At 45.3% G+C, this 72089-nt stretch overlaps 2 protein-coding genes across 2 annotated transcripts in view; both read left to right on the forward strand.

Annotated features, from left to right (window-relative positions):
* Positions 1-3926: 3926 nt before the first annotated feature.
* On the forward strand, positions 3927-54136 carry nubp1 (nucleotide binding protein 1 (MinD homolog, E. coli)). Its single transcript, XM_045715958.1, has 11 exons — positions 3927-4037; positions 4866-4970; positions 5432-5565; positions 7486-7554; positions 10717-10749; positions 11276-11366; positions 11553-11707; positions 18076-18186; positions 18639-18741; positions 37357-37440; positions 53817-54136. Exons 1-11 carry the CDS (start codon positions 4007-4009, stop codon positions 53867-53869), a joined length of 969 nt encoding a protein of 322 aa, XP_045571914.1. The 5' UTR covers positions 3927-4006; the 3' UTR covers positions 53870-54136.
* Positions 54137-67463: 13327 nt separating this feature from the next.
* Positions 67464-72089, forward strand: part of LOC106592012 (class II, major histocompatibility complex, transactivator) — a 61924-nt gene continuing 57298 nt past the window's right edge. Inside the window, exon 1 of the mRNA XM_045716087.1 lies at positions 67464-67880. Coding sequence (XP_045572043.1) covers positions 67853-67880 — 28 coding nt within the window. The 5' untranslated portion in view covers positions 67464-67852. The remainder of the gene's footprint in view (positions 67881-72089) is intronic.

Raw genomic sequence — 72089 nt, forward strand, 5'->3', positions numbered from 1 at the left:
GTCTACAGCATCTCCTACTGGAGAGTTGATCTGTCTACATTACAGCACCTCCTACTGGAGAGTTGATCTATCTACAGCACCTCCTACTGGAGAGTTGATCTGTCTACATTACAGCACCTCCTACTGGAGGGTTGATCTGTCTACATTACAGCACCTCCTACTGGAAAGTTGATCTGTCCAGCTACAGCACCTCCTACTGGAGAGTTGATCTGTCTACAGCACCTCCTACTGGAGAGTTGATCTGTCTACATTACAGCACCTCCTACTGGAGGGTTGATCTGTCTACAGCACCTCCTACTGGAGAGTTGATCTATCTACATCACCTCCTACTGGAGAGTTGATCTGTCTACATTACAGCACCTCCTACTGGAGGGTTGATCAGTCTACAGCACCTCCTACTGGAGGGTTGATCTCTCTACAGCACCTCCTATTGGAGGGTTGATCTGTGTACATTACAGCACCTCCTACTGGAGGGTTGATCTTTCTACATTACAGCACCTCCTACTGGAGAGTTGATCTGTCTACATTACAGCACCTCCTACTGGAGAGTTGATCTGTCTACATTACAGCACCTCCTACTGGAGGGTTGATCTGTCTACAGCACCTCCTACTGGAGAGTTGATCTATCTACAGCACCTCCTACTGGAGGGTTGATCTGTCTACAGCACCTCCTACTGGAGGGTTGATCTGTCTACAGCACCTCCTACTGGAGTGTTGATCTGTCTACAGCACCTCCTACTGGAGAGTTGATCTGTCTACAGCACCTCCTACTGGAGAGTTGATCTGTCTACAGCACCTCCTACTGGAGAGTTGATCTGTCTACATTACAGCACCTCCTACTCGAGAGTTGATCTATCTACATTACAGCAACTCCTACTGGAGAGTTGATCTATCTACAGCACCTCCTACTGGAGAGTTGATCTCTCTACATTACAGCACCTCCTAATGGAGAGTTGATCTGTCTACATTACAGCACCTCCTACTGGAGAGTTGATCTATCTACATTACAGCACCTCCTAATGGAGAGTTGATCTGTCTACATTACAGCATCTCCTACTGGAGGGTTGATCTGTCTACATTACAGCACCTCCTACTGGAGGGTTGATCTGTCTACATTACAGCACCTCCTACTGGAGAGTTGATCTGTCTACAGCACCTCCTACTGGAGAGTTGATCTGTCTACATTACAGCACCTCCTACTGGAGGGTTGATCTGTCTACAGCACCTCCTACTGGAGGGTTGATCTCTCTACAGCACCTCCTACTGGAGGGTTGATCTGTCTACATTACAGCACCTCCTACTGGAGGGTTTATCTGTCTACATTACAGCACCTCCTACTGGAGAGTTGATCTGTCTACATTACAGCACCTCCTACTGGAGAGTTGATCTCTCTACAGCACCTCCTACTGGAGGGTTGATCTATCTACAGCACCTACTACTGGAGGGTTGATCTATCTACAGCACCTCCTACTGGAGGGTTGATCTATCTACATTACAGCACCTCCTACTGGAGAGTTGATCTCTCTACAGCACCTCCTACTGGAGAGTTGATCTATCTACAGCACCTCCTACTGTAGGGTTGATCTATCTACATTACAGCACCTCCTACTGGAGAGTTGATCTATCTACAGCACCTCCTACTGGAGAGTTGATCTATCTACAGCACCTCCTACTGGAGAGTTGATCTGTCTACATTACAGCACCTCCTACTGGAGGATTGATCTGTCTACATTACAGCACCTCCTACTGGAGGATTGATCTGTCTACAGCACCTCCTACTGGTTAGTTGATCTCTCTACAGCACCTCCTACTGGAGGGTTGATCTCTCTACAGCACCTCCTACTGGAGAGTTGATCTGTCTACAGCACCTCCTACTGGAGGGTTGATCTGTCTACAGCACCTCCTACTGGAGAGTTGATCTGTCTACAGCACCTCCTGCTGGAGAGTTGATCTGTCTACAGCACCTCCTACTGGAGAGTTGATCTATCTACAGCACCTCCTACTGGAGGATTGATCTGTCTACAGCACCTCCTACTGGAGAGTTGATCTGTCTACAGCACCTCCCTACTGGAGAGTTGATCTGTCTACAGCACCTCCTACTGGAGGTTTGATCTGTTTACAGCCCCTCTCCTGGAGGGTTGATCTGTCTACATTACAGCACCTCCTACTGGAGAGTTGATCTATCTACAGCACCTCCTACTGGAGGGTTGATCTATCTACATTACAGCACCTCCAACTGGAGGGTTGATCTATCTACATTACAGCACCTCCTACTGGAGAGTTGATCTATCTACAGCACCTCCTACTGGAGGGTTGATCTGTCTACATTACAGCACCTCCTACTGGAGGGTTGATCTGTCTACATTACAGCACCTCCTACTGGAGGGTTGATCTGTCTACATTACAGCACCCCCTACTGGAGGGTTGATCTGTCTACATTACAGCACCTCCTACTGGAGGGTTGATCTGTCTACATTACAGCACCTCCTACTGGAGAGTTGATCTGTCTACATTACAGCACCTCCTACTGGAGAGTTGATCTATCTACAGCACCTCCTACTGGAGAGTTGATCTGTCTACATTACAGCACCTCCTACTGGAGAGTTGATCTGTCTACATTACAGCACCTCCTACTGGAGAGTTGATCTGTCTACATTACAGCACCTCCTACTGGAGAGTTGATCTGTCTACAGCACCTTCTACTGGAGAGTTGATCTGTCTACATTACAGCACCTCCTACTGGAGAGTTGATCTGTCTACATTACAGCACCTCCTACTGGAGGGTTGATCTGTCTACAGCACCTCCTACTGGAGAGTTGATCTGTCTACATTACAGCACCTCCTACTGGAGAGTTGATCTGTCTACATTACAGCACCTCCTACTGGAGAGTTGATCTGTCTACAGCACCTCCTACTGGAGAGTTGATCTGTCTACATTACAGCACCTCCTACTGGAGGGTTGATCTGTCTACAGCACCTCAGCACTCAGACCCCCCCAACCCAAACTCAGTCCCCCCCCAACCCAAACTCAGACCCCCCAACCCAAACTCAGACCCCCCAACCCAAACTCAGTCCCCCCCAACCCAAACTCAGTCCCCCCCTACCCAAACTCGCCCCCCCAACCCAAACTCAGTCCCCCCCAACCCAAACTCAGTCCCCCCCAACCCAAACTCGCCCCCCCAACCCAAACGTTGACAGTAAAGAAATGACTGTGTTAAAATGTCACTTCTAAGGAGATATTCTATAGAGCCACACCAGTCATAATACCTCCAGACTGTTTAAAACAGTCAGTTATATTAGGATGTGACTCCACACACCCAGGGAGAGTCCTTTCTAACGCAGGGGACCCACCTTCTGGCTTTTTTTGTGCGCAATGACGCAACCTTGGTCTCTCCGCTACCGATCAGCTATTCCCTTATTTATTCACATTGAAAATGTACGCAGCTTTAAATGCTTTTTATGCGTGGAATGATTTCTAGTTAGCCTATTGCAGATCTGGACAAAAAAAAATAATAAATCCACCTACCTCTATGAATGGTGGATAAAGGGCAGGATTGACAGACTGGTGGTCTGTATTGACCTGTTGTATAGGAAAAGTCAGCCGGGGGGACAAAAGCGTAGTGGATAAGGGAAGTACCAAAAAAAACCTTGATATAGGAGAGATGCATGCAAGCAGATGAGGACATGTGGCAAGAATGGAAGAATATATAGTAAAACCAGCCAAAATAGTGAATGTAAACCAGGGGGAAAAAAACACACTACCCTCCCCCAAAAAATATTTACATTTTTTTTAACGAACCTCCCCTATTTTATAGTAGTGCGAGCTACAATGCAATACCCTTTAGGCTAGTTAGCTGTTGTGCAATTATTATAGTGTGTCTATTTTTTTTAATAGTTTAGTCTCTTGTTTAGTCAAAAGGTTTTGGCCATACTTGCGCGTATGCGGAACCTTTTGAGATGAGACGTGATTTCAGTCCGGACGAATATTCACAGCGCCACTGTAAACATGGCGGACATTCCGAGTGATGCGCCACAGCGTGAGTTTGGTTTTAAGTTCATTATAACAACACGCCAACCTTCAGACACCACGTTTATTATATGGGTTTTTAGCTTCTTATAGTGTTACTGTTAGATGTTTGTGAATGTCAAGTTTGTTGTCGCCTTTTAACGAAGAATAGTTTGTCTGAAAGTTAGCTGTTAGCCGGTTAGCATAGCTGCCTGTCATAAGTTAAGGGGGACACACTTTTTCACCGCACTTCGATACAAAGGGATTTTCCTAACCTGCTACAAAAAAGTCATTTCGGTGTCAGAAGTGCCGTGAAAATGGTTTCCCGTAAGACAACAGATGGCGCAGTTAGCTAGCCAGCCAGCCAGCCCAGTTTACAAACCAGTTTGACAGATCAATTTAGCAGTCTTTTTGTAATGGCAGTGTCAACGCTATGTGTCATTTTCATAATTTCATGTACATTTTTAAGTAAATCGTTCAAATCTTCTCAGTTTAATAGTTGCGATAATGGTATTATTCGGATTATTACAACGCATTGTGTCTTAGTCTACACAGGAAGCCTGTCTGTCCATAGTGCAGGTGGTCGGGTTGGATCGGCTGGCTACTCTCTTAGCATAAACTGTATCACATGACCTGTCAGAAACATAGCAGACAGGGTCTGTCTAATAAACTATAATATCTTTGTTCAATGGATCTCTGTTTTAACTCATCCAGTCACAGGCAGATTAGTGAACAAAGAATCAAGTATTTTCTACATATTCAATCGGGACACTTTTTGTTTTATTTATATTGATATTATCTGATTGGTCAGGTGGTTGTTGTTTTGATGTATCGACTGATTGGTTGTATTGGTTGTCAGACTGCCCCGGTACGGCCAGTGAGCAGGCAGGGAAGACGTCAGCATGTCAGGGTTGTCCCAACCAGAACCTCTGCTCCTCTGGAGCCACTAAAGCACCGGACCCAGGTAACACTCAGTCTGTCTGTCTCACTGTGTCTGTTCTGTAGAGCCTGACCTTGATCTGGTCAATAACACCACTGCTGATTAGTCTGCTGCGATTCCTTGTTTTCAATGTGTGTTTAATGTCTGTCTCTCTCTCTCCCCCCTCTGTCTGTCTCTCTCTCCCCCTCTGTCTGTCTCTCTCTCCCCCCTCTGTCTGTCTCTCTCTCCCCCCCTCTGTCTGTCTCTCTCTCCCCCCCTCTGTCTGTCTCTCTCTCCCCCCTCTGTCTCTCTCTCTCCCCCTCTGTCTCTCTCTCTCCCCCTCTGTCTGTCTCTCTCCCACCCTCTGTCTGTCTGTGTCTCCCCCTCTGTCTGTCTCTCTCTCCCCCTCTCGGTCTGTCTCTCTCCCCCTCTGTCTGTCTCTCTCTCCCCCTCTGGTCTGTCTCTCCCACCCTCTGTCTCTCCCTCCCCTCCCTCCTTCCCTGCAGCCATAGAGGAGATAGCAGAGAAGATGTTAACAGTGAAACATAAGATCTTGGTCCTGTCAGGGAAAGGAGGAGTAGGGAAGAGTACCTTCAGCGCACATCTGGCCCACGCACTGGCTAGTGACGCCACTAAAGAGGTAACACTTCAACCTCTCTCTCCCTCTCTATCTCTCTGTTCTCTACTCGTTTGCGCTCTCTCTGCCTTTCCCCTCTCTCCCCCTCTCTTTGCCCTCTCTCTCTCTCTCTCTCGTGTGTGTACTGTGGGAAGGTCACGCAGATAGCTGACGACAGTTGGTGTGATCAGACAGACGCTATGTGCTGTGCTTCTCCTCTGTGTGATCAGACCCCGTAGTCCCATTAAAACACTCTCTCACTGTCTCTACCTGGTGAAGGAGCACGTAGTCCCATTAAAACACTCTCTCACTGTCTCTACCTGGTGAAGGAGCACGTAGTCCCATTAAAACACTCTCTCACTGTCTCTACCTGGTGAAGGAGCACGTAGTCCCATTAAAACACTCTCTCACTGTCTCTACCTGGTGAAGGAGCACGTAGTCCCATTAAAACACTCTCTCACTGTCTCTACCTGGTGAAGGAGCACGTAGTCCCATTAAAACACTCTCTCACTGTCTCTACCTGGTGAAGGAGCACGTAGTCCCATTAAAACACTCTCTCACTGTCTCTACCTGGTGAAGGAGCACGTAGTCCCATTAAAACACTCTCTCACTGTCTCTACCTGGTGAAGGAGCACGTAGTCCCATTAAAACACTCTCTCACTGTCTCTACCTGGTGAAGGAGCACGTAGTCCCATTAAAACACTCTCTCACTGTCTCTACCTGGTGAAGGACCACGTAGTCCCATTAAAACACTCTCTCACTGTCTGTACCTGGTGAAGGACCCCGTAGTCCCATTAAAACACTCTCTCACTGTCTCTACCTGGTGAAGGAGCACGTAGTCCCATTAAAACACTCTCTCACTGTCTCTACCTGGTGAAGGACCACGTAGTCCCATTAAAACACTCTCTCACTGTCTCTACCTGGTGAAGGAGCACGTAGTCCCATTAAAACACTCTCTCACTGTCTCTACCTGGTGAAGGAGCACGTAGTCCCATTAAAACACTCTCTCACTGTCTCTACCTGGTGAAGGAGCACGTAGTCCCATTAAAACACTCTCTCACTGTCTCTACCTGGTGAAGGAGCACGTAGTCCCATTAAAACACTCTCACTGTCTCTACCTGGTGAAGGCTGAGGGTGTGTAGTGGAGGAGGGTTGACTGATGCCCCTTAGCTTCTATCTAGTTTTGTTACTTCCTCAGAGAGAGGGAGAGCAACGCCAGAGGTTTGCACTGCTGGCGTGGGGAGTGATTTAACCGTAACACAGCTTTATGGACGTCCTCTGTGTTTCCAGGGGACCGTTAACCCGCCCTAAGGTCGATGTCCTCTGGCATGGGGAAACCTTTGTTTACCAAGTGAATGAAAGAAAACAAAGATGACAACATTAACAGTAAACATTAGAGAGAATAACAATGTTTAAAATGTATTGTTAGGGGTTAAGAAACATTGTAAAACATTTAAAATGTATTGTTAGCGTTTTAAGAAATGTAGTAGGACATTTTAATGTTTTATATAAGCTATTTCCAGTGTTCTCTCTGTCTCTCTGATGACCATAACAGCTGGAGTCATCCTGACCAGTGGCGGTGACCTGTTAGTTGTCAGTACTATGAAAAACACCAGCCTGCAACCAGTCTGTTCAGCTAACATACCACTCAGTCTGTGTCATCGTCAAAACAAAACCTTTTCGGTATGAACGTGATCTCAGTGCTTTTGTCTCCCTCTGATGGTCACAGGCTGAAAGTTCACTGCTGTAGCTCGACTCAGTGCTGCCTCTCTGTGGCCAGACGAGGGTACGACAGCTGGATAACGTGTTTAGCACACTGGCTAAGAGATACCAGCTAACTTTGCAGTGTGTTGACTGGAGAACATGTTCCCACACCCTAACTTCTGTGTGTGTGTGTGTGTGTGTGTGTGTGTGTGTGTGTGTGTGTGTGTGTGTGTTTTCCAGGTTGCCCTTCTAGATGTTGACATCTGTGGTCCATCTATCCCCAGGATCATGGGTGTGGAGGGAGAACAGGTAGGATATGTAGCCCTGTAGTCTCTGGCTCTCCTAGTGTTGTAGATCAGATAGTGATCGGATCATGATAACCACATGTTAAGGCAAAGGTGTAAACGTGGCGAGAGAGAGAGACCAGCGGTGGAAAAAATACCCAATTATAGATGAGTAAAAGAATAGATACCTTAATAGAAAATACCTCAAGTAAAAGTGAGTGTCCCAGTAAAATACTACTTGAGTAAATGTATTTGGTTTTAAATATACTGAAGTATCAAAAGTAAAAGTATAAATAATTTCAAATTCCTTTTATTAAACAAACCAGATGGCACAATTAAAAAAAAAAAAATCTTTTTAAATTGACGCATAGCCAGGGGTCACACTCCAACACTCAGACATAATTTACAAACAAAACATTTGTCTTTAGTGAGTCCTCCAGATCAGAGGCAGTAGAGATGACCAGGGATGTTCTCTGTTTAGTGAGTCCTCCAGATCAGAGGCAGTAGGGATGACCAGGGATGTTCTCTGTTTAGTGAGTCCTCCAGATCAGAGGCAGTAGGGATGACCAGGGATGTTCTCTGTTTAGTGAGTCCTCCAGATCAGAGGCAGTAGGGATGACCAGGGATGTTCTCTGTTTAGTGAGTCCTCCAGATCAGAGGCAGTAGAGATGACCAGGGATGTTCTCTGTTTAGTGAGTCCTCCAGATCAGAGGCAGTAGAGATGACCAGGGATGTTCTCTGTTTAGTGAGTCCTCCAGATCAGAGGCAGTAGGGATGACCAGGGATGTTCTCTATTTAGTGAGTCCTCCAGATCAGAGGCAGTAGAGATGACCAGGGATGTTCTCTGTTTAGTGAGTCCTCCAGATCAGAGGCAGTAGAGATGACCAGGGATGTTCTCTGTTTAGTGAGTCCTCCAGATCAGAGGCAGTAGAGATGACCAGGGATGTTCTGTTTAGTGAGTCCTCCAGATCAGAGGCAGTAGGGATGACCAGGGATGTTCTCTGTTTAGTGAGTCCTCCAGATCAGAGGCAGTAGAGATGACCAGGGATGTTCTCTGTTTAGTGAGTCCTCCAGATCAGAGGCAGTAGAGATGACCAGGGATGTTCTCTGTTTAGTGAGTCCTCCAGATCAGAGGCAGTAGAGATGACCAGGGATGTTCTCTGTTTAGTGAGTCCTCCAGATCAGAGGCAGTAGGGATGACCAGGGATGTTCTCTGTTTAGTGAGTCCTCCAGATCAGAGGCAGTAGAGATGACCTGGGATGTTCTCTGTTTAGTGAGTCCTCCAGATCAGAGGCAGTAGAGATGACCAGGGATGTTCTCTGTTTAGTGAGTCCTCCAGATCAGAGGCAGTAGGGATGACCAGGGATGTTCTCTGTTTAGTGAGTCCTCCAGATCAGAGGCAGTAGAGATGACCAGGGATGTTCTCTGTTTAGTGAGTCCTCCAGATCAGAGGCAGTAGGGATGACCAGGGATGTTCTCTGTTTAGTGAGTCCTCCAGATCAGAGGCAGTAGGGATGACCAGGGATGTTCTCTGTTTAGTGAGTCCTCCAGATCAGAGGCAGTAGGGATGACCAGGGATGTTCTCTGTTTAGTGAGTCCTCCAGATCAGAGGCAGTAGAGATGACCAGGGATGTTCTCTGTTTAGTGAGTCCTCCAGATCAGAGGCAGTAGGGATGACCAGGGATGTTCTCTGTTTAGTGAGTACTCCAGATCAGAGACAGTAGGGAGGACCAGGGATGTTCTCTGTTTAACGAGTACTTTTGGGTGTCAGGGAAAATCTATGGAGTAAAAAGTACATCATTTTCTTTAGGAATGTAGTGAAGTAAAAATATTAAAATATAATAAAGTACAGATGCTCCCAAAAAAACGACTTAAGTAGTACTTTAAAGTATGTTTTACTCAATTACTTAAATACCACTGCATATTTGTGAATAAATAGTCAAGTATGATCACATTTATAGTAAAATAAATGCCGCAGTAGCTGTTTTTCAAAGTATTTCTGCCATAGCTGGTAAATTAATAGCACAAGTCAAAGAACTACACATCTTAAATAAGCCTATTCCACCTCACGCTGCAACACTTCCTGGTTGGGGGCTGTGGGCACGTCAAGAGCAGAGTGAAATATTCATATTTTAGAAGTGTGGGCATGCAAGTTCATCTAATTTACTTGAAAAGAAAGTCAACTGAATTGAGACTTTATCCTCGTGTTTCTTGGTCTATTTACATTGTTTAGTTTACAAGCTAGGACGTTTTTCCAAAATGTTTGAGTTTCAACTGTTAAGAGAAGAGAAGACAACACTTGTACTAGTCATGAAAGTCATGTTACCATGGTAACCTGCTGCCCTTAAAGGGGAAAATATCCCATATATTTTTTGTTTATAAAAAAATATAATTTTTCAGTTTTTTTCAAAAGTTGGTCTAATTTATACCAAACTATAATATAAACTCAACATTGTAAAGTGTTGGTCCCATGTTTCATGAGCAGAAATAAAATAACACAGAAATAACACAGTCGGTTGTGAGGCCGGTTGGACGCACTGCCGAATTCTCTAAAACGACGTTGGAGGCGGCTTATGGTAGAGAAATGAACATTTTAAAATGCTCTGGTGAACTTTCCTGTAGTCAGCATGCCGATTGTAATGATCACGCTGTTTTAATCAGCTTCTTGATATATCACACCTTTTCTTGGTGGATGGATTATCTTGGTAAAGGAGAAATGCTCACTAACAAGGGATGGAAAGAAATGTTGTGCAGAACATTTGACAGAAATCAGCTTGTACACACAGTATGGAACATTTCTGGGATCTTTTATTTCAGCTCATGAAACATGGGGCCAACACTTTACAATGTTGTGTGTTTTATATTTCTGTTCAGTGTATAAAGTTGGCTCATGATCTCTCTGTCTGTGTCTGTCTGTCTGTCTGTGTCTGTCTGTCTGTCTGTCTGCCTGTGTCTGTCTGTCTGTGTCTGTGTCTCTGTGTCTGTCTGTGTCTCTGTGTCTCTGTGTCTCTGTCTGTCTGTCTGTCTGTCTGTCTGTCTGTCTGTCTGTCTGTCTGTCTGTCTGTCTGTCTGTCTGTCTCTCTCTCTGTCTCTGTCTCTGTCTCTGTCTCTGTCTCTCTCTGTCTGTCTCTGTCTCTCTGTCTGTCTCTGTCTCTCTCTGTCTGTCTGTCTGTCTCTCTGTCTGTAGGTCCATCAGAGTGGTTCTGGCTGGTCTCCTGTGGTGAGTCTGTCTTCAATAGAATACTGTGTTTATAGTTTGACTGTTAAACCAGGGTCTCCTTGTAAAAGAGGTCTACTCACCTCAATGGGACTTCCTGGACACATGGAAGGAACATGTTTAAAGTCAAACCAGATTCATGTAGGGTGTCCAGAGAGGTGGAAAACACACTGTGGTGATGACATCACTTCCTTATGTTATAAGGAAGTGAAGTTTACCAAGACGAAGAGGATTATTCTGAATGGTTCAATGTTTTTCTTTCCTTTTAATATATATACCTTTATTAGTTATGTTCTGTGTTCCAGTACGTAGAGGATATCCTGTGTGTGTGTGTGTGTGTGTGTGTGTGTGTGTGTGTGTGTGTGTGTGTGTGTGTGTGTGTGTGTGTGTGTGTGTGTGTGTGTGTGTGTGTTCCAGTATGTAGAGGATAACCTGTGTGTGTGTGTGTGTGTTCCAGTATGTAGAGGATAACCTGTGTGTGTGTGTGTTCCAGTATGAAGAGGATAACCTGTGTGTGTGTGTGTTCCAGTATGTAGAGGATAACCTTGCGGTCATGTCTATTGGCTTCCTACTCAGCAGTCCTGATGACGCTGTTATCTGGAGAGGACCCAAGAAGAACGGTAAACAGTGTGTGTGTGTTTAGCCGCTGTCTGACCTCAAGGGCACTTCCTGGATAAATAAAGATGAAATTAAAGGCTATATTTATAAAATATAAATCAAGTGTGAATAATGACATGATGTGGACTTTCATTGGTTATTGTCTGTGAGGCTGCTCTCTGATTGGCTGTGCTGTACTTCCCTGTCAGGGATGATCAAACAGTTCCTGCGTGATGTTGATTGGGGGGAACTGGATTACCTCATCGTGGACACGCCCCCCGGGACCTCTGACGAGCACCTGTCTATCGTCCAGTACCTTAGCTCCGCCCGCATCGACGGAGCCGTCATCGTCACCACCCCGCAGGTAACTACGGCAACTACGGCTCACTATAGCAACTGGGTAACTACGGCAACTACGGCTCACTATAGCAACTGGGTAACTACGGCAACTACAGCTCACTATAGCAACTGGGTAACTACGGCAACTACGGCTCACTATAGCAACTAGGTAACTACGGCAACTACGGCTCACTATAGCAACTGGGTAACTACGGCAACTACGGCTCACTATAGCAACTGGGTAACTACGGCAACTACGGCTCACTATAGCAACTGGGTAACTACGGCAACTACGGCTCACTATAGCAACTGGGTAACTACGGCAACTACGGCTCACTATAGCAACTGGGTAACTACGGCAACTACGGCTCACTATAGCAACTGGGTAACTACGGCAACTACGGCTCACTATAGCAACTGGGTAACTACGGCAACTACGGCTCACTATAGCAACTAGGTAACTACGGCAACTACGGCTCACTATAGCAACTGGGTAACTACGGCAACTACGGCTCACTATAGCAACTGGGTAACTACGGCAACTACGGCTCACTATAGCAACTAGGTAACTACGGCAACTACGGCTCACTATAGCAACTGGGTAACTACGGCAACTACGGCTCACTATAGCAACTGGGTAACTACGGCAACTACGGCTCACTATAGCAACTCGGCAACTACGGCTCACTATAGCAACTAGGCAACTACGGCTCACTATAGCAACTGGGTAACTACGGCAACTACAGCTCACTATAGCAACTGGGTAACTACGGCAACTACGGCTCACTATAGCAACTGGGTAACTACGGCAACTACGGCTCACTATAGCAACTAGGTAACTACGGCAACTACGGCTCACTATAGCAACTGGGTAACTACGGCAACTACGGCTCACTATAGCAACTGGGTAACTACGGCAACTACGGCTCACTATAGCAACTGGGTAACTACGGCTCACTATGGCTCACTATAGCAACTAGGTAACTACGGCTCACTATAGCAACTGGGTAACTACGGCAACTACGGCTCACTATAGCAACTGGGTAACTACGGCAACTACGGCTCACTATAGCAACTGGGTAACTACGGCAACTACGGCTCACTATAGCAACTGGGTAACTACGGCTCACTATAGCAACTGGGTAACTACGGCTCACTATAGCAACTGGGTAACTATGGCAACTACGGCTCACTATAGCAACTAGGTAACTACGGCAACTACGGCTCACTATAGCAACTAGGTAACTACGGCAACTACGGCTCACTATAGCAACTAGGTAACTACGGCAACTACGGCTCACTATAGCAACTAGGTAACTACGGCTCACTATAGCAACTAGGCAACTACGGCTCACTATAGCAACTAGGTAACTACGGCAACTACGGCTCACTATAGCAACTAGGTAACTACGGCAACTACGGCTCACTATAGCAACTAGGTAACTACGGCAACTACGGCTCACTATAGCAACTAGGTAACTACGGCTCACTATAGCAACTAGGCAACTACGGCTCACTATAGCAACTAGGTAACTACGGCTCACTATAGCAACTAGGTAACTACGGCTCACTATAGCAACTAGGTAACTACTATAGCAACTAGGTAACTACGGCTCACTATAGCAACTAGGTAACTACGGCTCACTATAGCAACTAGGCAACTACGGCTCACTATAGCAACTAGGTAACTACGGCTCACTATAGCAACTAGGTAACTACGGCTCACTATAGCAACTAGGTAACTACGGCTCACTATAGCAACTAGGTAACTACGGCTCACTATAGCTACTAGGTAACTACGGCTCACTATAGCAACTAGGTAACTAGGGCTCACTATAGCAACTAGGTAACTAGGTAACTACGGCTCACTATAGCAACTAGGTAACTACGGCTCACTATAGCAACTAGGTAACTACGGCAACTACGGCTCACTATAGCAACTAGGTAACTACGGCTCACTATAGCAACTAGGTAACTACGGCTCACTATAGCAACTAGGTAACTACGGCAACTACGGCTCACTATAGCAACTAGGTAACTACGGCTCACTATAGCAACTAGGTAACTACGGCTCACTATAGCAACTAGGTAACTACGGCAACTACGGCTCACTATAGCAACTAGGTAACTACGGCTCACTATAGCAACTAGGTAACTACGGCTCACTATAGCAACTAGGTAACTACGGCAACTACGGCTCACTATAGCAACCAGGTAGTTTATATATATATATATATATATATATATACGGATTTGTTTTGACCTTTGCTGTCTGATTTATAGCTGGCGGTCAGATCAATCATTAAGCACTGACTGTCTGATTAGATTAGGTTGTTATGACTGGGTAGTCTAAACCAGGACTTTATCCTGTCTGATTAGATTAGGTTGTTATGACTGGGTAGTCTAAACCAGGACTTTATCCTGTCTGATTAGATTAGGTTGTTATGACTGGGTAGTCTAAACCAGGACTTTATCCTGTCTGATTAGATTAGGTTGTTATGACTGGGTAGTCTAAACCAGGACTTTATCCTGTCTGATTAGATTAGGTTGTTATGACTGGGTAGTCTAAACCAGGACTTTATCCTGTCTGATTAGATTAGGTTGTTATGACTGGGTAGTCTAAACCAGGACTTTATCCTGTCTGATTAGATTAGGTTGTTATGACTGGGTAGTCTAAACCAGGACTTTATCCTGTCTGATTAGATTAGGTTGTTATGACTGGGTAGTCTAAACCAGGACTTTATCCTGTCTGATTAGATTAGGTTGTTATGACTGGGTAGTCTAAACCAGGACTTTATCCTGTCTGATTAGATTAGGTTGTTATGACTGGGTAGTCTAAACCAGGACTTTATCCTGTCTGATTAGATTAGGTTGTTATGACTGGGTAGTCTAAACCAGGACTTTATCCTGTCTGATTAGATTAGGTTGTTATGACTGGGTAGTCTAAACCAGGACTTTATCCTGTCTGATTAGATTAGGTTGTTATGACTGGGTAGTCTAAACCAGGACTTTATCCTGTCTGATTAGATAGGTTATTATGACTGGGTAGTCTAAACCAGGACTTTATCCTGTCTGATTAGATAGGTTATTATGACTGGGTAGTCTAAACCAGGACTTTATCCTGTCTGATTAGATAGGTTATTATGACTGGGTAGTCTAAACCAGGACTTTATCCTGTCTGATTAGATTAGGTTGTTATGACTGGGTAGTCTAAACCAGGACTTTATCCTGTCTGATTAGATTAGGTTGTTATGACTGGGTAGTCTAAACCAGAACTTTATCCTGTCTGATTAGATAGGTTGTTATGACTGGGTAGTCTAAACCAGGACTTTATCCTGTCTGATTAGATAGGTTATTATGACTGGGTAGTCTAAACCAGGACTTTATCCTGTCTGATTAGATTAGGTTGTTATGACTGGGTAGTCTAAACCAGGACTTTATCCTGTCTGATTAGATAGGTTATTTGTCACATGCACCGACTACAACAATATAGTGTAATGATGAATACAACAGGTAAATGCTGACTTTACAAGCCCTTAATCAACAAATGCCGTTTTAAGAAAATACCTTTAAAAAAAGTAAGCGATAAGAATAACAAATAATTAAAGAGCAGCAGTAAATAACAATAGCGGGGCTATATACAGGGGGTACCGGTACATGTAGGTAGAGTTAAAGTCCATATGCATAGATTATGAACAGAGAGTAACAGCAGCGTAGGAGGGTGGGCGCAAATAGTCTGGGTAGCCATTTGATTAAATGTTCAGGAATCTTATGGCTTGGGGGGGTAGAAGCTGTTTAGAAGCCTCTTGGACCTAGATTTGGCGCTCCAGTACCGCTTGCCGTGTGGTAGCAGGGAGAACAGTCTATGACTTCGGTGGCTGGAGTCTTTGACCATTTTTAGGGCCTTTCTCTGACACCGCCTTGTATAGAGTTCCTGGATGGCAGGAAGCTTGACCCTGGTGATGTACTGGGCAGTACGCACTACCCTCTGTAGTGCCTTACGGTCGCATGCCAAGCATTTGTCATACCAGGCGGTGATGCAACCCGTCATGATGCTCTCGATGGTGCAGCTGTAGAACCTTTTGAGGATCAGAGGACCCGTGCCAAATCTTTTCAGTCTCCTGAGGGGTATAGGTTTTGTCGTGCCCTCTTCACGATTATCTTGGTGTGCTTGGACCATGTTAGTTTGTTGGTGATGTGGACACCAAGGAACTTGAAGTTCTCAACCTGCTCCACTACAGCCCCGTCGATGAGAATGGGGGCGTTCTCGGTCCTCCTTTTCCTGTGGTGCACAATCATCTCCTTTGTCTCGATCACGTTGAGGGAGAGGTTGTTGTCCTGGCACCACACGGTCAGGTCTCTGACCTCCTCCCTATAGGCTGTCTTGTCGGTGATCAGGCCTACCACTGTTGTGTCGTCAGCAAACTTAATGATGGTGTTGGAGTCGTGCCTGGCCGTGGAGTCATGAGTGAACAGGGAGTACAGGAGGGGACTGAGCACGCACCCCTGAGGGGCCCCCGTGTTGAGGATCAGCATGGAGGATGTGTTGTTACCTACCCTCACCACCTGGGGACGGCCCGTCAGGAAGTCCAGGATCCAGTTGCAGAGGGAGGTGTTTAGTCCCAGGATCCTTAGCTTAGTGATGAGCTTTGTGGGTACTATGGTGTTGAACGCTGAGCTGTAGTCAATGAACAGCATTCTCACATAGGTGTTCCTTTTGTCCAGGTGGGAAAGGGCAGTGTGGAGTGGCAATAGAGAGACTGCATCATCTGTGGATCTGTTTGGGCGGTATGCAAATTGGATTGGGTCTAGGGTTTCTGGGATAATGGTGTTGATGTGAGCCATGACCAGCCTTTCAAAGCACTTCATGGCTACAGATGTGAGTGCTACGGGTCGGTAGTCATTTAGGCAGGTTACCTTAGTGTTCTTGGGCACAGGGACTATGGTGGTCTGCTTGAAACATGTTGGTGTTACAGACTCAGACAGGGAGAGGTTGAAAATATCAGTGAAGACACTTGCCAGTTGGTTAACGCATGCCCGGAGTACACATCCTGGTAATCCGTCTGGCCCTGTGGCCTTGTGAATGTTGACCTGTTTATAGGGTGATCACACAGTCATCCGGAACAGCTGATGCTCTCATGCATGTTTCAGTGTTACTTGCCTCAAATCGAGCATAGAAGTTATTTACCTCGTCTGGTAGGCTCGTGTCACTGGGCAGCTCTCGGCTGTGCTGCCCTTTGTAGTCTGTAATGGTTTGCAAGGCCTGCCACACCCGACGAGCGTCAGAGCAGGTGTAGTATGATTCGATCTTAGTCCTGTATTGACGCTTTGCCTGTTTGATGGTTCGTCGGAGGGTATGGCAGGGTAGTTTAACCAGGACTTTAGCCTGTCTGGTTAGATGGGTGGAGGTATGGCAGGGTAGTTTAACCAGGACTTTAGCCTGTCTGGTTAGATGGGTGGAGTTATGGCAGGGTAGTTTAACCAGGACTTTAGCCTGTCTGGTTATATGGGTGGAGTTATGGCAGGGGAGTTTAACCAGGACTTTAGCCTGTCTGGTTAGATGGGTGGAGGTATGGCAGGGTAGTTTAACCAGGACTTTAGCCTGTCTGGTTAGATGGGTGGAGTTATGGCAGGGTAGTTTAACCAGGACTTTAGCCTGTCTGGTTAGATGGGTGGAGTTATGGCAGGGTAGTTTAACCAGGACTTTAGCCTGTCTGGTTAGATGGGTGGAGTTATGGCAGGGGAGTTTAACCAGGACTTTAGCCTGTCTGGTTAGATGGGTGGAGTTATGGCAGGGTAGTTTAACCAGGACTTTAGCCTGTCTGGTTAGATGGGTGGAGTTATGGCAGGGTAGTTTAACCAGGACTTTAGCCTGTCTGGTTAGATGGGTGGAGTTATGGCAGGGTAGTTTAACCAGGACTTTAGCCTGTCTGGTTAGATGGGTGGAGTTATGGCAGGGGAGTTTAACCAGGACTTTAGCCTGTCTGGTTAGATGGGTGGAGTTATGGCAGGGTAGTTTAACCAGGACTTTAGCCTGTCTGGTTAGATGGGTGGAGTTATGGCAGGGTAGTTTAACCAGGACTTTAGCCTGGGTTATGGTGCCTGATTACAACAAACCCTCCTCCCTCCATGTCTCTCACCCCTCCTCCTTCCCATCTCTCTCACCCCTCCTCCCTCTTTCTCTCTCACCCCTCCTCCCTCCCTCTCTCTTTCACCCTTCCTCCCTCCATGTCTCTCACCCCTCCATGTCTCTCACCCCTCCATGTCTCTCACCCCTCCATGTCTCTCACCCCTCCTCTCTCTCTCTCTCTCACCCCTCCATGTCTCTCACCCCTCCATGTCTCTCACCCCTCCATGTCTCTCACCCCTCCTCCCCCCTCTTTGCCTCTCCAGGAGGTTTCTCTTCAGGATGTAAGAAAGGAGATCAGGTTCTGTCAGAAGGTCCAGCTGCCCATCATAGGAGTGGTGGAGAACATGAGTGGATTTGTCTGTCCCAAATGCAAGGTATTTATTTATTTACTTATATATATATACACACACACACACACACACACACACACACATGAATGCATGGCACACACAATGTGTAACTTTCTCTCATAAAGACCGACATCATTCATTGGCATGATGTGTAACTCTTTCTCTTCCTTGTATTTCTCCCCCATCTCTCCCCCTCTCTCTCTCCCCCTCCTCCCCTCTCTCTTCCCCTCCCCCCTCTCTCTCTTCCCCTCCCCCCTCTCTCTCTTCCCCTCCCCCCTCTCTCTCTTCCCCTCCTTCCCTCTCTCTCTCTCTCTTCCCCTCCTTCCCTCTCTCTCTCTCTCTCTCTCTCTCTTCCCCTCCTCCCTCCCCTCTCTCTCTTCCCCTCCCCCCTCTCTCTCTCCCCGCTTCCCTCTCTCTTCCCCTCCTTCCCTCTCTCTCTCTTCCCCCCCTTCCCTCTCTCTCTTCCCCTCTTCAAGAACACGTCTCAGATTTTCCCCCCCACCACGGGAGGAGCAGAGAGGATGTGTGAAGAGATGAACCTTACGCTGTTAGGACGAGTCCCACTGGACCCCAGGATAGGTACTGGACTACAGATAGCTGTGTTAGTACCAGTCCTACTGGACCCCAGGATAGGTACTGGACTACAGATAGCTGTGTTAGTACCAGTCCTACTGGACCCCAGGATAGGTACTGGACTACAGATAGCTGTGTTAGTACCAGTCCTACTGGACCCCAGGATAGGTACTGGACTACAGATAGCTGTGTTAGTACCAGTCCTACTGGACCCCAGGATAGGTACTGGACTACAGATAGCTGTGTTAGTACCAGTCCTACTGGACCCCAGGATAGGTACTGGACTACAGATAGCTGTGTTAGTACCAGTCCTACTGGACCCCAGGATAGGTACTGGACTACAGATAGCTGTGTTAGTACCAGTCCTACTGGACCCCAGGATAGGTACTGGACTACAGATAGCTGTGTTTGGACCAGTCCTACTGGACCCCAGGATAGGTACTGGACTACAGATAGCTGTGTTAGTACCAGTCCTACTGGACCCCAGGATAGGTACTGGACTACAGATAGCTGTGTTAGTACCAGTCCTACTGGACCCCAGGATAGGTACTGGACTACAGATAGCTGTGTTTGGACCAGTCCTACTGGACCCCAGGATAGGTACTGGACTACAGATAGCTGTGTTTGGACCAGTCCTACTGGACCCCAGGATAGGTACTGGACTGGGGATAGCTGTGTTAGTACCAGTCCTACTAGACCCCAGGACAGATACTGGACTACAGATAACTGTGTTTGGACCAGTCCTACTGGACCCCAGGATAGGTACTGGACTACAGATAGCTGTGTTAGTACCAGTCCTACTGGACCCCAGGATAGGTACTGGACTACAGATAGCTGTGTTAGTACCAGTCCTACTGGACCCCAGGATAGGTACTGGACTACAGATAGCTGTGTTAGTACCAGTCCTACTGGACCCCAGGATAGGTACTGGACTGGGGATAGCTGTGTTAGTACCAGTCCTACTGGACCCCAGGATAGGTACTGGACTACAGATAGCTGTGTTAGTACCAGTCCTACTGGACCCCAGGATAGGTACTGGACTACAGATAGCTGTGTTTGGACCAGTCCTACTGGACCCCAGGATAGGTACTGGACTACAGATAGCTGTGTTTGGACCAGTCCTACTGGACCCCAGGATAGGTACTGGACTACAGATAGCTGTGGGTCTACAGCTCAGTCTACAGTAAGTCAGGTCTATAGATCCACACCACAGCTATGCAGTAAGTCAGGTCTATAGATCAACACCACAGCTATGCAGTAAGTCAGGTCTATAGATCAACACCACAGCTATGCAGTAAGTCGGGTCTATAGATCCACAGCTATGCAGTAAGTCAGGTCTATAGATCCACAGCTATGCAGTAAGTCAGGTCTATAGATCCACAGCTATGCAGTAAGTCAGGTCTATAGATCCACAGCTATGCAGTAAGTCAGGTCTATAGATCCACACCACAGCTATGCAGTAAGTCAGGTCTATAGATCCACACCACAGCTATGCAGTAAGTCAGGTCTATAGATCCACAGCTATGCAGTAAGTCAGGTCTATAGATCAACACCACAGCTATGCAGTAAGTCAGGTCTATAGATCCACACCACAGCTATGCAGTAAGTCAGGTCTATAGATCAACACCACAGCCATGCAGTAAGTCAGGTCTATAGATCCACAGCTATGCAGTAAGTCAGGTCTATAGATCCACACCACAGCTATGCAGTAAGTCAGGTCTATAGATCCACACCACAGCTATGCAGTAAGTCAGGTCTATAGATCAACACCACAGCTATGCAGTAAGTCAGGTCTATAGATCCACAGCTATGCAGTAAGTCAGGTCTATAGATCCACAGCTATGCAGTAAGTCAGGTCTATAGATCCACAGCTATGCAGTAAGTCAGGTCTATAGATCCACACCACAGCTATGCAGTAAGTCAGGTCTATAGATCAACACCACAGCTATGCAGTAAGTCAGGTCTATAGATCAACACCACAGCCATGCAGTAAGTCAGGTCTATAGATCAACACCACAGCTATGCAGTAAGTCAGGTCTATAGATCAACACCACAGCTATGCAGTAAGTCAGGTCTATAGATCAACACCACAGCTATGCAGTAAGTCAGGTCTATAGATCAACACCACAGCTATGCAGTAAGTCAGGTCTATAGATCAACACCACAGCTATGCAGTAAGTCAGGTCTATAGATCCACAGCTATGCAGTAAGTCAGGTCTATAGATCTACAGCTATGCAGTAAGTCAGGTCTATAGATCCACAGCTATGCTGTAAGTCAGGTCTATAGATCCACAGCTATGCAGTAAGTCAGGTCTATAGATCTACAGCTATGCAGTAAGTCAGGTCTATAGATCTACAGCTATGCAGTAAGTCAGGTCTATAGATCTACAGCTATGCAGTAAGTCAGGTCTATAGATCCACAGCTATGCAGTAAGTCAGGTCTATAGATCCACAGCTATGTAGTAAGTCAGGTCTATAGATCCACACCACAGTTATGCAGTAAGTCAGGTCTATAGATCAACACCACAGCTATGCAGTAAGTCAGGTCTATAGATCAACACCACAGCTATGCAGTAAGTCAGGTCTATAGATCCACAGCTATGCAGTAAGTCAGGTCTATAGATCCACAGCTATGCAGTAAGTCAGGTCTATAGATCCACAGCTATGCAGTAAGTCAGGTCTATAGATCCACACCACAGCTATGCAGTAAGTCAGGTCTATAGATCCACACCACAGCTATGCAGTAAGTCAGGTCTATAGATCAACACCACAGCTATGCAGTAAGTCAGGTCTATAGATCAACACCACAGCTATGCAGTAAGTCAGGTCTATAGATCCACACCACAGCTATGCAGTAAGTCAGGTCTATAGATCCACAGCTATGCAGTAAGTCAGGTCTATAGATCCACAGCTATGGAGTAAGTCAGGTCTATAGATCCACAGCTATGGAGTAAGTCAGGTCTATAGATCCACAGCTATGCAGTAAGTCAGGTCTATAGATCCACAGCTATGCAGTAAGTCAGGTCTATAGATCCACAGCTATGCAGTAAGTCAGGTCTATAGATCCACACCACAGCTATGCAGTAAGTCAGGTCTATAGATCCACACCACAGCTATGCAGTAAGTCAGGTCTATAGATCCACACCACAGCTATGCAGTAAGTCAGGTCTATAGATCCACACCACAGCTATGCAGTAAGTCAGGTCTATAGATCCACACCACAGATATGCAGTAAGTCAGGTCTATAGATCCACACCACAGCTATGCAGTAAGTCAGGTCTATAGATCAACACCACAGCTATGCAGTAAGTCAGGTCTATAGATCAACACCACAGCTATGCAGTAAGTCAGGTCTATAGATCCACAGCTATGCAGTAAGTCAGGTCTATAGATCCACAGCTATGCAGTAAGTCAGGTCTATAGATCCACACCACAGCTATGCAGTAAGTCAGGTCTATAGATCCACAGCTATGCAGTAAGTCAGGTCTATAGATCAACACCACAGCTATGCAGTAAGTCAGGTCTATAGATCCACACCACAGCTATGCAGTAAGTCAGGTCTATAGATCAACACCACAGCCATGCAGTAAGTCAGGTCTATAGATCAACACCACAGCTATGCAGTAAGTCAGGTCTATAGATCAACACCACAGCTATGCAGTAAGTCAGGTCTATAGATCAACACCACAGCTATGCAGTAAGTCAGGTCTATAGATCAACACCATAGCTATGCAGTAAGTCAGGTCTATAGATCAACACCACAGCTATGCAGTAAGTCAGGTCTATAGATCAACACCACAGCTATGCAGTAAGTCAGGTCTATAGATCAACACCACAGCTATGCAGTAAGTCAGGTCTATAGATCCACAGCTATGCAGTAAGTCAGGTCTATAGATCCACAGCTATGCAGTAAGTCAGGTCTATAGATCCACAGCTATGCAGTAAGTCAGGTCTATAGATCCACACCACAGCTATGCAGTAAGTCAGGTCTATAGATCAACACCACAGCTATGCAGTAAGTCAGGTCTATAGATCAACACCACAGCTATGCAGTAAGTCAGGTCTATAGATCCACAGCTATGCAGTAAGTCAGGTCTATAGATCCACACCACAGCTATGCAGTAAGTCAGGTCTATAGATCAACACCACAGCCATGCAGTAAGTCAGGTCTATAGATCAACACCACAGCTATGCAGTAAGTCAGGTCTATAGATCAACACCACAGCTATGCAGTAAGTCAGGTCTATAGATCAACACCACAGCTATGCAGTAAGTCAGGTCTATAGATCAACACCACAGCTATGCAGTAAGTCAGGTCTATAGATCAACACCACAGCTATGCAGTAAGTCAGGTCTATAGATCCACACCACAGCTATGCAGTATGTCAGGTCTATAGATCCACACCACAGCTATGCAGTAAGTCAGGTCTATAGATCCACAGCTATGCAGTAAGTCAGGTCTATAGATCCACAGCTATGCAGTAAGTCAGGTCTATAGATCCACACCACAGCTATGCAGTAAGTCAGGTCTATAGATCCACACCACAGCTATGCAGTAAGTCAGGTCTATAGATCCACACCACAGCTATGCAGTAAGTCAGGTCTATAGATCCACAGCTATGCAGTAAGTCAGGTCTATAGATCCACACCACAGCTATGCAGTAAGTCAGGTCTATAGATCAACACCACAGCTATGCAGTAAGTCAGGTCTATAGATCCACAGCTATGCAGTAAGTCAGGTCTATAGATCAACACCACAGCTATGCAGTAAGTCAGGTCTATAGATCCACAGCTATGCAGTAAGTCAGGTCTATAGATCAACACCACAGCTATGCAGTAAGTCAGGTCTATAGATCAACACCACAGCTATGCAGTAAGTCAGGTCTATAGATCAACACCACAGCTATGCAGTAAGTCAGGTCTATAGATCAACACCACAGCTATGCAGTAAGTCAGGTCTATAGATCTACAGCTATGCAGTAAGTCAGGTCTATAGATCCACAGCTATGCTGTAAGTCAGGTCTATAGATCCACAGCTATGCAGTAAGTCAGGTCTATAGATCTACAGCTATGCAGTAAGTCAGGTCTATAGATCTACAGCTATGCAGTAAGTCAGGTCTATAGATCTACAGCTATGCAGTAAGTCAGGTCTATAGATCCACAGCTATGCAGTAAGTCAGGTCTATAGATCCACAGCTATGTAGTAAGTCAGGTCTATAGATCCACACCACAGTTATGCAGTAAGTCAGGTCTATAGATCAACACCACAGCTATGCAGTAAGTCAGGTCTATAGATCAACACCACAGCTATGCAGTAAGTCAGGTCTATAGATCCACAGCTATGCAGTAAGTCAGGTCTATAGATCCACAGCTATGCAGTAAGTCAGGTCTATAGATCCACAGCTATGCAGTAAGTCAGGTCTATAGATCCACACCACAGCTATGCAGTAAGTCAGGTCTATAGATCCACACCACAGCTATGCAGTAAGTCAGGTCTATAGATCAACACCACAGCTATGCAGTAAGTCAGGTCTATAGATCAACACCACAGCTATGCAGTAAGTCAGGTCTATAGATCCACACCACAGCTATGCAGTAAGTCAGGTCTATAGATCCACAGCTATGCAGTAAGTCAGGTCTATAGATCCACAGCTATGGAGTAAGTCAGGTCTATAGATCCACAGCTATGGAGTAAGTCAGGTCTATAGATCCACAGCTATGCAGTAAGTCAGGTCTATAGATCCACAGCTATGCAGTAAGTCAGGTCTATAGATCCACAGCTATGCAGTAAGTCAGGTCTATAGATCCACACCACAGCTATGCAGTAAGTCAGGTCTATAGATCCACACCACAGCTATGCAGTAAGTCAGGTCTATAGATCCACACCACAGCTATGCAGTAAGTCAGGTCTATAGATCCACACCACAGCTATGCAGTAAGTCAGGTCTATAGATCCACACCACAGCTATGCAGTAAGTCAGGTCTATAGATCCACACCACAGCTATGCAGTAAGTCAGGTCTATAGATCAACACCACAGCTATGCAGTAAGTCAGGTCTATAGATCAACACCACAGCTATGCAGTAAGTCAGGTCTATAGATCCACAGCTATGCAGTAAGTCAGGTCTATAGATCCACAGCTATGCAGTAAGTCAGGTCTATAGATCCACACCACAGCTATGCAGTAAGTCAGGTCTATAGATCCACACCACAGCTATGCAGTAAGTCAGGTCTATAGATCAACACCACAGCTATGCAGTAAGTCAGGTCTATAGATCCACAGCTATGCAGTAAGTCAGGTCTATAGAGCCACAGCTATGCAGTAAGTCAGGTCTATAGATCCACACCACAGCTATGCAGTAAGTCAGGTCTATAGATCAACACCACAGCTATGCAGTAAGTCAGGTCTATAGATCAACACCACAGCCATGCAGTAAGTCAGGTCTATAGATCAACACCACAGCTATGCAGTAAGTCAGGTCTATAGATCAACACCACAGCTATGCAGTAAGTCAGGTCTATAGATCAACACCACAGCTATGCAGTAAGTCAGGTCTATAGATCAACACCACAGCTATGCAGTAAGTCAGGTCTATAGATCCACACCACAGCTATGCAGTAAGTCAGGTCTATAGATCCACACCACAGCTATGCAGTAAGTCAGGTCTATAGATCAACACCACAGCTATGCAGTAAGTCAGGTCTATAGATCAACACCACAGCTATGCAGTAAGTCAGGTCTATAGATCCACAGCTATGCAGTAAGTCAGGTCTATAGATCCACAGCTATGCAGTAAGTCAGGTCTATAGATCCACACCACAGCTATGCAGTAAGTCAGATCTATAGATCCACACCACAGCTATGCAGTAAGTCAGGTCTATAGATCAACACCACAGCTATGCAGTAAGTCAGGTCTATAGATCCACACCACAGCTATGCAGTAAGTCAGGTCTATAGATCAACACCACAGCCATGCAGTAAGTCAGGTCTATAGATCAACACCACAGCTATGCAGTAAGTCGGGTCTATAGATCAACACCACAGCTATGCAGTAAGTCAGGTCTATAGATCAACACCACAGCTATGCAGTAAGTCAGGTCTATAGATCAACACCATAGCTATGCAGTAAGTCAGGTCTATAGATCAACACCACAGCTATGCAGTAAGTCAGGTCTATAGATCAACACCAAAGCTATGCAGTAAGTCAGGTCTATAGATCAACACCACAGCTATGCAGTAAGTCAGGTCTATAGATCCACAGCTATGCAGTAAGTCAGGTCTATAGATCAACACCACAGCTATGCAGTAAGTCAGGTCTATAGATCCACAGCTATGCAGTAAGTCAGGTCTATAGATCCACAGCTATGCAGTAAGTCAGGTCTATAGATCCACACCACAGCTATGCAGTAAGTCAGGTCTATAGATCCACACCACAGCTATGCAGTAAGTCAGGTCTATAGATCAACACCACAGCTATGCAGTAAGTCAGGTCTATAGATCCACAGCTATGCAGTAAGTCAGGTCTATAGAGCCACAGCTATGCAGTAAGTCAGGTCTATAGATCCACACCACAGCTATGCAGTAAGTCAGGTCTATAGATCAACACCACAGCTATGCAGTAAGTCAGGTCTATAGATCAACACCACAGCCATGCAGTAAGTCAGGTCTATAGATCAACACCACAGCTATGCAGTAAGTCAGGTCTATAGATCAACACCACAGCTATGCAGTAAGTCAGGTCTATAGATCAACACCACAGCTATGCAGTAAGTCAGGTCTATAGATCAACACCACAGCTATGCAGTAAGTCAGGTCTATAGATCAACACCACAGCTATGCAGTAAGTCAGGTCTATAGATCAACACCACAGCTATGCAGTAAGTCAGGTCTATAGATCCACACCACAGCTATGCAGTATGTCAGGTCTATAGATCCACACCACAGCTATGCAGTAAGTCAGGTCTATAGATCCACAGCTATGCAGTAAGTCAGGTCTATAGATCCACACCACAGCTATGCAGTAAGTCAGGTCTATAGATCCACACCACAGCTATGCAGTAAGTCAGGTCTATAGATCCACACCACAGCTATGCAGTAAGTCAGGTCTATAGATCCACCGCTATGCAGTAAGTCAGTTCTATAGATCCACAGCTATGCAGTAAGTCAGGTCTATAGATCCACACCACAGCTATGCAGTAAGTCAGGTCTATAGATCAACACCACAGCTATGCAGTAAGTCAGGTCTATAGATCCACAGCTATGCAGTAAGTCAGGTCTATAGATCTACAGCTATGCAGTAAGTCAGGTCTATAGATCCACAGCTATGCAGTAAGTCAGGTCTATAGATCCACAGCTATGCAGTAAGTCAGGTCTATATATCTACAGCTATGCAGTAAGTCAGGTCTATAGATCTACAGCTATGCAGTAAGTCAGGTCTATAGATCTACAGCTATGCAGTAAGTCAGGTCTATAGATCCACAGCTATGCAGTAAGTCAGGTCTATAGATCCACACCACAGCTATGCAGTAAGTCAGGTCTATAGATCCACAGCTATGCAGTAAGTCAGGTCTATAGATCCACAGCTATGCAGTAAGTCAGGTCTATAAATCTACAGCTATGCAGTAAGTCAGGTCTATAGATCCACAGCTATGCAGTAAGTCAGGCCTATAGATCCACACCACAGCTATGCAGTAAGTCAGGTCTATAGATCCACACCACAGCTATGCAGTAAGTCAGGTCTATAGATCAACACCACAGCTATGCAGTAAGTCAGGTCTATAGATCCACAGCTATGCAGTAAGTCAGGTCTATAGATCAACACCACAGCTATGCAGTAAGTCAGGTCTATAGATCCACAGCTATGCAGTAAGTCAGGTCTATAGATCCACAGCTATGCAGTAAGTCAGGTCTATAGATCCACAGCTATGCAGTAAGTCAGGTCTATAGATCCACACCACAGCTATGCAGTAAGTCAGGTCTATAGATCCACACCACAGCTATGCAGTAAGTCAGGTCTATAGATCCACACCACAGCTATGCAGTAAGTCAGGTCTATAGATCCACACCACAGCTATGCAGTAAGTCAGGTCTATAGATCAACACCACAGCTATGCAGTAAGTCAGGTCTATAGATCCACACCACAGCTATGCAGTAAGTCAGGTCTATAGATCCACACCACAGCTATGCAGTAAGTCAGGTCTATAGATCCACACCACAGCTATGCAGTAAGTCAGGTCTATAGATCCACAGCTATGCAGTAAGTCAGGTCTATAGATCCACAGCTATGCAGTAAGTCAGGTCTATAGATCCACAGCTATGCTGTAAGTCAGGTCTATAGATCCACAGCTATGCAGTAAGTCAGGTCTATAGATCTACAGCTATGCAGTAAGTCAGGTCTATAGATCTACAGCTATGCAGTAAGTCAGGTCTATAGATCTACAGCTATGCAGTAAGTCAGGTCTATAGATCCACAGCTATGCAGTAAGTCAGGTCTATAGATCCACAGCTATGTAGTAAGTCAGGTCTATAGATCCACACCACAGTTATGCAGTAAGTCAGGTCTATAGATCAACACCACAGCTATGCAGTAAGTCAGGTCTATAGATCCACAGCTATGCAGTAAGTCAGGTCTATAGATCCACAGCTATGCAGTAAGTCAGGTCTATAGATCTACAGCTATGCAGTAAGTCAGGTCTATAGATCCACAGCTATGCAGTAAGTCAGGTCTATAGATCCACACCACAGCTATGCAGTAAGTCAGGTCTATAGATCAACACCACAGCTATGCAGTAAGTCAGGTCTATAGATCCACAGCTATGCAGTAAGTCAGGTCTATAGATCCACACCACAGCTATGCAGTAAGTCAGGTCTATAGATCCACACCACAGCTATGCAGTAAGTCAGGTCTATAGATCCACAGCTATGCAGTAAGTCAGGTCTATAGATCCACAGCTATGGAGTAAGTCAGGTCTATAGATCCACAGCTATGCAGTAAGTCAGGTCTATAGATCCACAGCTATGCAGTAAGTCAGGTCTATAGATCCACAGCTATGCAGTAAGTCAGGTCTATAGATCCACAGCTATGCAGTAAGTCAGGTCTATAGATCCACAGCTATGCAGTAAGTCAGGTCTATAGATCCACACCACAGCTATGCAGTAAGTCAGGTCTATAGATCCACACCACAGCTATGCAGTAAGTCAGGTCTATAGATCCACACCACAGCTATGCAGTAAGTCAGGTCTATAGATCCACACCACAGCTATGCAGTAAGTCAGGTCTATAGATCAACACCACAGCTATGCAGTAAGTCAGGTCTATAGATCCACACCACAGCTATGCAGTAAGTCAGGTCTATAGATCAACACCACAGCTATGCAGTAAGTCAGGTCTATAGATCAACACCACAGCTATGCAGTAAGTCAGGTCTATAGATCCACAGCTTTTCAGTAAGTCAGGTCTATAGATCCACAGCTATGCAGTAAGTCAGGTCTATAGATCCACACCACAGCTATGCAGTAAGTCAGGTCTATAGATCCACAGCTATGCAGTAAGTCAGGTCTATAGATCAACACCACAGCTATGCAGTAAGTCAGGTCTATAGATCCACACCACAGCTATGCAGTAAGTCAGGTCTATAGATCAACACCACAGCCATGCAGTAAGTCAGGTCTATAGATCAACACCACAGCTATGCAGTAAGTCAGGTCTATAGATCAACACCACAGCTATGCAGTAAGTCAGGTCTATAGATCAACACCACAGCTATGCAGTAAGTCAGGTCTATAGATCAACACCATAGCTATGCAGTAAGTCAGGTCTATAGATCAACACCACAGCTATGCAGTAAGTCAGGTCTATAGATCAACACCACAGCTATGCAGTAAGTCAGGTCCATAGATCAACACCACAGCTATGCAGTAAGTCAGGTCTATAGATCCACAGCTATGCAGTAAGTCAGGTCTATAGATCAACACCACAGCTATGCAGTAAGTCAGGTCTATAGATCCACAGCTATGCAGTAAGTCAGGTCTATAGATCCACAGCTATGCAGTAAGTCAGGTCTATAGATCCACACCACAGCTATGCAGTAAGTCAGGTCTATAGATCCACACCACAGCTATGCAGTAAGTCAGGTCTATAGATCAACACCACAGCTATGCAGTAAGTCAGGTCTATAGATCCACAGCTATGCAGTAAGTCAGGTCTATAGATCCACAGCTATGCAGTAAGTCAGGTCTATAGATCCACACCACAGCTATGCAGTAAGTCAGGTCTATAGATCAACACCACAGCCATGCAGTAAGTCAGGTCTATAGATCAACACCACAGCTATAGAGTAAGTCAGGTCTATAGATCAACACCACAGCTATGCAGTAAGTCAGGTCTATAGATCAACACCACAGCTATGCAGTAAGTCAGGTCTATAGATCAACACCACAGCTATGCAGTAAGTCAGGTCTATAGATCAACACCACAGCTATGCAGTAAGTCAGGTCTATAGATCCACACCACAGCTATGCAGTAAGTCAGGTCTATAGATCCACAGCTATGCAGTAAGTCAGGTCTATAGATCCACACCACAGCTATGCAGTAAGTCAGGTCTATAGATCCACACCACAGCTATGCAGTAAGTCAGGTCTATAGATCCACAGCTATGCAGTAAGTCAGGTCTATAGATCCACAGCTATGCAGTAAGTCAGGTCTATAGATCCACAGCTATGCAGTAAGTCAGGTCTATAGATCCACACCACAGCTATGCAGTAAGTCAGGTCTATAGATCAACACCACAGCTATGCAGTAAGTCAGGTCTATAGATCCACAGCTATGCAGTAAGTCAGGTCTATAGATCTACAGCTATGCAGTAAGTCAGGTCTATAGATCCACAGCTATGCAGTAAGTCAGGTCTATAGATCCACAGCTATGCAGTAAGTCAGGTCTATAGATCTACAGCTATGCAGTAAGTCAGGTCTATAGATCTACAGCTATGCAGTAAGTCAGGTCTACAGCTATGCAGTAAGTCAGGTCTATAGATCTACAGCTATGCAGTAAGTCAGGTCTATAGATCTACAGCTATGCAGTAAGTCAGGTCTATAGATCCACAGCTATGCAGTAAGTCAGGTCTATAGATCCACACCACAGCTATGCAGTAAGTCAGGTCTATAGATCAACACCACAGCTATGCAGTAAGTCAGGTCTATAGATCAACACCACAGCTATGCAGTAAGTCAGGTCTATAGATCAACACCACAGCTATGCAGTAAGTCAGGTCTATAGATCAACACCATAGCTATGCAGTAAGTCAGGTCTATAGATCAACACCACAGCTATGCAGTAAGTCAGGTCTATAGATCAACACCACAGCTATGCAGTAAGTCAGGTCCATAGATCAACACCACAGCTATGCAGTAAGTCAGGTCTATAGATCCACAGCTATGCAGTAAGTCAGGTCTATAGATCAACACCACAGCTATGCAGTAAGTCAGGTCTATAGATCCACAGCTATGCAGTAAGTCAGGTCTATAGATCCACAGCTATGCAGTAAGTCAGGTCTATAGATCCACACCACAGCTATGCAGTAAGTCAGGTCTATAGATCCACACCACAGCTATGCAGTAAGTCAGGTCTATAGATCAACACCACAGCCATGCAGTAAGTCAGGTCTATAGATCAACACCACAGCTATAGAGTAAGTCAGGTCTATAGATCAACACCACAGCTATGCAGTAAGTCAGGTCTATAGATCAACACCACAGCTATGCAGTAAGTCAGGTCTATAGATCAACACCACAGCTATGCAGTAAGTCAGGTCTATAGATCAACACCACAGCTATGCAGTAAGTCAGGTCTATAGATCCACACCACAGCTATGCAGTAAGTCAGGTCTATAGATCCACAGCTATGCAGTAAGTCAGGTCTATAGATCCACACCACAGCTATGCAGTAAGTCAGGTCTATAGATCCACACCACAGCTATGCAGTAAGTCAGGTCTATAGATCCACAGCTATGCAGTAAGTCAGGTCTATAGATCCACAGCTATGCAGTAAGTCAGGTCTATAGATCCACAGCTATGCAGTAAGTCAGGTCTATAGATCAACACCACAGCTATGCAGTAAGTCAGGTCTATAGATCCACAGCTATGCAGTAAGTCAGGTCTATAGATCCACAGCTATGCAGTAAGTCAGGTCTATAGATCCACACCACAGCTATGCAGTAAGTCAGGTCTATAGATCCACACCACAGCTATGCAGTAAGTCAGGTCTATAGATCAACACCACAGCCATGCAGTAAGTCAGGTCTATAGATCAACACCACAGCTATAGAGTAAGTCAGGTCTATAGATCAACACCACAGCTATGCAGTAAGTCAGGTCTATAGATCAACACCACAGCTATGCAGTAAGTCAGGTCTATAGATCAACACCACAGCTATGCAGTAAGTCAGGTCTATAGATCAACACCACAGCTATGCAGTAAGTCAGGTCTATAGATCCACACCACAGCTATGCAGTAAGTCAGGTCTATAGATCCACAGCTATGCAGTAAGTCAGGTCTATAGATCCACACCACAGCTATGCAGTAAGTCAGGTCTATAGATCCACACCACAGCTATGCAGTAAGTCAGGTCTATAGATCCACAGCTATGCAGTAAGTCAGGTCTATAGATCCACACCACAGCTATGCAGTAAGTCAGGTCTATAGATCAACACCACAGCTATGCAGTAAGTCAGGTCTATAGATCCACAGCTATGCAGTAAGTCAGGTCTATAGATCTACAGCTATGCAGTAAGTCAGGTCTATAGATCCACAGCTATGCAGTAAGTCAGGTCTATAGATCCACAGCTATGCAGTAAGTCAGGTCTATAGATCTACAGCTATGCAGTAAGTCAGGTCTATAGATCTACAGCTATGCAGTAAGTCAGGTCTACAGCTATGCAGTAAGTCAGGTCTATAGATCTACAGCTATGCAGTAAGTCAGGTCTATAGATCTACAGCTATGCAGTAAGTCAGGTCTATAGATCCACAGCTATGCAGTAAGTCAGGTCTATAGATCCACACCACAGCTATGCAGTAAGTCAGGTCTATAGATCCACACCACAGCTATGCAGTAAGTCAGGTCTATAGATCAACACCACAGCTATGCAGTAAGTCAGGTCTATAGATCCACAGCTATGCAGTAAGTCAGGTCTATAGATCAACACCACAGCTATGCAGTAAGTCAGGTCTATAGATCCACACCACAGCTATGCAGTAAGTCAGGTCTATAGATCCACAGCTATGCAGTAAGTCAGGTCTATAGATCCACAGCTATGCAGTAAGTCAGGTCTATAGATCCACAGCTATGCAGTAAGTCAGGTCTATAGATCCACAGATATGCAGTAAGTCAGGTCTATAGATCTACAGCTATGCAGTAAGTCAGGTCTATAGATCCACAGCTCTGCAGTAAGTCAGGTCTATAGATCAGCACCACAGCTATGCAGTAAGTCAGGTCTATAGATCCACAGCTATGCAGTAAGTCAGGTCTATAGATCCACAGCTATGGAGTAAGTCAGGTCTATAGATCCACAGCTATGCAGTAAGTCAGGTCTATAGATCCACAGCTATGTAGTAAGTCAGGTCTATAGATCCACAGCTATGCAGTAAGTCAGGTCTATAGAGCCACACCACAGCTATGCAGTAAGTCAGGTCTATAGAGCCACACCACAGCTATGCAGTAAGTCAGGTCTATAGATCCACACCACAGCTATGCAGTAAGTCAGGTCTATAGATCCACACCACAGCTATGCAGTAAGTCAGGTCTATAGATCAACACCACAGCTATGCAGTAAGTCAGGTCTATAGATCCACACCACAGCTATGCAGTAAGTCAGGTCTTTAGATCCACACCACAGCTATGCAGTAAGTCAGGTCTATAGATCCACACCACAGCTATGCAGTAAGTCAGGTCTATAGATCCACACCACAGCTATGCAGTAAGTCAGGTCTATAGATCCACACCACAGCTATGCAGTAAGTCAGGTCTATAGATCCACAGCTATGCAGTAAGTCAGGTCTATAGATCCACAGCTATGCAGTAAGTCAGGTCTATAGATCCACAGCTATGCAGTAAGTCAGGTCTATAGATCAACACCACAGCTATGCAGTAAGTCAGGTCTATAGATCCACACCACAGCTATGCAGTAAGTCAGGTCTATAGATCCACAGCTATGCAGTAAGTCAGGTCTATAGATCCACAGCTATGCAGTAAGTCAGGTCTATAGATCCACACCACAGCTATGCAGTAAGTCAGGTCTATAGATCCACACCACAGCTATGCAGTAAGTCAGGTCTATAGATCCACACCACAGCTATGCAGTAAGTCAGGTCTATAGATCCACACCACAGCTATGCAGTAAGTCAGGTCTATAGATCAACACCACAGCTATGCAGTAAGTCAGGTCTATAGATCAACACCACAGCTATGCAGTAAGTCAGGTCTATAGATCAACACCATAGCTATGCAGTAAGTCAGGTCTATAGATCAACACCACAGCTATGCAGTAAGTCAGGTCTATAGATCAACACCACAGCTATGCAGTAAGTCAGGTCCATAGATCAACACCACAGCTATGCAGTAAGTCAGGTCTATAGATCCACAGCTATGCAGTAAGTCAGGTCTATAGATCAACACCACAGCTATGCAGTAAGTCAGGTCTATAGATCCACAGCTATGCAGTAAGTCAGGTCTATAGATCCACAGCTATGCAGTAAGTCAGGTCTATAGATCCACACCACAGCTATGCAGTAAGTCAGGTCTATAGATCCACACCACAGCTATGCAGTAAGTCAGGTCTATAGATCAACACCACAGCCATGCAGTAAGTCAGGTCTATAGATCAACACCACAGCTATAGAGTAAGTCAGGTCTATAGATCAACACCACAGCTATGCAGTAAGTCAGGTCTATAGATCAACACCACAGCTATGCAGTAAGTCAGGTCTATAGATCAACACCACAGCTATGCAGTAAGTCAGGTCTATAGATCAACACCACAGCTATGCAGTAAGTCAGGTCTATAGATCCACACCACAGCTATGCAGTAAGTCAGGTCTATAGATCCACAGCTATGCAGTAAGTCAGGTCTATAGATCCACACCACAGCTATGCAGTAAGTCAGGTCTATAGATCCACACCACAGCTATGCAGTAAGTCAGGTCTATAGATCCACAGCTATGCAGTAAGTCAGGTCTATAGATCCACAGCTATGCAGTAAGTCAGGTCTATAGATCCACAGCTATGCAGTAAGTCAGGTCTATAGATCCACACCACAGCTATGCAGTAAGTCAGGTCTATAGATCAACACCACAGCTATGCAGTAAGTCAGGTCTATAGATCCACAGCTATGCAGTAAGTCAGGTCTATAGATCTACAGCTATGCAGTAAGTCAGGTCTATAGATCCACAGCTATGCAGTAAGTCAGGTCTATAGATCCACAGCTATGCAGTAAGTCAGGTCTATAGATCTACAGCTATGCAGTAAGTCAGGTCTATAGATCTACAGCTATGCAGTAAGTCAGGTCTACAGCTATGCAGTAAGTCAGGTCTATAGATCTACAGCTATGCAGTAAGTCAGGTCTATAGATCTACAGCTATGCAGTAAGTCAGGTCTATAGATCCACAGCTATGCAGTAAGTCAGGTCTATAGATCCACACCACAGCTATGCAGTAAGTCAGGTCTATAGATCCACACCACAGCTATGCAGTAAGTCAGGTCTATAGATCAACACCACAGCTATGCAGTAAGTCAGGTCTATAGATCCACAGCTATGCAGTAAGTCAGGTCTATAGATCAACACCACAGCTATGCAGTAAGTCAGGTCTATAGATCCACACCACAGCTATGCAGTAAGTCAGGTCTATAGATCCACAGCTATGCAGTAAGTCAGGTCTATAGATCCACAGCTATGCAGTAAGTCAGGTCTATAGATCCACACCACAGCTATGCAGTAAGTCAGGTCTATAGATCCACAGATATGCAGTAAGTCAGGTCTATAGATCTACAGCTATGCAGTAAGTCAGGTCTATAGATCCACAGCTCTGCAGTAAGTCAGGTCTATAGATCAGCACCACAGCTATGCAGTAAGTCAGGTCTATAGATCCACAGCTATGCAGTAAGTCAGGTCTATAGATCCACAGCTATGGAGTAAGTCAGGTCTATAGATCCACAGCTATGCAGTAAGTCAGGTCTATAGATCCACAGCTATGTAGTAAGTCAGGTCTATAGATCCACAGCTATGCAGTAAGTCAGGTCTATAGAGCCACACCACAGCTATGCAGTAAGTCAGGTCTATAGAGCCACACCACAGCTATGCAGTAAGTCAGGTCTATAGAGCCACACCACAGCTATGCAGTAAGTCAGGTCTATAGATCCACACCACAGCTATGCAGTAAGTCAGGTCTATAGATCAACACCACAGCTATGCAGTAAGTCAGGTCTATAGATCCACACCACAGCTATGCAGTAAGTCAGGTCTATAGATCCACACCACAGCTATGCAGTAAGTCAGGTCTATAGATCCACACCACAGCTATGCAGTAAGTCAGGTCTATAGATCCACACCACAGCTATGCAGTAAGTCAGGTCTATAGATCCACACCACAGCTATGCAGTAAGTCAGGTCTATAGATCCACAGCTATGCAGTAAGTCAGGTCTATAGATCCACAGCTATGCAGTAAGTCAGGTCTATAGATCCACAGCTATGCAGTAAGTCAGGTCTATAGATCAACACCACAGCTATGCAGTAAGTCAGGTCTATAGATCCACACCACAGCTATGCAGTAAGTCAGGTCTATAGATCCACAGCTATGCAGTAAGTCAGGTCTATAGATCCACAGCTATGCAGTAAGTCAGGTCTATAGATCCACACCACAGCTATGCAGTAAGTCAGGTCTATAGATCCACACCACAGCTATGCAGTAAGTCAGGTCTATAGATCCACAGCTATGCAGTAAGTCAGGTCTATAGATCCACACCACAGCTATGCAGTAAGTCAGGTCTATAGATCAACACCACAGCTATGCAGTAAGTCAGGTCTATAGATCAACACCACAGCTATGCAGTAAGTCAGGTCTATAGATCCACACCACAGCTATGCAGTAAGTCAGGTCTATAGATCCACACCACAGCTATGCAGTAAGTCAGGTCTATAGATCCACAGCTATGCAGTAAGTCAGGTCTATAGATCCACACCACAGCTATGCAGTAAGTCAGGTCTATAGATCCACACCACAGCTATGCAGTAAGTCAGGTCTATAGATCCACAGCTATGCAGTAAGTCAGGTCTATAGATCCACAGCTATGCAGTAAGTCAGGTCTATAGATCAACACCACAGCTATGCAGTAAGTCAGGTCTATAGATCCACAGCTATGCAGTAAGTCAGGTCTATAGATCCACAGCTATGCAGTAAGTCAGGTCTATAGATCTACACTGGACTCTCCTTTTGACCACTGTTTATCTCTCTCTCACATCCCCTTCTCTGTCTCTCTCACACCCCCCTCTCTCTCTCTGTCTCTCTCACACCCCCTTCTCTCTCACCCCCCCCTCTCTCTCTCTCTCTCTCTCACCCCTCTTCTCTGTCAGGTAAGAGTTGTGATGAAGGGAAGTCATTCCTGACTGAAGTCCCAGACTCCCCTGCTGCTGCTGCTTACCACACGATAGTACAGAGTGAGTATACAACACGCACACACTCCTACACAGACACACACACACAGAGAGAAACAAACACACACATATAACACACACACACACACACACACACACACAGAGAAACACACAAACACACACAGAAACACACACACACACACACAGAAACAAAAACACACACACACACACACACAGAGAGAAACACACACACACACACAGAGAGAAACACACACACACGACACACACACACACACACACACACACACACACACACACACACACACAGAGAGAAACACACACACACACACAGAGAGAAACACTACCACACACACACACACACACACACACATACCGACACTCCTAACACACACACACACACACACACACTTCTACACACACAGAGATAAACATGGACAAAACACATTTGTTTAATTCTGTTGAAATGGCGTTAAAGAGGAAGAGAGACTCTACCAGAGGAAGTAGGAACAATAATAACATTGATATCAGGAAATGAAATGTAGGTTTATATGGTGGGGTCAGACTGTTAGAGCAGTAATATGTACCTACACACACCCAGGATTACTGCTGGAGGGGGGGTCAGACTGTTAGAGCAGTAATATGTACCTACACACACCCAGGATTACTGCTGGAGGGGGGGGTCAGACTGTTAGAGCAGTAATATGTACCTACACACACCCAGGATTACTGCTGGGGGGGGGTCAGACTGTTAGAGCAGTAATATGTACCTACACACACCCAGGATTACTGCTGGAGGGGGGGTCAGACTGTTAGAGCAGTAATATGTACCTACACACACCCAGGATTACTGCTGGAGGGGGGGTCAGACTGTTAGAGCAGTAATATGTACCTACACACACCCAGGATTACTGCTGGGGGGGGGTCAGACTGTTAGAGCAGTAATATGTACCTACACACACCCAGGATTACTGCTGGGGGGGGGTCAGACTGTTAGAGCAGTAATATGTACCTACACACACCCAGGATTACTGCTGGAGGGGGGGTCAGACTGTTAGAGCAGTAATATGTACCTACACACACCCAGGATTACTGCTGGAGGGGGGGGGTCAGACTGTTAGAGCAGTAATATGTACCTACACACACCCAGGATTACTGCTGGGGGGGGGGGTCAGACTGTTAGAGCAGTAATATGTACCTACACACACCCAGGATTACTGCTGGGGGGGGGGTCAGACTGTTAGAGCAGTAATATGTACCTACACACACCCAGGATTACTGCTGGAGGGGGGGTCAGACTGTTAGAGCAGTAATATGTACCTACACACACCCAGGATTACTGCTGGAGGGGGGGGTCAGACTGTTAGAGCAGTAATATGTACCTACACACACCCAGGATTACTGCTGGAGGGGGGGGTCAGACTGTTAGAGCAGTAATATGTACCTACACACACCCAGGATTACTGCTGGAGGGGGGGGGTCAGACTGTTAGAGCAGTAATATGTACCTACACACACCCAGGATTACTGCTGGAGGGGGGGTCAGACTGTTAGAGCAGTAATATGTACCTACACACACCCAGGATTACTGCTGGAGGGGGGGTCAGACTGTTAGAGCAGTAATATGTACCTACACACACCCAGGATTACTGCTGGAGGGGGGGGTCAGACTGTTAGAGCAGTAATATGTACCTACACACACCCAGGATTACTGCTGGAGGGGGGGGGTCAGACTGTTAGAGCAGTAATATGTACCTACACACACCCAGGATTACTGCTGGAGGGGGGGTCAGACTGTTAGAGCAGTAATATGTACCTACACACACCCAGGATTACTGCTGGAGGGGGGGGGTCAGACTGTTAGAGCAGTAATATGTACCTACACACACCCAGGATTACTGCTGGAGGGGGGGGTCAGACTGTTAGAGCAGTAATATGTACCTACACACACCCAGGATTACTGCTGGAGGGGGGGTCAGACTGTTAGAGCAGTAATATGTACCTACACACACCCAGGATTACTGCTGGAGGGGGGGGTCAGACTGTTAGAGCAGTAATATGTACCTACACACACCCAGGATTACTGCTGGAGGGGGGGTCAGACTGTTAGAGCAGTAATATGTACCTACACACACCCAGGATTACTGCTGGAGGGGGGGGGTCAGACTGTTAGAGCAGTAATATGTACCTACACACACCCAGGATTACTGCTGGAGGGGGGGTCAGACTGTTAGAGCAGTAATATGTACCTACACACACCCAGGATTACTGCTGGAGGGGGGGTCAGACTGTTAGAGCAGTAATATGTACCTACACACACCCAGGATTACTGCTGGAGGGGGGTCAGACTGTTAGAGCAGTAATATGTACCTACACACACCCAGGATTACTGCTGGAGGGGGGGGGTCAGACTGTTAGAGCAGTAATATGTACCTACACACACCCAGGATTACTGCTGGAGGGGGGGTCAGACTGTTAGAGCAGTAATATGTACCTACACACACCCAGGATTACTGCTGGAGGGGGGGGTCAGACTGTTAGAGCAGTAATATGTACCTACACACACCCAGGATTACTGCTGGAGGGGGGGTCAGACTGTTAGAGCAGTAATATGTACCTACACACACCCAGGATTACTGCTGGAGGGGGGGGGTCAGACTGTTAGAGCAGTAATATGTACCTACACACACCCAGGATTACTGCTGGAGGGGGGGTCAGACTGTTAGAGCAGTAATATGTACCTACACACACCCAGGATTACTGCTGGAGGGGGGGGGTCAGACTGTTAGAGCAGTAATATGTACCTACACACACCCAGGATTACTGCTGGAGGGGGGGTCAGACTGTTAGAGCAGTAATATGTACCTACACACACCCAGGATTACTGCTGGAGGGGGGGTCAGACTGTTAGAGCAGTAATATGTACCTACACACACCCAGGATTACTGCTGGAGGGGGGGGTCAGACTGTTAGAGCAGTAATATGTACCTACACACACCCAGGATTACTGCTGGAGGGGGGGGTCAGACTGTTAGAGCAGTAATATGTACCTACACACACCCAGGATTACTGCTGGAGGGGGGTCAGACTGTTAGAGCAGTAATATGTACCTACACACACCCAGGATTACTGCTGGAGGGGGGGGTCAGACTGTTAGAGCAGTAATATGTACCTACACACACCCAGGATTACTGCTGGAGGGGGGGGTCAGACTGTTAGAGCAGTAATATGTACCTACACACACCCAGGATTACTGCTGGAGGGGGGGTCAGACTGTTAGAGCAGTAATATGTACCTACACACACCCAGGATTACTGCTGGAGGGGGGGTCAGACTGTTAGAGCAGTAATATGTACCTACACACACCCAGGATTACTGCTGGAGGGGGGGTCAGACTGTTAGAGCAGTAATATGTACCTACACACACCCAGGATTACTGCTGGAGGGGGGGTCAGACTGTTAGAGCAGTAATATGTACCTACACACACCCAGGATTACTGCTGGAGGGGGGGGTCAGACTGTTAGAGCAGTAATATGTACCTACACACACCCAGGATTACTGCTGGAGGGGGGGTCAGACTGTTAGAGCAGTAATATGTACCTACACACACCCAGGATTACTGCTGGAGGGGGGGTCAGACTGTTAGAGCAGTAATATGTACCTACACACACCCAGGATTACTGCTGGAGGGGGGGGTCAGACTGTTAGAGCAGTAATATGTACCTACACACACCCAGGATTACTGCTGGAGGGGGGGTCAGACTGTTAGAGCAGTAATATGTACCTACACACACCCAGGATTACTGCTGGAGGGGGGGGTCAGACTGTTAGAGCAGTAATATGTACCTACACACACCCAGGATTACTGCTGGAGGGGGGGTCAGACTGTTAGAGCAGTAATATGTACCTACACACACCCAGGATTACTGCTGGAGGGGGGGGGTCAGACTGTTAGAGCAGTAATATGTACCTACACACACCCAGGATTACTGCTGGAGGGGGGGTCAGACTGTTAGAGCAGTAATATGTACCTACACACACCCAGGATTACTGCTGGAGGGGGGGGTCAGACTGTTAGAGCAGTAATATGTACCTACACACACCCAGGATTACTGCTGGAGGGGGGGTCAGACTGTTAGAGCAGTAATATGTACCTACACACACCCAGGATTACTGCTGGAGGGGGGTCAGACTGTTAGAGCAGTAATATGTACCTACACACACCCAGGATTACTGCTGGAGGGGGGGGGTCAGACTGTTAGAGCAGTAATATGTACCTACACACACCCAGGATTACTGCTGGAGGGGGGGGTCAGACTGTTAGAGCAGTAATATGTACCTACACACACCCAGGATTACTGCTGGAGGGGGGGGGTCAGACTGTTAGAGCAGTAATATGTACCTACACACACCCAGGATTACTGCTGGAGGGGGGGGTCAGACTGTTAGAGCAGTAATATGTACCTACACACACCCAGGATTACTGCTGGAGGGGGGGTCAGACTGTTAGAGCAGTAATATGTACCTACACACACCCAGGATTACTGCTGGAGGGGGGGTCAGACTGTTAGAGCAGTAATATGTACCTACACACACCCAGGATTACTGCTGGAGGGGGGGGGTCAGACTGTTAGAGCAGTAATATGTACCTACACACACCCAGGATTACTGCTGGAGGGGGGGGGTCAGACTGTTAGAGCAGTAATATGTACCTACACACACCCAGGATTACTGCTGGAGGGGGGGGGGGTCAGACTGTTAGAGCAGTAATATGTACCTACACACACCCAGGATTACTGCTGGAGGGGGGGGGTCAGACTGTTAGAGCAGTAATATGTACCTACACACACCCAGGATTACTGCTGGGGGGGGGTCAGACTGTTAGAGCAGTAATATGTACCTACACACACCCAGGATTACTGCTGGAGGGGGGGTCAGACTGTTAGAGCAGTAATATGTACCTACACACACCCAGGATTACTGCTGGGGGGGGGTCAGACTGTTAGAGCAGTAATATGTACCTACACACACCCAGGATTACTGCTGGGGGGGGGTCAGACTGTTAGAGCAGTAATATGTACCTACACACACCCAGGATTACTGCTGGAGGGGGGTCAGACTGTTAGAGCAGTAATATGTACCTACACACACCCAGGATTACTGCTGGGGGGGGTCAGACTGTTAGAGCAGTAATATGTACCTACACACACCCAGGATTACTGCTGGGGGGGGGTCAGACTGTTAGAGCAGTAATATGTACCTACACACACCCAGGATTACTGCTGGGGGGGGGGGGTCAGACTGTTAGAGCAGTAATATGTACCTACACACACCCAGGATTACTGCTGGGGGGGGGGTCAGACTGTTAGAGCAGTAATATGTACCTACACACACCCAGGATTACTGCTGGAGGGGGGGGTCAGACTGTTAGAGCAGTAATATGTACCTACACACACCCAGGATTACTGCTGGGGGGGGTCAGACTGTTAGAGCAGTAATATGTACCTACACACACCCAGGATTACTGCTGGAGGGGGGGTCAGACTGTTAGAGCAGTAATATGTACCTACACACACCCAGGATTACTGCTGGGGGGGGGTCAGACTGTTAGAGCAGTAATATGTACCTACACACACCCAGGATTACTGCTGGGGGGGGGGTCAGACTGTTAGAGCAGTAATATGTACCTACACACACCCAGGATTACTGCTGGAGGGGGGGTCAGACTGTTAGAGCAGTAATATGTACCTACACACACCCAGGATTACTGCTGGGGGGGGGGGTCAGACTGTTAGAGCAGTAATATGTACCTACACACACCCAGGATTACTGCTGGGGGGGGGGTCAGACTGTTAGAGCAGTAATATGTACCTACACACACCCAGGATTACTGCTGGGGGGGGGTCAGACTGTTAGAGCAGTAATATGTACCTACACACACCCAGGATTACTGCTGGGGGGGGGGGGTCAGACTGTTAGAGCAGTAATATGTACCTACACACACCCAGGATTACTGCTGGAGGGGGGGTCAGACTGTTAGAGCAGTAATATGTACCTACACACACCCAGGATTACTGCTGGGGGGGGGGTCAGACTGTTAGAGCAGTAATATGTACCTACACACACCCAGGATTACTGCTGGGGGGGGGTCAGACTGTTAGAGCAGTAATATGTACCTACACACACCCAGGATTACTGCTGGGGGGGGGGTCAGACTGTTAGAGCAGTAATATGTACCTACACACACCCAGGATTACTGCTGGAGGGGGGGTCAGACTGTTAGAGCAGTAATATGTACCTACACACACCCAGGATTACTGCTGGAGGGGGGGGGTCAGACTGTTAGAGCAGTAATATGTACCTACACACACCCAGGATTACTGCTGGGGGGGGGGGTCAGACTGTTAGAGCAGTAATATGTACCTACACACACCCAGGATTACTGCTGGAGGGGGTCAGACTGTTAGAGCAGTAATATGTACCTACACACACCCAGGATTACTGCTGGAGGGGGGGGTCAGACTGTTAGAGCAGTAATATGTACCTACACACACCCAGGATTACTGCTGGGGGGGGGGGTCAGACTGTTAGAGCAGTAATATGTACCTACACACACCCAGGATTACTGCTGGGGGGGGGTCAGACTGTTAGAGCAGTAATATGTACCTACACACACCCAGGATTACTGCTGGGGGGGGGTCAGACTGTTAGAGCAGTAATATGTACCTACACACACCCAGGATTACTGCTGGGGGGGGGTCAGACTGTTAGAGCAGTAATATGTACCTACACACACCCAGGATTACTGCTGGGGGGGGGGGTCAGACTGTTAGAGCAGTAATATGTACCTACACACACCCAGGATTACTGCTGGGGGGGGTCAGACTGTTAGAGCAGTAATATGTACCTACACACACCCAGGATTACTGCTGGGGGGGGGTCAGACTGTTAGAGCAGTAATATGTACCTACACACACCCAGGATTACTGCTGGGGGGGGGGTCAGACTGTTAGAGCAGTAATATGTACCTACACACACCCAGGATTACTGCTGGAGGGGGGGTCAGACTGTTAGAGCAGTAATATGTACCTACACACACCCAGGATTACTGCTGGAGGGGGGTCAGACTGTTAGAGCAGTAATATGTACCTACACACACCCAGGATTACTGCTGGGGGGGGGTCAGACTGTTAGAGCAGTAATATGTACCTACACACACCCAGGATTACTGCTGGGGGGGGGTCAGACTGTTAGAGCAGTAATATGTACCTACACACACCCAGGATTACTGCTGGGGGGGGGGGTCAGACTGTTAGAGCAGTAATATGTACCTACACACACCCAGGATTACTGCTGGGGGGGGGGGTCAGACTGTTAGAGCAGTAATATGTACCTACACACACCCAGGATTACTGCTGGAGGGGGGGGTCAGACTGTTAGAGCAGTAATATGTACCTACACACACCCAGGATTACTGCTGGGGGGGGGGGTCAGACTGTTAGAGCAGTAATATGTACCTACACACACCCAGGATTACTGCTGGAGGGGGGGTCAGACTGTTAGAGCAGTAATATGTACCTACACACACCCAGGATTACTGCTGGAGGGGGGGGGTCAGACTGTTAGAGCAGTAATATGTACCTACACACACCCAGGATTACTGCTGGAGGGGGGGTCAGACTGTTAGAGCAGTAATATGTACCTACACACACCCAGGATTACTGCTGGGGGGGGGGTCAGACTGTTAGAGCAGTAATATGTACCTACACACACCCAGGATTACTGCTGGGGGGGGGGTCAGACTGTTAGAGCAGTAATATGTACCTACACACACCCAGGATTACTGCTGGAGGGGGGTCAGACTGTTAGAGCAGTAATATGTACCTACACACACCCAGGATTACTGCTGGAGGGGGGGGGTCAGACTGTTAGAGCAGTAATATGTACCTACACACACCCAGGATTACTGCTGGGGGGGGGGGGTCAGACTGTTAGAGCAGTAATATGTACCTACACACACCCAGGATTACTGCTGGAGGGGGGGTCAGACTGTTAGAGCAGTAATATGTACCTACACACACCCAGGATTACTGCTGGAGGGGGGGGGTCAGACTGTTAGAGCAGTAATATGTACCTACACACACCCAGGATTACTGCTGGGGGGGGGGTCAGACTGTTAGAGCAGTAATATGTACCTACACACACCCAGGATTACTGCTGGAGGGGGGGTCAGACTGTTAGAGCAGTAATATGTACCTACACACACCCAGGATTACTGCTGGGGGGGGTCAGACTGTTAGAGCAGTAATATGTACCTACACACACCCAGGATTACTGCTGGGGGGGGGTCAGACTGTTAGAGCAGTAATATGTACCTACACACACCCAGGATTACTGCTGGAGGGGGGGGGTCAGACTGTTAGAGCAGTAATATGTACCTACACACACCCAGGATTACTGCTGGAGGGGGGGGGTCAGACTGTTAGAGCAGTAATATGTACCTACACACACCCAGGATTACTGCTGGAGGGGGGGGTCAGACTGTTAGAGCAGTAATATGTACCTACACACACCCAGGATTACTGCTGGGGGGGGGGGTCAGACTGTTAGAGCAGTAATATGTACCTACACACACCCAGGATTACTGCTGGAGGGGGGGTCAGACTGTTAGAGCAGTAATATGTACCTACACACACCCAGGATTACTGCTGGAGGGGGGTCAGACTGTTAGAGCAGTAATATGTACCTACACACACCCAGGATTACTGCTGGAGGGGGGGGTCAGACTGTTAGAGCAGTAATATGTACCTACACACACCCAGGATTACTGCTGGAGGGGGGGTCAGACTGTTAGAGCAGTAATATGTACCTACACACACCCAGGATTACTGCTGGAGGGGGGGTCAGACTGTTAGAGCAGTAATATGTACCTACACACACCCAGGATTACTGCTGGAGGGGGGGGTCAGACTGTTAGAGCAGTAATATGTACCTACACACACCCAGGATTACTGCTGGAGGGGGGGGTCAGACTGTTAGAGCAGTAATATGTACCTACACACACCCAGGATTACTGCTGGGGGGGGGGTCAGACTGTTAGAGCAGTAATATGTACCTACACACACCCAGGATTACTGCTGGAGGGGGGGTCAGACTGTTAGAGCAGTAATATGTACCTACACACACCCAGGATTACTGCTGGAGGGGGGTCAGACTGTTAGAGCAGTAATATGTACCTACACACACCCAGGATTACTGCTGGGGGGGGGTCAGACTGTTAGAGCAGTAATATGTACCTACACACACCCAGGATTACTGCTGGGGGGGGTCAGACTGTTAGAGCAGTAATATGTACCTACACACACCCAGGATTACTGCTGGAGGGGGGGGGTCAGACTGTTAGAGCAGTAATATGTACCTACACACACCCAGGATTACTGCTGGAGGGGGGGTCAGACTGTTAGAGCAGTAATATGTACCTACACACACCCAGGATTACTGCTGGAGGGGGGGTCAGACTGTTAGAGCAGTAATATGTACCTACACACACCCAGGATTACTGCTGGAGGGGGGGTCAGACTGTTAGAGCAGTAATATGTACCTACACACACCCAGGATTACTGCTGGAGGGGGGGGTCAGACTGTTAGAGCAGTAATATGTACCTACACACACCCAGGATTACTGCTGGAGGGGGGGTCAGACTGTTAGAGCAGTAATATGTACCTACACACACCCAGGATTACTGCTGGAGGGGGGGGGTCGGACTGTTAGAGCAGTAATATGTACCTACACACACCCAGGATTACTGCTGGGGGGGGGTCAGACTGTTAGAGCAGTAATATGTACCTACACACACCCAGGATTACTGCTGGAGGGGGGTCAGACTGTTAGAGCAGTAATATGTACCTACACACACCCAGGATTACTGCTGGGGGGGGTCAGACTGTTAGAGCAGTAATATGTACCTACACACACCCAGGATTACTGCTGGAGGGGGGGTCAGACTGTTAGAGCAGTAATATGTACCTACACACACCCAGGATTACTGCTGGAGGGGGGGTCAGACTGTTAGAGCAGTAATATGTACCTACACACACCCAGGATTACTGCTGGAGGGGGGGGTCAGACTGTTAGAGCAGTAATATGTACCTACACACACCCAGGATTACTGCTGGAGGGGGGGGTCAGACTGTTAGAGCAGTAATATGTACCTACACACACCCAGGATTACTGCTGGAGGGGGGGTCAGACTGTTAGAGCAGTAATATGTACCTACACACACCCAGGATTACTGCTGGAGGGGGGGGTCAGACTGTTAGAGCAGTAATATGTACCTACACACACCCAGGATTACTGCTGGGGGGGGGGTCAGACTGTTAGAGCAGTAATATGTACCTACACACACCCAGGATTACTGCTGGAGGGGGGGTCAGACTGTTAGAGCAGTAATATGTACCTACACACACCCAGGATTACTGCTGGAGGGGGGGGTCAGACTGTTAGAGCAGTAATATGTACCTACACACACCCAGGATTACTGCTGGAGGGGGGGTCAGACTGTTAGAGCAGTAATATGTACCTACACACACCCAGGATTACTGCTGGAGGGGGGGTCAGACTGTTAGAGCAGTAATATGTACCTACACACACCCAGGATTACTGCTGGGGGGGGGGTCAGACTGTTAGAGCAGTAATATGTACCTACACACACCCAGGATTACTGCTGGAGGGGGGGGGGTCAGACTGTTAGAGCAGTAATATGTACCTACACACACCCAGGATTACTGCTGGAGGGGGGTCAGACTGTTAGAGCAGTAATATGTACCTACACACACCCAGGATTACTGCTGGGGGGGGGGGTCAGACTGTTAGAGCAGTAATATGTACCTACACACACCCAGGATTACTGCTGGAGGGGGGGGTCAGACTGTTAGAGCAGTAATATGTACCTACACACACCCAGGATTACTGCTGGAGGGGGGTCAGACTGTTAGAGCAGTAATATGTACCTACACACACCCAGGATTACTGCTGGGGGGGGTCAGACTGTTAGAGCAGTAATATGTACCTACACACACCCAGGATTACTGCTGGGGGGGGGGTCAGACTGTTAGAGCAGTAATATGTACCTACACACACCCAGGATTACTGCTGGGGGGGGTCAGACTGTTAGAGCAGTAATATGTACCTACACACACCCAGGATTACTGCTGGGGGGGGTCAGACTGTTAGAGCAGTAATATGTACCTACACACACCCAGGATTACTGCTGGGGGGGGTCAGACTGTTAGAGCAGTAATATGTACCTACACACACCCAGGATTACTGCTGGAGGGGGGGGTCAGACTGTTAGAGCAGTAATATGTACCTACACACACCCAGGATTACTGCTGGGGGGGGGTCAGACTGTTAGAGCAGTAATATGTACCTACACACACCCAGGATTACTGCTGGGGGGGGTCGGACTGTTAGAGCAGTAATATGTACCTACACACACCCAGGATTACTGCTGGAGGGGGGTCAGACTGTTAGAGCAGTAATATGTACCTACACACACCCAGGATTACTGCTGGGGGGGGGGTCAGACTGTTAGAGCAGTAATATGTACCTACACACACCCAGGATTACTGCTGGGGGGGGGTCAGACTGTTAGAGCAGTAATATGTACCTACACACACCCAGGATTACTGCTGGGGGGGGTCAGACTGTTAGAGCAGTAATATGTACCTACACACACCCAGGATTACTGCTGGGGGGGGGTCAGACTGTTAGAGCAGTAATATGTACCTACACACACCCAGGATTACTGCTGGGGGGGGGGGTCAGACTGTTAGAGCAGTAATATGTACCTACACACACCCAGGATTACTGCTGGAGGGGGGGGGGTCAGACTGTTAGAGCAGTAATATGTACCTACACACACCCAGGATTACTGCTGGGGGGGGGTCAGACTGTTAGAGCAGTAATATGTACCTACACACACCCAGGATTACTGCTGGGGGGGGGGTCAGACTGTTAGAGCAGTAATATGTACCTACACACACCCAGGATTACTGCTGGAGGGGGGGTCAGACTGTTAGAGCAGTAATATGTACCTACACACACCCAGGATTACTGCTGGAGGGGGGTCAGACTGTTAGAGCAGTAATATGTACCTACACACACCCAGGATTACTGCTGGGGGGGGGGGTCAGACTGTTAGAGCAGTAATATGTACCTACACACACCCAGGATTACTGCTGGAGGGGGGGTCAGACTGTTAGAGCAGTAATATGTACCTACACACACCCAGGATTACTGCTGGAGGGGGGTCAGACTGTTAGAGCAGTAATATGTACCTACACACACCCAGGATTACTGCTGGAGGGGGGGTCAGACTGTTAGAGCAGTAATATGTACCTACACACACCCAGGATTACTGCTGGGGGGGGGTCAGACTGTTAGAGCAGTAATATGTACCTACACACACCCAGGATTACTGCTGGGGGGGGTCAGACTGTTAGAGCAGTAATATGTACCTACACACACCCAGGATTACTGCTGGAGGGGGGGTCAGACTGTTAGAGCAGTAATATGTACCTACACACACCCAGGATTACTGCTGGGGGGGGTCAGACTGTTAGAGCAGTAATATGTACCTACACACACCCAGGATTACTGCTGGGGGGGTCAGACTGTTAGAGCAGTAATATGTACCTACACACACCCAGGATTACTGCTGGGGGGGGGGTCAGACTGTTAGAGCAGTAATATGTACCTACACACACCCAGGATTACTGCTGGAGGGGGGTCAGACTGTTAGAGCAGTAATATGTACCTACACACACCCAGGATTACTGCTGGGGGGGGTCAGACTGTTAGAGCAGTAATATGTACCTACACACACCCAGGATTACTGCTGGAGGGGGGGGGGGTCAGACTGTTAGAGCAGTAATATGTACCTACACACACCCAGGATTACTGCTGGAGGGGGGGGGGGTCAGACTGTTAGAGCAGTAATATGTACCTACACACACCCAGGATTACTGCTGGGGGGGGGGTCGGACTGTTAGAGCAGTAATATGTACCTACACACACCCAGGATTACTGCTGGGGGGGGGTCAGACTGTTAGAGCAGTAATATGTACCTACACACACCCAGGATTACTGCTGGGGGGGGGGGGTCATCAGACTGTTAGAGCAGTAATATGTACCTACACACACCCAGGATTACTGCTGGGGGGGGTCAGACTGTTAGAGCAGTAATATGTACCTACACACACCCAGGATTACTGCTGGGGGGGGGGTCAGACTGTTAGAGCAGTAATATGTACCTACACACACCCAGGATTACTGCTGGGGGGGGGGTCAGACTGTTAGAGCAGTAATATGTACCTACACACACCCAGGATTACTGCTGGAGGGGGGGTCAGACTGTTAGAGCAGTAATATGTACCTACACACACCCAGGATTACTGCTGGAGGGGGGTCAGACTGTTAGAGCAGTAATATGTACCTACACACACCCAGGATTACTGCTGGGGGGGGGGTCAGACTGTTAGAGCAGTAATATGTACCTACACACACCCAGGATTACTGCTGGAGGGGGGGTCAGACTGTTAGAGCAGTAATATGTACCTACACACACCCAGGATTACTGCTGGGGGGGGTCAGACTGTTAGAGCAGTAATATGTACCTACACACACCCAGGATTACTGCTGGGGGGGTCAGACTGTTAGAGCAGTAATATGTACCTACACACACCCAGGATTACTGCTGGAGGGGGGGGTCAGACTGTTAGAGCAGTAATATGTACCTACACACCCAGGATTACTGCTGGGGGGGGGTCATCAGACTGTTAGAGCAGTAATATGTACCTACACACACCCAGGATTACTGCTGGGGGGGTCAGACTGTTAGAGCAGTAATATGTACCTACACACACCCAGGATTACTGCTGGAGGGGGGTCAGACTGTTAGAGCAGTAATATGTACCTACACACACCCAGGATTACTGCTGGGGGGGGGTCAGACTGTTAGAGCAGTAATATGTACCTACACACACCCAGGATTACTGCTGGAGGGGGGTCAGACTGTTAGAGCAGTAATATGTACCTACACACACCCAGGATTACTGCTGGAGGGGGGGTCAGACTGTTAGAGCAGTAATATGTACCTACACACACCCAGGATTACTGCTGGAGGGGGGGGTCAGACTGTTAGAGCAGTAATATGTACCTACACACACCCAGGATTACTGCTGGGGGGGGGGGGTGTCAGACTGTTAGAGCAGTAATATGTACCTACACACACCCAGGATTACTGCTGGAGGGGGGGGTCAGACTGTTAGAGCAGTAATATGTACCTACACACACCCAGGATTACTGCTGGAGGGGGGGGTCAGACTGTTAGAGCAGTAATATGTACCTACACACACCCAGGATTACTGCTGGAGGGGGGGTCAGACTGTTAGAGCAGTAATATGTACCTACACACACCCAGGATTACTGCTGGAGGGGGTCAGACTGTTAGAGCAGTAATATGTACCTACACACACCCAGGATTACTGCTGGGGGGGATCAGACTGTTAGAGCAGTAATATGTACCTACACACACCCAGGATTACTGCTGGGGGGGGTCAGACTGTTAGAGCAGTAATATGTACCTACACACACCCAGGATTACTGCTGGGGGGGGGGTCAGACTGTTAGAGCAGTAATATGTACCTACACACACCCAGGATTACTGCTGGGGGGGTCATCAGACTGTTAGAGCAGTAATATGTACCTACACACACCCAGGATTACTGCTGGAGGGGGGGTCAGACTGTTAGAGCAGTAATATGTACCTACACACACCCAGGATTACTGCTGGAGGGGGGGATCAGACTGTTAGAGCAGTAATATGTACCTACACACACCCAGGATTACTGCTGGGGGGGGTCAGACTGTTAGAGCAGTAATATGTACCTACACACACCCAGGATTACTGCTGGAGGGGGGTCGGACTGTTAGAGCAGTAATATGTACCTACACACACCCAGGATTACTGCTGGAGGGGGGGTCAGACTGTTAGAGCAGTAATATGTACCTACACACACCCAGGATTACTGCTGGAGGGGGGGGTCAGACTGTTAGAGCAGTAATATGTACCTACACACACCCAGGATTACTGCTGGAGGGGGGGGCGTCAGACTGTTAGAGCAGTAATATGTACCTACACACACCCAGGATTACTGCTGGGGGGGGGGTCAGACTGTTAGAGCAGTAATATGTACCTACACACACCCAGGATTACTGCTGGGGGGGGGTCAGACTGTTAGAGCAGTAATATGTACCTACACACACCCAGGATTACTGCTGGAGGGGGGGGTCAGACTGTTAGAGCAGTAATATGTACCTACACACACCCAGGATTACTGCTGGGGGGGGGGGTCATCAGACTGTTAGAGCAGTAATATGTACCTACACACACCCAGGATTACTGCTGGAGGGGGGTCAGACTGTTAGAGCAGTAATATGTACCTACACACACCCAGGATTACTGCTGGAGGGGGGGGTCAGACTGTTAGAGCAGTAATATGTACCTACACACACCCAGGATTACTGCTGGGGGGGGGGGTCAGACTGTTAGAGCAGTAATATGTACCTACACACACCCAGGATTACTGCTGGGGGGGGATCAGACTGTTAGAGCAGTAATATGTACCTACACAACACACCCAGGATTACTGCTGGAGGGGGGTCAGACTGTTAGAGCAGTAATATGTACCTACACACACCCAGGATTACTGCTGGAGGGGGTCAGACTGTTAGAGCAGTAATATGTACCTACACACACCCAGGATTACTGCTGGAGGGGGGTCAGACTGTTAGAGCAGTAATATGTACCTACACACACCCAGGATTACTGCTGGAGGGGGGGTATCAGACTGTTAGAGCAGTAATATGTACCTACACACACCCAGGATTACTGCTGGGGGGGGGTCAGACTGTTAGAGCAGTAATATGTACCTACACACACCCAGGATTACTGCTGGAGGGGGGGTCATCAGACTGTTAGAGCAGTAATATGTACCTACACACACCCAGGATTACTGCTGGAGGGGGCTAGACTGTTAAAGGACTGTCACGTTTCAGACTGAGCAACCCCCCCCACACACTTGGATCCAACTCGTGACCTCTTGTCTCAATCAGGGAGGAAGTGGGGTTCAATCAGGAGGAAGTGGTAGTCGCTATGACGAGCAGTTTGACGATACAGTGACATCTAACGCCTCGGCATTTATCAAAATCCCATATTTTATATGTCCTCATTTGTCTTTCTCTCTCCTACTATTCCTCCTCTCCTCTCCTCCCTCCCTCCTCCGTCCCCTCCCCTCCCTCCTCCGTCTCCTCTCCTCTCCCTCCTCCGTCTCCTCTCCTCTCCTCACGTTGTATCCAGGGATCCAGGCCTACTGCTTGTCCCATGTGACACAGGAGGAGAGTGCTGGCTAGAAGCCAGTCTGCAGGCCGCCATGTTGCTCTGGATGCCAGGGACAGATCACATGTCGAGGGTCCTACTGTCTGGTGAATGAATAAATCACATGCTCTGGTTAGGAACTGATGTAGGACCAGGACCCCCATTCACAAAGTGTCTCAGAGTAGTACTGCTGATCAGGACCCCCATTCACATAGTGTCTCAGAGTAGTACTGCTGATCAGGACCCCCATTCACATAGTGTCTCAGAGTAGTGCTGCTGATCAGGACCCCCATTCACATAGTGTCTCAGAGTAGTACTGCTGATCAGGACCCCCATTCACATAGTGTCTCAGAGTACTACTGCTGATGTAGGACCAGGACCCCCATTCACATAGTGTCTCAGAGTAGTACTGCTGATCAGGACCCCCATTCACATAGTGTCTCAGAGTAGTACTGCTGATGTGGACCAGGACCCCCATTCACAAAGTGTCTCAGAGTAGTACTGCTGATGTAGGATCAGGACCCCCATTCACATAGTGTCTCAGAGTAGTACTGCTGATCAGGACCCCCATTCACATAGTGTCTCAGAGTAGTGCTGCTGATCAGGACCCCCATTCACATAGTGTCTCAGAGTAGTACTGCTGATCAGGACCCCCATTCACATAGTGTCTCAGAGTACTACTGCTGATGTAGGCAGGACCCCCATTCACATAGTGTCTCAGAGTAGTACTGCTGATCAGGACCCCCATTCACATAGTGTCTCAGAGTAGTACTGCTGATGTAGGACCAGGACCCCCATTCACAAAGTGTCTCAGAGTAGTACTGCTGATGTAGGATCAGGACCCCCATTCACATAGTGTCTCAGAGTAGTACTGCTGATCAGGACCCCCATTCACATAGTGTCTCAGAGTAGTACTGCTGATGTAGGACCAGAACCCCCATTCACATAGTGTCTCAGAGTAGTACTGCTGATCAGGACCCCCATTCACATAGTGTCTCAGAGTAGTACTGCTGATGTAGGACCAGGACCCCCCATTCACAAAGTGTCTCAGAGTAGTACTGCTGATCAGGACCCCCATTCACAAAGTGTCTGAGTAGTACTGCTGATGTAGGACCAGGACCCCCCATTCACATAGTGTCTCAGAGTAGTACTGCGGATGTAGGACCAGAACCCCCATTCACAAAGTGTTTCAGAGTAGTACTGCTGATCAGGACCCCCCATTCACATAGTGTCTGAGTAGTACTGCTAATGTAGGACCAGGACCCCCATTCACATAGTGTCTCAGAGTAGTACTGCTGATCAGAACCCCCCATTCACAAAGTGTCTCAGAGTAGTACTGCTGATCAGGACCCCCCATTCACATAGTGTCTGAGTAGTACTGCTGATGTAGGACCAGGACCCCCATTCACATAGTGTCTCAGAGTAGTGCTGCTGATCAGGACCCCATTCACATAGTGTCTCAGAGTAGTACTGCTGATCAGGACCCCCATTCACATAGTGTCTCAGAGTAGTACTGCTGATGTAGGACCAGGACCCCCATTCACATAGTGTCTCAGAGTAGTACTGCTGATCAGGACCCCCATTCACATAGTGTCTCAGAGTAGTACTGCTGATGTAGGACCAGGACCCCCATTCACAAAGTGTCTCAGAGTAGTACTGCTGATGTAGGATCAGGACCCCCATTCACATAGTGTCTCAGAGTAGTACTGCTGATCAGGACCCCCATTCACATAGTGTCTCAGAGTAGTACTGCTGATGTAGGACCAGGACCCCCATTCACAAAGTGTCTCAGAGTAGTACTGCTGATCAGGACCCCCATTCACAAAGTGTCTGAGTAGTACTGCTGATGTAGGACCAGGACCCCCATTCACATAGTGTCTCAGAGTAGTACTGCTGATGTAGGACCAGAACCCCCATTCACAAAGTGTTTCAGAGTAGTACTGCTGATCAGGACCCCCATTCACATAGTGTCTGAGTAGTACTGCTAATGTAGGACCAGGACCCCCATTCACATAGTGTCTCAGAGTAGTACTGCTGATCAGAACCCCCATTCACAAAGTGTCTCAGAGTAGTACTGCTGATCAGGACCCCCATTCACATAGTGTCTCAGAGTAGTACTGCTGATGTAGGACCAGGACCCCCATTCACAAAGTGTCTCAGAGTAGTACTGCTGATCAGGACCCCCATTCACAAAGTGTCTCAGAGTAGTACTGCTGATCAGGACCCCCATTCACATAGTGTACTGTTACTGAGTGTGTGAATATGGGACCTGATCCTAGATCCAGTTCTGTTACTCTGAGACTGTTTGTGAATATGGGACCTGATCCTAGATCCGGTTCTGTTACTCTGAGACTGTGAATATGGGACCTGATCCTAGATCCGGTTCTGTTACTCTGAGACCTGTTTGTGAATATGTGTACAGTTCTTTAGTATCACAACTCTGACCTTTTTTATAAATTGATAGTTCACCTGAAAAATGATATTTTGTTTTCCTTACCCTGTCAGCAGTCTTGGGACAAAGTAAGACTAAATTGTAATAAAATAAAAAAACACGGTAATCCATGCTTTTGTTTTAACTGGACACTGTCTCCAAATAATAAACGTTTTTGTTGTTGTTGTCCAAAACCCTGCAAGTCAATGTCCCCCTCATGTCCTGGATGAACTATCCCGTCAACCCTTTACACTGGTGGGGATTGGCCTTTATGGACAGGGTTAAACTGGAAGATTTCTTACAGAACAAATGTGGAATAAACATAGTAGACGTTTAAAATAAAAAGAACAGTTTGGAGATTATGGGAACAGTTTGGAGATTATGGGAACAGTATGGATATTATGGGAACAGTTTGGAGATTATGGGAACAGTATGGATATTATGGGGACAGTTTGGATATTATGGGGACAGTTCGGAGATTGTGGGGACAGTTTGGATATTATGGGAACAGTTTGGATATTATGGGAACAGTTTGGAGATTATGGGGACAGTTTGGATATTATGGGGACAGTTTGGATATTATGGGAACAGTTTGGATATTATGGGAACAGTATGGGGACAGTTTGGAGATTATGGAACAGTTCCGGAGATTATGGGAACAGTTTGGAGATTATGGGAACAGTTTGGAGATTATGGGAACAGTTTGGAGATTATGGGAACAGTTTGGATATTATGGGAACAGTTTGGATATTATGGGAACAGTTTGGATATTATGGGAACAGTTTGGATATTATGGGAACAGTTCGGAGATTATGGGAACAGTTTGGAGATTATGGGAACAGTTTGGAGATTATGGGAACAGTTTGGAGATTATGGGAACAGTATGGATATTATGGGGACAGTTTGGAGATTATGGGAACAGTTTGGAGATTATGGGAACAGTATGGATATTATGGGGACAGTTTGGATATTATGGGAACAGTATGGATATTATGGGGACAGTTTGGATATTATGGGGACAGTTTGGATATTATGGGGACAGTTCGGATATTATGGGAACAGTTTGGATATTATGGGAACAGTTCGGGTATGGGGACAGTTTGGATATTATGGGGACAGTTTGGATATTATGGGGACAGTTTGGATATTATGGGAACAGTTTGGATATTATGGGAACAGTATGGGGACAGTTTGGAGATTATGGGAACAGTTTGGAGATTATGGGAACAGTTTGGAGATTATGGGAACAGTTTGGAGATTATGGGAACAGTTTGGATATTATGGGAACAGTTTGGATATTATGGGGAACAGTTTGGAGATTATGGGAACAGTTTGGAGATTATGGGAACAGTTTGGATATTATGGGGAACAGTTTGGATATTATGGGAACAGTATGGATATTATGGGAACAGTATGGATATTATGGGGAACAGTTTGGATATTATGGGGACGGTTTGGATATTATGGGAACATATTTTGGATATTATGGGAACAGTTTTGGATATTATGGGGACAGTATGGGAACAGTTTCGGATATTATGGGAACAGTTTGGATATTATGGGAACCGTATGGGGACAGTTTGGATATTATGGGAACAGTTTGGATATTATGGGGACAGTTTGGAGATTATGGGGACAGTTTGGATATTATGGGGACAGTTTGGATATTATGGGGACAGGTTTGCATATTATGGGAACAGTATGGGAACAGTATGGGGACGGTTTGGATATTATGGGAACAGTATGGATATTATGGGGACGGTTTGGATATTATGGGAACAGTATGGGGACGGTTTGGATATTATGGGAACATTTTGGAGGTTATGGGGACAGTTTTGAGATCATGGGAACCGTTTGGAGATTATGGGGAAATGATTAGACCAAAGGTGAGGACACAACAGTTCACCTGACACAAGACTGAATCCAAACATTGTTGACAACGAAATCTGAAGAAGAAAAAAATACTCTGGAAACATTCAGTAACACAATACGAATATTCCTGGGAAATGTTGGGGTAGGTAAACCATAAAAACCAAGTGACAAGGGTTTGAGTGAGACGACTAACTGGTGTCTCCCAATTGGCCACACACACACCTCTCTTAATAAATGTGCACAGTACCTAAAGTCATGTACTTTTATGACTGAAAGAAGTATATTTTTTGAAGGATTTTTAAGGATTTTTTGTTTTGTTGAGCTCTCCTAGCTGTGCCGTTGAGGAACTAGAGCAAGCAGACTGGGGGTGGTTCTGTTTGTAACAGCCCTGCACCTCCGCCAATCACACAATTACTGTTGTTGTTTTATGCAATCCCAAAAACGGACCATTTTATAAATCACAATATTGGGCATGATTTGAAAGCATTTTTTTTTTACATTTATTTAAATAGGGAAGTTAGTTAAGAACAAATTCTTATTTTTACAATGACGGGCCTACCCCCCCTCGGGGCCAAACCCGGACGCCGCTGGGGGGCGATTATGCGCCGCCCTATGGGACTCCCAATCACGACCGGATGTTTTTTTAAATCTGATTTTTAGTGTTTAGGATTTCACAAAGCGATTCAGAGAAGCAGATTGGGTAATTCTGGGTACTTATAGAACGGAGTCAAGACGACAAAATGTTCTTCACAATACAACAAAAGAACTGTTTATAGTGATCAGAACAACCCCAGGGTGTGACTCCGTGTCGTCTGTTCGTTGTACATCAAACATCGCGATTATAAAAAAATGTTGACACTTGTTTTTAATGACAGAGGAGTTTTATGATATCGGAATGTGCACATTTGGACTCTGGCGTTGTCTTTTCTTTAGTCTGCTTGAAATGACATCGCGGTATTGATTTTAAAACTCTTGAGCGTCTCATCTTTCACAATGCATCGAGTCCTCGTAGTTTAGAGAATTTTACCTCGAGTCGGGTAACAAAATTGGACAAAAAAGTGGCCCAATTAGTGGGATGGATGGGGGCAATCTGGGCTACGTTCAGTAGGTTACTGGTAATGTTACCAGGGCTACGTTCAGTAGGTTACTGGTAATGTTACCAGGCAGGGCTACGTTCAGTAGGTTACTGGTAATGTTACCAGGGCTACGTTCAGTAGGTTACTGGTAATGTTACCAGGGCTACGTTCAGTAGGTTACTGGTAATGTTACCAGGCAGGGCTACGTTCAGTAGGTTACTGGTAATGTTACCAGGCAGGGCTACATTCAGTAGGTTACTGGTAATGTTACCAGGGCTACGTTCAGTAGGTTACTGGTAATGTTACCAGGGCTACGTCGTCAGTAGGTTACTGGTAATGTTACCAGGCGGGGCCACGTTCAGTAGGTTACTGGTAATGTTACCAGGAGCTCAGTTAGTAGACATATAATGATATGGTCATTCAGTTAGTAGACATCAATGATATGGTCATTCAGTTAGTAGACATAATGATATGGTCATTCAGTTAGTAGACATCATAATGATATGGTCTTCAGTTAGTAGACATAATGATATGGTCGTTCAGTTAGTAGACATCATAATGATATGGTCATTCAGTTAGTAGACATCATAATGATATGGTCATTCAGTTAGTAGACATAACGATATGGGTCATTCAGTTAGTAGACATCATAATGATATGGTCATTCAGTTAGTAGACATAATGATATGGTCATTCAGTTAGTAGACTCATAATGATATGGTCATTCAGTTAGTAGACATAATGATATGGTCATTCAGTTAGTAGACATAACGATATGGTCATTCAGTTAGTAGACATAATGATATGGTCACTCAGTTAGTAGAAATAACGATATGGTCATTCAGTTAGTAGACATAATGATATGGTCATTCAGTTAGGAGACATAACGATATGGTCGCTCAGTTAGTAGACATCTAACGATATGGTCGCTCAGTTAGTAGACACAATGATATGGACACTCAGTTAGTAGACATCAAACGATATGGTCACTCAGTTAGGAGACATAACGATATGGTCATTCAGTTAGTAGACATAATGATATGGACGCTCAGTTAGTAGACTCATAATGATATGGTCGCTCAGTTAGTAGACATCATAATGATATGGTCATTCAGTTAGTAGACATAATGATATGGTCACTCAGTTAGTAGGCACATAACGATATGGACATTCAGTTAGTAGACATTATAATGATATGGTCACTCAGTTAGTAGACATAATGATATGGTCACTCAGTTAGTAGACATAATGATATGGTCATTCAGTTAGTAGACATCATAATGATATGGTCATTCAGTTAGTAGACATAATGATATGGTCATTCAGTTAGTAGACATAATGATATGGTCATTCAGTTAGTAGACATCATAATGATATGGTCATTCAGTTAGTAGACGATAATGATATGGTCATTCAGTTAGTAGACATCATAATGATATGGTCATTCAGTCAGTAGACATAATGATATGGTCATTCAGTTAGTAGACATGATAATGATATGGTCATTCAGTTAGTAGACATGATAATGATATGGTCATTCAGTTAGTAGACATAATGATATGGTCATTCAGTTAGTAGACATAATGATATGGCCATTCAGTTAGTAGACATCTTAATAATATGGTCATTCAGTTAGTAGACATAATGATATGGTCATTCAGTTAGTAGACATAATGATATGGTCATTTAGTTAGTAGACATATTGATATGGTCATTCAGTTAGTAGACATCATAATGATATGGTCATTTAGTTAGTAGACATATTGATATGGTCATTCAGTTAGTAGACACAATGATATGGTCATTCAGTTAGTAGACATCATAATGATATGGTCATTCAGTTAGTAGACATTATAATGATATGGTCATTCAGTTAGTAGACATAATGATATGGTCATTCAGTTAGTAGACCATAATGATATGGTCATTCAGTTAGTAGACATAATGATATGGTCATTCAGTTAGTAGACATAATGATATGGTCATTCAGTTAGTAGACATAATGATATGGTCATTCAGTTAGTAGACATAATGATATGGTCATTCAGTTAGTAGACATAATGATATGGCCATTCAGTTAGTAGACATAATGATATGGTCATTCAGTTAGTAGACATCATAATGATATGGTCATTCAGTTAGTAGACATGATAATGATATGGTCATTCAGTTAGTAGACATCATAATAATATGGTCATTCAGTTAGTAGACATAATGATATGGTCATTCAGTTAGTAGACATAATGATATGGTCATTCAGTCAGTAGACATGATAATGATATGGTCATTCAGTTAGTAGACATAATGATATGGTCATTCAGTTAGTAGACACAATGATATGGTCATTCAGTTAGTAGACATAATGATATGGCCATTCAGTTAGTAGACATCTTAATAATATGGTCATTCAGTTAGTAGACATAATGATATGGCCATTCAGTTAGTAGACATCTTAATAATATGGTCATTCAGTTAGTAGACATAATGATATGGCCATTCAGTTAGTAGACATGATAATGATATGGTCATTCAGTTAGTAGACATAATGATATGGTCATTCAGTTAGTAGACATAATGATATGGTCATTTAGTTAGTAGACATATTGATATGGTCATTCAGTTAGTAGACATGATAATGATATGGTCATTCAGTTAGTAGACATAATGATATGGTCATTCCGTTAGTAGACATAATGATATGGTCATTCAGTTAGTAGACATAATGATATGGCCATTCAGTTAGTAGACATCTTAATAATATGGTCATTCAGTTAGTAGACACAATGATATGGTCATTCAGTTAGTAGACATCATAATGATATGGTCATTCAGTTAGTAGACATTATAATGATATGGTCATTCTGTTAGTAGACATAATGATATGGTCATTCAGTTAGTAGACATAATGATATGGCCATTCAGTTAGTAGACATAATGATATGGTCATTCAGTTAGTATGCATTATAATGATATGGTCATTCAGTTAGTAGACATCTTAATAATATGGTCATTCAGTTAGTAGACACAATGATATGGTCATTCAGTTAGTAGACATCATAATGATATGGTCATTCAGTTAGTAGACATTATAATGATATGGTCATTCAGTTAGTAGACATTATAATGATATGGTCATTCAGTTAGTAGACATAATGATATGGTCATTCAGTTAGTAGACATAATGATATGGTCATTCAGTTAGTAGACATATTGATATGGTCATTCAGTTACCAGACATCTTAATGATATGGTCATTCAGTTAGTAGACATAATGATATGGTCATTCAGTTAGTAGACATAATGATATGGTCATTCAGTTAGTAGGCATTATAATGATATGGTCATTCAGTTAGTAGGCATTATAATGATATGGTCATTCAGTTAGTAGACATAATGATATGGCGATTCAGTTAGTAGACATAATGATATGGTCATTCAGTTAGTAGACATCATAATGATATGGCCATTCAGTTAGTAGACATCATAATGATATGGCGATTCAGTTAGTAGACATCATAATGATATGGCCATTCAGTTAATAGACATCATAATGATATGGTCATTCAGTTAGTAGACATAATGATATGGTCATTCAGTTAGTAGACATTATAATGATATGGTCATTCAGTTAGTAGACATAATGATATGGCCATTCAGTTAGTAGACATAATGATATGGTCATTCAGTTAGTAGACATAATGATATGGTCATTCAGTTAGTAGACATCATAATGATATGGTCATTCAGTTAGTAGACATCATAATGATATGGTCATTCAGTTAGTAGACATAATGATATGGTCATTCAGTTAGTAGACATATTGATATGGTCATTCAGTTAGTAGACATCATAATGATATGGTCATTTAGTTAGTAGACATATTGATATGGTCATTCAGTTAGTAGACACAATGATATGGTCATTCAGTTAGTAGACACAATGATATGGTCATTCAGTTAGTAGACATAATGATATGGTCATTCAGTTAGTAGACATCATAATGATATGGTCATTCAGTTAGTAGACATAATGATATGGTCATTCAGTTAGTAGACATAATGATGTGGCCATTCAGTTAGTCGACATTATAATGATATGGTCATTCAGTTAGTAGACATAATGATATAGCCATTCAGTTAGTAGACACTTATCCACAGAGACTCAGTCATCTCTCTGCTATCTACAGGCAGCTCATATAATAACACTGTTACGCTTTGACTATGTTTAGTTTGGATTTGAGTCCGATGTAATTGAAAGACCAGAGGGGTGTGGGGGACAGTGCTGGGAAAATTACCCGATTGTCGTACCTGAGTAAAAGTAAAGATACCTTAATAGAAAATGACTGTAACTGAACCTGTTTCTACTGTGTCATTAGGACCTGTAACTGAACCTGTTTCTACTGTGTCATTAGGACCTGTAACTGAACCTGTTTCTACTGTGTCATTAGGACCTGTAACTGAACCTGTTTCTACTGTGTCATTAGGACCTGTAACTGAACCTGTTTCTACCGTGTCATTAGGACCTGTAACTGAACCTGTTTCTACTGTGTCATTAGGACCTGTAACTGAACCTGTTTCTACTGTGTCATTAGGACCTGTAACTGAACCTGTTTCTACTGTGTCATTAGGACCTGTAACTGAACCTGTTTCTACTGTGTCATTAGGACCTGTAACTGAACCTGTTTCTACTGTGTCATTAGGACCTGTAACTGAACCTGTTTCTACTGTGTCATTAGGACCTGTAACTGAACCTGTTTCTACTGTGTCATTAGGACCTGTAACCGAACCTGTTTCTACTGTGTCATTAGGACCTGTAACCGAACCTGTTTCTACTGTGTCATTAGGACCTGTAACTGAACCTGTTTCTACTGTGTCATTAGTACCTGTAACTGAACCTGTTTCTACTGTGTCATTAGGACCTGTAACTGAACCTGTTTCTACTGTGTCATTAGGACCTGTAACTGAACCTGTTTCTACTGTGTCATTAGGACCTGTAACTGAACCTGTTTCTACTGTGTCATTAGGACCTGTAACTGAACCTGTTTCTACTGTGTCATTAGGGGAGGTACAAGGCAGGTTGGAACAATTTGCATACAGGAAGGGAACAGGGAAATCTGATCACAGTACAGACCTAGTTGCCCAGCTAGAAACACATTTAATTACCATTTGTAGATGCAACAAATCTCCATTCTATAGTGATCAGATCATGATAACCACATGTTAATGCAAAGGTGTAACCGTGGCGAGAGAGAGACCAGCGGTGGAAAAAATACCCAATTATAGATGAGTAAAAGTAAAGATACCTTAATAGAAAATTACTCAAGTAAAAGTGAAAGTCACCCAGTAAAATACTACTTGAATTAAAGTAAAAAAAAAAGTATTTGGTTTTTAAATATACTTAAGTATCAAAAAAGTAAATATAATTACTAAAATATACTTATATACTTATTTTTTAATTGACGGATAGCCAGGGGGCACATTCCAGCACTCAGACATCATTTACAAACAAAACATTTGTGTTTAGTGAGTCCGCCAGATCAGAGGCAATAGAGGCGACCAGGGATTTTCTATTTTTAAGTGCGTGAATTAGATCATTTTCCTGTCCTGCTAAGCATTCAAAATGTAACGAGTACTTTTGGGTGTCAGGGGACAATGTATGGAGTAAAAAATACATTTTATTTTCTTCAAGAATATAGTGAAGTAAAAGTTAGTCTTAAAAAATATAAATAGTAAAGTACAGATACCCCCCCAAAAAAAATACTTAAGTAGTACTTTAAAGTATTTATACTTAAGAACTTTACACCACTGGTGGGGGGAAGGGAGGAGAGAGGGGAGGAAGGAGGAGAGCTGGGTTTTTTCCTGTCGGTAACAACAAATATTACTGTCTAAACAAACATGGGAGGGAAAGTCGGGTCAGAGACACACGAGCTATCTCTCCAGAGGTGACTGTCATATCAGAGAAACACGAGCTATCTCTCCAGAGGTGACTGTCATATCAGAGAAACACGAGCTATCTCTCCAGAGGTGACTGTCATATCAGAGAAACACGAGCTATCTCTCCAGAGGTGACTGTCGATCAGAGAAACATGAGCTATCTCTCCAGAGGTGACTGTCATATCAGAGAAACACGAGCTATCTCTCCAGAGGTGACTGTCATATCAGAGAAACACGAGCTATCTCTCCAGAGGTGACTGTCATATCAGAGAAACATGAGCTATCTCTCCAGAGGTGACTGTCATATCAGAGAAACACGAGCTATCTCTCCAGAGGTGACTGTCATATCAGAGAAACACGAGCTATCTCTCCAGAGGTGACTGTCATCAGAGAAACATGAGCTATCTCTCCAGAGGTGACTGTCATATCAGAGAAACACGAGCTATCTCTCCAGAGGTGACTGTCATATCAGAGAAACACGAGCTATCTCTCCAGAGGTGACTGTCATATCAGAGAAACACGAGCTATCTCTCCAGAGGTGACTGTCATATCAGAGAAACACGAGCTATCTCTCCAGAGGTGACTGTCATATCAGAGAAACACGAGCTATCTCTCCAGAGGTGACTGTCATATCAGAGAAACACGAGCTATCTCTCCAGAGGTGACTGTCATATCAGAGAAACACGAGCTATCTCTCCAGTGACTGTCATAGTCTCTGACAATCGTTGGACTATGTGACAAAGTGAACGTCTGAGGACCGCATCTGACCCAAAGCAAACAAATATATTTATATATTTAAAAAAGTATTGTACATTTTTTCTTTTTTTTTCCTCTTGAACGATTATTGGAAAATTAATGTTTTTCTTCTAAATGTATTAATTTATTTATTGAATATTTAGGCTTATTGAACAGGAGACGAATGTAGGCTTGTTGAACAGGAGACTAATGTAGGCTTATTGAACAGGAGACTAATGTAGGCTTATTGAACAGGAGACTAATGTAGGCTTATTGAACAGGAGACTAATGTAGGCTTATTGAACAGGAGACGAATGTAGGCTTATTGAACAGGAGACTAATGTAGGCTTATTGAACAGGAGACTAATGTAGGCCTATTGAACAGGAGACTAATGTAGGCTTGTTGAACATGAGACTAATGTAGGCTTATTGAACATGAGACTAATGTAGGCTTATTGAACGGGAGACTAATGTAGGCCTGTTGAACAGGATGCTTCTGTGAAAATCCACTGTTCTATTAGGCTGCTTTGCCCTTGAACAATTTATTAAACTGAACAATGACGTTTTTCCTTGAGCATTTAGTCCTAATCTTTTGAAAAAGGTTTTTGAACAGTAGCCTCGTTTTGCTGAAACCAAAGAAAGTGTGAAACAATAGGCCCTAAATGGCCCTCTTGTAGGCCGACTGCCTATGTGGGTTAATAGCATATGAATTAACTTTTGTTTATATATATATATAATGAAATAAAAATACAAAAAAATAGGCTGTAACACAACATAAAGTTTAGGAAATCAAAGTTCCCACAGTCTTACTCATCACTGTTGACTACAGCAGGTTTTACCACTGAACAATAGCCTGTAATCAGCCTGTGAACAAAATACATTTTTTTCGATGGATTCTTGTTTTTTTTTTTGTTTTATTATCTGAACAGTCGCGGAGATTATATTTGTTTATCAATGCAAAAAATAATAATAATAGTCTACTTTGATAACTTTCTCTATCAGATCAAGGAACCAGGTTAAAACACTGCCCGGCATGGCTGCGGAACGAACGATATGTCGTGTTCACATGTTTCAGGTCGTAACGTGTCGGAACGCCGGAGGGCTTCGTCCGCGTCGTTTTGTGACGTTCTCTGTTTGAGCTTGGACTACACTTGCGTGCGTTTTGCGTCTGGCGTTCGTTTGATGAAATGATCTCAGTGCCTGGTAACCAAACTGGTAACCAAACTGGTATTACCACGCTAACTACAAAGTCAGAGAAAGGAATGAGGCAGGGACGGGGTGTGGCGGCATTTCTGTGGAGGGGGAAAAAAAGTATGGTGAACAAAGTGGCATGGATGGTATCTGTTGATGTTGTGTCTACGCATGCGTGTGTATGTGCCTATCAGACTGGTATGGCATATGGCCACAGAGATAGACATGTATGGCTGGTACTTTCCAAGCTAGACTGACGCCAAACAAACTCCCATTTCCTCCTCTAAAAAAACAGAGGGAGGGAGAGAAAGAGGGAGAGGTTCCTCAGGTCCAGGAGGCTCCTCTCTTGTCTTATCCTGTATTTTTTTTTTTGGGGGGGGGGGTCCTGCTTTTCCCCTGCAACATAATCACCTCTTTAACAACATTACCAATAGTTAGTCTGGCGTTAGTGGGGTTCCCCACGTCTACATCAGTCTCTCCTTCATCAAATTGTAGCCATATACCCCTTGGTCTGAGTGATGAAAGCACTTGTCTTTTAAGTTTGTAGATCAGTGGAAATGAATGGGGAGCGAGAGAGAGAGAGAGAGAGAGAGTAGAGAACAGACGCACAATGAGATTCCTATCGAAAGTAAAAGTGAATGGATGCCCTGGGCACGACGCGAACACACACAGACGCACAACAAACGACCACAAAGTGCACGGAACATTCAAGGACAGCTATAGCTTAATGCATTTGGACACGGATCATATAGTGGAAGCTGTTGCCTTTTAACCCGAGGGATGGAGACTCTCGATTCCCGCCAGACAGGTGAGATTTTTTGGGTTCTTTTTCTGCTTGTCTCCTCAATATAATTTTATCCGACGCACTTGCAACGATCCCATCTCCACTGCATGGTGAAAAAAAACAAAAAAACATATACATTTTATTGAAAAGACAATAAATGTCACTTATTTTGTACTATTTATTTAAGAGTTCTAACTGTTTTTATATTTGTAAATCAATTTAATTTCGCCGTATTTTGTTTGTGAACGATTGCATGTGGTGGGTGATTTGATGGGGGGGATTCCAGTCAGCAACGAGAGAAGTGAATAACCCGGTGTCTTCTATGGCCCCCTGTAAGCGCTGGTCTCAGTTCTGTTATTCAGATGGAATAATACTCTGTGTTGCAATCTAACTCCTGTAATGTTTAATTTGTGTTTGGAAGGTTATTTGGCATTTTATTGTTATATTATAGAACTTGTATCATGTCCGCCACCCCCCACACACCGCCCCCACATGTTTAACAGCAATACAACTGTGACACGTGGGGGAGGGGGGGAAAAACGTGGAGGTCATTAATTAGGCCATACTTTATTTTCTGATCTGTTTTAATATAATTCTCGACATGGCAAAAAAATAGATGAACTTCTCAACTGTCACCCCCCCATACAGGATGTGGGTACAATCTAGATGCTCTGGGTCCCTGCTGAAACCAAATATATTAGTTATAGTGAAAGACCAGTCCGTTTCAGCTTTGGACCAGAGAAATTATCTTTAGAGAGATCGGACAAACATTGACAATGTTGAATATTGTTCAAAATTCTAGAATTTCTGTTTTTATTTATTTTATTTTATTTAACGAGGCAATTTCAGTTAAGAGCAAATTATTATTTTACAATGACGGCCTACACCGGCCAAACCCGAACGACCCTGGGCGAATTGTACGCCACCCTTTGGGACTCCTGGTCAAGTGTGATGCAGCCTGGGATCGAACCAGGGTATGTAGTGATAGTTACATAGCATTATTTAAATATTAAATATTACCCATGTCCTTTTAATGGGGTTCTAACATGGCTGTTATAGAATGTTGTAGTGTTAATGAGGTTCTAACATGGCTGTTATAGAATGTTGTAGTGTGATGTTAATGGGGTTCTAACATGGCTGTTATAGAATGTTGTAGTGTCACGTTAATGGGGTTCTAACATGGCTGTTATAGAATGTTGTAGTGTCATTTTAATGGGGTTCTAACATGGCTGTTATAGAATGTTGTAGTGTCATGTTAATGGGGTTCTAACATGGCTGTTATAGAATGTTGTAGTGTCATGTTAATGGGGTTCTAACATGGCTGATATAGAATGTTGTAGTGTCATGTTAATGGGGTTCTAACATGGCTGCTATAGAATGTTGTAGTGTTAATGGGGTTCTAACATGGCTGTTATAGCATGTGTAGTCTCATGTTAATGAGGATCTAACATGGCTGTTCTAGAATGTTGTAGTGTCATGTTAATGTGTTCTAACATGGCTGCTATAGAATGTTGTAGTGTCATGTTAATAGGGTTCTAACATGGCTGTTATAGAATGTTGTAGTGTCATGTTAATGGAGTTCTAACATGGCTTTTATATAATGTTGTAGTGTCATGTTAATGGGTTTCTAACATGGCTGTTATAGAATGTTGTAGTGTTAATGGGGTTCTAACATGGCTTTTATAGAATGTTGTAGTGTTAATGGGGTTCTAACATGGCTGTTATAGCATGTGTAGTCTCATGTTAATGGGGTTCTAACATGGCTGTTATAGAATGTTGTAGTGTCATGTTAATGGGGTTCTAACATGGCTGCTATAGAATGTTGTAGTGTCATGTTAATGGGGTTCTAACATGGCTGTTATAGAATGTTGTAGTGTCATGTTAATGGGGTTCTAACATGGCTGTTATAGAATGTTGTAGTGTCATGTTAATAAGGATCTAACATGGCTGCTATAGAATGTTGTAGTGTCATGTTAATGGGGTTCTAACATGGCTTTTATAGAATGTTGTAGTGTTAATGGAACTCTAACATGGCTGTTATAGAATGTTGTAGTGTCATGTTAATAGGGTTCTAACATGGCTGTTATAGAATGTTGTAGTGTCATTTTAATGGGGTTCTAACATGGCTGTTATAGAATGTTGTAGTGTCATGTTAATGAGGATCTAACATGGCTGTTATAGAATGTTGTAGTGTCATGTTAATGGGGTTCTAACATGGCTGTTATAGAATGTTGTAGTGCCATGTTAATGAGGATCTAACATGGCTGTTATAGAATGTTGTAGTGTCATGTTAATGGGGTTCTAACATGGCTGTTATAGAATGTTGTAGTGTCATGTTAATGGGGTTCTAACATGGCTGTTATAGAATGTTGTAGCGTCATGTTAATGGGGTTCTAACATGGCTGTTATAGAATGTTGTAGTGTCATGTTAATGGGGTTCTAACATGGCTGTTATAGAATGGTGTAGTGTTAATGGGGTTTCTAACATGGCTTCTATAGAATGTTGTAGTGTCATTTTAATGGGGTTCTAACATGGCTGTTATAGAATGTTGTAGTGTCATTTTAATGGGGTTCTAACATGGCTGTTATAGAATGTTGTAGTGTCATGTTAATGGGGTTCTAACATGGCTGTTATAGAATGTTGTAGTGTCATTTTAATGGGGTTCTAACATGGCTGTTATCGAATGTTATAGCTTGAAAAATGATGTAGTTGGTTAAAGGAACCAACCCTTGATATCCCCACATTATGGAAATCTGTTTTTGTACTGCCTCTCCTGAAAGCTGGAGATCCTTCGCTACTTGACAACTATCGAACATATCAAAATCGTCTGTACTTGTCTAAGGTAGTAGGCAGCTAAAGGCCTACTTCCAAGAAAACAATTATTTTAAATGGAATGCAATCAGGTTTTAGGTCTGGCCACAGCACTGTTTCAGCAACACTGAAGGTTTTAAATGACATTCACTGTGTTCTTGATAAGAAGCTACATTGTGTGTCTCGTCTTTAATGATTTGTCGAAAGCATTTGACACCGTGTTATTGTAAAGGTTAAAATGTTGTGGAATGACTGGTCGTGCTCTAGGTTTGTTTATAAATGACCAATCAAGTCTTACAGAATGTGTAATGGCGGATGGTTGTAAAATCGGAGTCCATGGAGTTGTGCTCAGGTGTTCCGCAAGGTTCTATTTTGGGCCCACTGTTGTTCATTTTGTATATCAACAACATTTGAAACAATGGATGTTCATTTTTATGTAGATGATATTGATAGTAGTTTACCTTCAGCTTTTGAAAATGCCCAAAGAGCATTTAACATCATACAACAGAATCTGTATGATTTTAAAGCTGGTTCTAAATTCAGGGTAAAACAAAATACATGGTATTTTCAAATGCCAGGTATGTTACCGATCATGTCATTGCTACATTGACTGGACGTACTATAGAGAAAGTGAAAGTGTACAAATATTTGGGTGTGTGAGTTGATGATAAGCTGAGATTCACTGTGCCTGTAGAGAACTTGATAAGGAAGCTCATTGCTGAAAATAGGTTTTTATTACCGGCGTAAGGCTTGTTTTTCTTTTGAGACCAGGAAGGAGCTGGTACGATGTATAGTCGTGGCAAAAAGTTTTGAGAATGACACAAATATTAATTATCACAAAGTCTGCTGCCTCAGTTTGTATGATGGCAATTTGCATATACTCCAGAATGTTATGAAGAGTGATCAGATGAATTGCAATTAATTGCAAAGTCGCTCTTTGCCATGCAAATGGAACTGAATCCCCCAAAAAACATTTCCACTGCATTTCAGCCCTGCCACAAAAGGACCAGCTGACATGTCAGTGATTCTCTTGTTAACAAAGGTGTGAGTGTTGATGAGGGCAAGGCTGGAGATCACTCTGTCATGCTGATTGAGGTCAAATAACAGACTGGAAGCTTCAAAAGGAGGGTGGTGCTTGGAATCATTGTTCTTCCTCTGTCAACCATGGTTACCTACAAGGAAACACATGCCGTCATCATTGCTTTGCACAAAAGGGCTTCACAGGCAAGGATATTGCTGCCAGTAAGATTGCACCTAAATCAACCATTTATCGGATCATCAAGAACTTCAAGAAGAGCGGTTCAATTGTTGTGAAGAAGGCTTCAGGGCGCCCAAGAAAGTCCAGCAAGCGCCAGGACCGTCTCCTAAAGTTGATTCAGCTGCGGGATCGGGGCACCACCAGTACAGAGCTTGCTCAGGAC

The sequence above is a fragment of the Salmo salar genome, chromosome ssa03 (genome assembly GCF_905237065.1).
Source record: "Salmo salar chromosome ssa03, Ssal_v3.1, whole genome shotgun sequence".
Lineage (NCBI taxonomy): Eukaryota > Metazoa > Chordata > Actinopteri > Salmoniformes > Salmonidae > Salmo > Salmo salar.

Coding starts and splice junctions, on each gene's coding strand:
- nubp1 (XM_045715958.1), top strand. CDS start 4,007: ATGGCGGACATTCCGAGTGATGCGCCACAGC. Junction 10,750..11,275: donor GTTCTGGCTGGTCTCCTGTG/GTGAGTCTGTCT, acceptor TGTGTGTTCCAG/TATGTAGAGGATAACCTTGC. Junction 18,742..37,356: donor CCCACTGGACCCCAGGATAG/GTACTGGACTAC, acceptor CTTCTCTGTCAG/GTAAGAGTTGTGATGAAGGG.